This window comes from Bidens hawaiensis, unplaced genomic scaffold (assembly GCF_021521415.1).
Source record: "Bidens hawaiensis isolate Kalapana, Puna unplaced genomic scaffold, B.hawaiensis_p1.1 tig00021044_1, whole genome shotgun sequence".
Classification (NCBI taxonomy): Eukaryota; Viridiplantae; Streptophyta; class Magnoliopsida; order Asterales; family Asteraceae; genus Bidens; species Bidens hawaiensis.
Window position 1 is genome coordinate 93153 of NW_027493259.1, and position 72089 is coordinate 165241.

The window sequence follows — 72089 nt, forward strand, 5'->3', positions numbered from 1 at the left end:
CTCACATATTTATGAAGGAGCTGTTGTGAATGCTCTTAGTCAGATACAAACTAATTAAATCAGATAAGTTTAAAAATATTATTATCTCACCTGCTTATTCCGAGCTTTCTCCTCTTCTTCAAATGCAAACTCCTACATTGATATACAATTAATATTAAAGCAACAAAGTTTAACAAAAGTCAAAATGGGTCAAAGTCAAAGTCAAGGTCAAAGCAGACCTCTGCCTCAAATGTATCAATGTCAGGGTACAGAACTGCAATTAGGGCATCATAATTAGGGTCATCCCTCAAAGAGCGTCGACTTGCACAATGAGCACGACAAGCAGGGCATTCCTTGTTCCTATCATGCTCAGTTAATTAAAAAGCAAAAGTATTGTTAAAAAAACATCCAATATATGGTTTGAATACGTACCCCAATCTCATTGATTTGTCTATGCATTCCCTGCAAAAGCGGTGCAGGCATTCCATAACCGTCCTGGTTTTCCGAATTATTCCTATTCATCACAGTTGGAGATTAGTTAATATGTTCAAACACTATAAAACTTCCACAAATAAGAAGATCACAAGAAACACCATTAAATAGGTATTCAGATGATGATTGAAATGAAACAGAGGTTGGAAAAAAGTACCTAAACAAATTGGGCATTGCACTTCCTTGCGGATTTCAGCCAGCTTTACAAGGATAAAGCTGCAACAAGCATTTAAAAGAAAAGCAAGTCAGCCACAGAAACGGAGTTGTTGAGTGTGCAACAGAAATTGTTAGATATTAGCAACTATGTATAATCTGTTTTCTTGAATATATCAATCAAGCCCAGATATTAAAACAGTGTAACAGCGTTTTCCTCTTTGTCCTTACTGGTCGTACTCAGATTCAAATTCCAACTAATCTGTTTCTCAAATATATCAGTCGTGTGCCTATGAATGTATGCAAATTCCAACACAGTTCACACTCAGATGCTTTATTGTATGTATATGTCTATACACACACACACGAATGTCAATGGAAGCCGGTAACATAATTACTTAAATAACAATAAAAGACCAATGACATTGGAATCCCATAGAAAAGTGGTATGGAAATCTGTATCCCATTAAGAGTTTTGGTATATCATCATTCATAATAAAAATTACCATGATACAACATCAATTCATATGAAAATATAACTACAAAGCTTTCAAAGCATTTATTTCATCAAGAGATGAAAATAACAGTCTGCTCCCATGACCCAACTCTGACTTTTGAGAACTTGAATCTAAGTTGTCCATTCATGTCATGTTTACATATATCATAAAATTTGACATTTCCAGGTAAAATGAGTTTACACATACAAAGAAAAAGCCCGCATTAAAAAGAACAACTCTCTAAAAAGTTTGCTAGTTGATACCTGAATTAAACTTGATAAATAAAAATTCAAATACATATGGTTTTGTTTGAGAATGAAGTGAGCATAATATCCTATGAAGAAAATAAGTCACACTAAAAAGAACAGTTAGGACCTCCATCTCATCCCTGTTTCAATTAATGCTCTATCTATACAAAAATCCCATCAAAAGTAAAACATACACTTTTATTTTTTTCTCAGTAAAATTAAAGATATGGTGTAATCAGAAGTCACAATTAGAAGAGAAATCACAAATCTAGGTTATGCAAGGAGCAAACACAACAACAACCATACCTAGTAAATCCCACCGAGGGTCTAGTAGGGTGGGAAGTAGGCAAACCTTACCTCTATCCCTAGGGATAAATAGGCTGATAGACCCCCTGGCTCTCCACACCAAACAGACTAAAACATATATACATAATAAAAAGAGAGAAGTGATAACATGTATAGTAAGTAGAAAAATCTAATCCCTCCCCTAAAAGTCCTTAACCTTAATCCTACGTCTCCACGAACTCCTGTGAACCATGTCTTTAAAGAGGTGCAAATCTATTGAATCAAGTAAGTAACCACTAATTTTGGTTTGATCATCTACATGAATTGAACCTCTGGTTTGACAAAACTAGAGAGCAAAATGATGAATTGTAGAAGTATATAGAGTATTAATTCCAGAAGGAATTAAAGAGCATGCAGATAGATAGATCTCACATACCGTACAAGTGTGATGAAATGAGCAGCAATGATAACTAAACATCATAAATATTTATTATAGTGTGTATACATATAAGAATATAATATAAAAGAACTGACTCTTGTTGTTCCTTGCTGTCGTCGTCACTGCAACTAGAGGAAGAAGTGCTGCTTCCATCGTCATCCGATTCGGCTAACAAACAAATAAACCAAGAGATCAATACAAATACAAATGCGGAGGAGTTATAAATAATTTATAACTCATACAAGTAAGTAAGTAAGTAAGTAAACACTAGTACGATATGTTAGTAACAGCCGGACGAACCTTGTTCAACGTCTTCATCTTCTTCTTCTTCTTCGGATTCATTGTGATTGTTGTTACGTTGCGGATCCTCTTCGTCGTACGAACGCTTTTGAGCCGGCATTGAGTCCACTCGCCGCCGACAAAACTCACCTGGCGGACGGACGGCGGGCGAAGAGAGAGGAATGGCGTGGTGGTCTTTCTTTTCTCGATTATATGCTTGTCTCAAATTAGTTGTCGCCTTTTACAATAATAAGAAGAAGGAAAATTGGATTTTAATATTCACTATTAAATGATATTAGCAGATAATAATCTCTATTTGTTTTATCATCACTGGCGGTCTCAAATTCAAAAAAGTTGGCCCCTAATGGTCCTCGTTAAAAATGACTTAACGATGTTATAGTTTTTTCTGAATTTTAAACCAATGTTTTAGGGCTTTTGATCGTTAGGAGGATACGAGTCGATTGGTGTAAAACTGAGTTTGAAATAGTGCTTCAAAATAACGAAACAATGCTTCAATTCGGGTATATGAACTTACAATTAACCAAAATCGAGTCGTTTTGATCATTGTTTCTAGCTAAGTTTTACACCAATCAACTCGTATCCTCCTAACGATCAAAAGCCCTAAAACATTGGTTTGAAATTCAGAAAAAACTATAACGCCGTGAAGTCATTTTTAACGGGGGACCATTGGGGGCCAACTTTTTTGAATTTGGGACCGCCAGTGGCGATAAAACGAATATGGATTATTATCGGCCAATATAATTCAATAGGGATTATTAAAATCCAATTTTCCTAATAATAATAATTTTGACTAGCACAATAGGGTTGTGAACGAACACGAATAAAAAATCGAACACATATTTATATTCATATTCGTTTGACAAAAAAAAATGAATATTTATGTTTGTTTATTTTCGTTTGTTTAAAATCTAAACGAACATAACTGAATAAAGATAAACGAACACAAATAAACATATATGAACAAACTAGTTTGATCCTCCCGTGTTACGGGAATTTATTCAAATTTTTGTTTTTAATCGTTTTGCTATTTTATGATGTTTTATTTTATTTTTTAACGTAGTTTTGTTTTAATTTAATACACATATATTAGTTTGTTATTATATTTTTTAACGTTTATAATTTTCCAATTGAGATGTGTATGTTTTTTAGTTTTTTAACGATCAAACATAAACGAACACGAGCATGTTGATTTTTTTTTAATGAACGAACATGAACACAAATATTTGTCTAATGAAAAAGGGGACGTTGATGTAGTTGACGATGGTGGGTAGTATCGGAAGTTAACCGGCGAAGGAGATGATAGACCAACAACGGAGAACATATAAAAGAGATAAATTAAATCAGGGTTTAACGATGAAAGTGTTTACCAATAAATGAGATTTTATAACCCATTTAAGGGCTATTTGGGTTTGGTATGACCTACAACCCGTGTAAATTATTCTTTGATGATTAAGGGGATATTTCACAAACAAATGAGATGTTTTAACCTGTTTAAGGGTTATCCGGGTTTGGTGAGACCCATACCCGCGAATTTGGGTCAATGCATAAGAAGCCTCCATTTACAAATCAAGCAATCCGGTGGCTCTAGAGAATGGGGGAAGCAACCTGAGAGTGACACGTAGGATTTTATGGTAGACAGTTATATAGATAGTTAGATGTAAATGAACACAAACAAACATAACTAAAAACATTTTAATGAACACAAATAAATAAATATAAAACCTTTAAGTATATGACTTATCCAGATAATATTTAGTTATTTTCTATTAATACATAAATAAACATACATAAACGAACTGTAACATCCCGAAATTTCAAGATAATATTAATTATATTACTTAATAATAGAGGGAAAGTTTACTCGGGTTATCAGGAAATAAATAAAAGAATAGGAGTTTTGGTATGGGTCGGGTTAGTGTCGGGTAATGGACGTTGGTTATGGATTTGGATTAATTGAGATGGGTTAAATGAGAATGGGATTTCAGGGATATAAATACCCCTAAAATCCCAAAATATCTTCATTTCTATCATTATCCAAACACACACACACCCACACACACCCGCCACAACTTCGCCGGCCGAGCCAATGGAAGAATCGGGCAGGTCCGAGAGAGGGCGATTAGTGTGCTAGCAAGTTAAACGAGATCCAAACAAGCTCAAAAAGGTATGATTCTTGATCTTTGAGGTTTAAAGATCCAAGCTTTTTAGTGTATAAGCGACCAAAAATGGTCGGGAAGCGTAGTGGGTGATATTGAACCATAGCAAGGGTGTTAAAATCGCTCAAAATGCTGAAAAGAAACCGAACAGCGGCTGTCTGGGCAACTTCGCCTTCATCCGGGCAACTTCGCCTTCAAAGCGACGAACTTCGCCTGCAAGCTAAGTTCGCCTGATGAACTTCGCCTGCAAGCTAAGTTCGCCTGATGGCAACTTCGCTGTAAAGTTAAGTTCGCCTAACTGGTAATTTCGCCTGAGGCCAAGTTCGCCTGATGACAACTTCGCCTGAAGCCAAGTTCGCCTGATGACAACTTCGCCTGAAGCCAAGTTCGCCTAGCTGGTAACTTCGCCTAAAGCTAAGTTCGCCTAAGGTTAACTTCGCCTAAAGTCAAGTTCGATTAGAAAATAAATTAAAAACCTAATGAAAAATGTGTTAAGACAGTTAATGGAAATAAAATTTTTCCAAGCTGACCTGGCAGCTCGACCCCAGCCAGGGGCTCTGCCCCTTGGACCCTGCTAGGGGCTGCCGCCCCTAGACCCCGCTGCCAGGGGCGCTGCCCCCGGACCCCCGTTCGTTGTGGGTCATATAAAGATAGAAATACATTATGAGAAATGATAGTTAATTGATACGTATACTTGTTATACAGTCAGCCGTGCACAACTGAAGAAAGGGATTACGATTAACGGTGAACGTAACCGTGTTCAGGTGAGTTTCTAGCCCCATTCCTTGTTATGTTTTCGGGGCTGTGTGCATACTCAATGTGATAGTTAATACACTTATCCTAAGAGATAAGTGTATGCCTTATGTGGATAGTGTGAAATGTATGAATGATTGCTTGATGGTACGTGAACGATCTTCGGATATTGCACGTACTGTCAGGTTGTAACGCTATGTATAAGGTAAGTATGTTAGGTATGTTTATGTGTATGAACATGATGGAGATAATAGAAGAAAGAAATGATAATGTATGGTTGTATGGTTACGAAAAGGGTACCGAGCCCTACTAAAACTCGAGGTATGATGTATGGTTGTATGGTAACGAAGAGGGAATCGAACCCTACTAATATTTGGGAACTAGGGAACCGAACCATACCAATATCCGAGAAAAGAGGTGTATGCCTTGTATGACATATGTGATAGGTACGATTGATTGTCTGACGGTACGTGAATGATTTTCGGATATTGCACGTACTGTCAGGATATAAATAAAGATATTAATATTGCATGTAATGTAAGGATGATGTATGAACATTATGAATGAAAGCTTGTCGGTACGTGAACGATCTTCGGATATTGCACGTATCGTCAAGGGAAGTGATTAGCTCCTTACATGGATATTAAATAATAACGTATAGATAATGTTCCTTTTATGGAAAGTATAGTGTTCCTTTTATGGAAAGTATAGTGTTCCTTCTATGGATAGTAAAGTGTTCCTTCTATGGAAAGTATACAGAGTGTTTTTCCTATGGAAATTATATATAGTATGGTAATGGTAATGGTTCTTTTAATAGATATTACGTGACGATCCTCCTATGGATATTTATACGAGGTTAAGATAGTAATATGTGTATTCGGATACGGGAAGAAATATATGGGAATAAATTGTATGTATGGTAGCAAGTATGTAGGTAGAACAGAAGGGCAACTAGTGAAGTATGGATATGTATCTACAGATATGTATGTATGTGTATGTATTGTATGGCATTCGATTAACTAGAACTCACTCAGCGTAGCTGACTTTTAGTATGCACGCAGGTGAGCTGATTACAGAGCTAGCATGAGGATGACACACGGCATGGATTGAACGGCTGGCATCTGAAGAAAGAAGTAAAGATGTTTTAAAAATAAAGTTTTGTGTTATGGTATCAAAGAAAAGATTTAATGTTTTGTAACAAATGATTGATGTTTTATATTCCGCGAAAAGTTTTAATAAACTCTGATTTGAAGAACTGTGTTTATGAGTAAATCCGACACGAAAGTAGGGCCACCGGGTTCGGGGCCTTACACGAACATAAAGAAACTTCCGACCAAACGATTCACGAACAGTTCAGCGAACGCTCAATTTATTTATAGGCCTAAACACACAATCTAAATCCTACATTTTGGACAATTTAACCTCACTCCATTAAAATAATATCATCATTATTTTCTTTTTTACACAATAAACTATTTATGGTTTTTGGATCATCATTTAGCAAATTAATTAGTAACCAAAGTCATTAATTGTTTCACGTATAAGAATACACTAACACTAGAGGTGAATAAATCGGTTTCAAACTTTAAACCACTTTTGGGTTGAAACCGGTTTGGTTTGGTCAACAAAAGTCAAAACTGGTTTATGATGGGTTTCAGTTCAGATTATAGTCGGTTTCTTTACTGGTTTATGATGGGTTTCAGTTCAGATTACGATCGGTTTTTGGCCAATTTTAGCCGGTTTAGTTCAGTTAACTGGTTTCGGTATAGCGAATTACGAACTGGTTCCACACCTATGGTTTCAATCGGTTCCAAACGAATTTATACGTTATCGGTTTCAAACCGATTCGGTTTCTGTTCAATTTTCGGGTTGGTTAACCGGTTTTTCCCCACTTCTAACTAACACAATAATTCTCAAAGAACATGTGTTGTGGTTTATATTATTCTATCTATACATACACAGTTGTAAACCGATACATGGTTGCTCTTGATGATCAATGCCATTTATGAACAATTTTCACTTCTCTCAACTGATCAGTTCCCACCAACAAATTTGTCATGCAATACAATTCCAAATCAATTTCCAATGACATTTCTTTTCAAAACTGTAAATGTCGCTAGACGGAACCTAGGTGGCCAATTGAGGAGTTTGGTATACTCAGAGAACTTGGACATGGTAAAAAGAAAAATAAATTTTGGATATCATATATTTGTCAATATCATAGTTGGTTTAAGTTCAATAAATAAATCAAATTATTGCAAGAAATGAGATAAATGAATATGAGCCACTAGTTTTATTTTAGGTTTTAAATATTTAAAAATAAATAAAAAAGATGTAAATGCAACAATAAATGCACACACTCTCTCCAATTAATACAACTAATATAACCATAATGAATATCTCTCTAATTAATATATTTAACTAATTTAACTATAATAATTAAAAAGATAAAAACACTATTTTAGTTTTATTTTTTATTTACACATTCTTCATTTTATTCAACATAAATACAATTTATTCATATAATACTATTCTTTATATTAAAATAATAATTTCCGCTCAATTTATTAGCATGTTTTTTAACACTAAATATCAAGGGGAAAGTGAATATGGGGCTGTTAGGCATCTAAACTTAGATGCAAAATCCATCAAAACTTACATCGTTTTAATTAAATGTAATAAAAAATATTGATTTTATCATTATTCTTTCCTATTTTCTCTCCATTAGTTTTAAATGTTTATCAAATTTCCTTAAATATCTCCATTTACCTTGATGTAGTCTCAACACACTGCTTACAAAATTCTCTCCATTGTAAATTGATCAAAAGTCTTCCTTTGTTTAATATGAACAACAAGAATCAAAATTACACTACGTGTATTTACAATTTTGAAATTTACATGTTACTAAGCAGAAAATTTAATATAACATATTGTAGATCTTCATTTAGAAATGAATAGAAACTTTGAATTCACAATTTCAATATGCAGAATGTCGTCTAATGTTTATTATTTGTATTCACATAAAAGAGGTGAAAAATGATTCTTACCCAGATAATCAAAGAATTGTTTTTGTTAAATTAAGGAAAATTGTTAGTTCTATGGAGTCTAGACGAGGCCACGTGGGAACATTTTGGGTTTTAGATTACTGCTTTCATTCGTTTACTTTTTTAAAGGTTTTTATGTTGAAATTGAAGATGATTTGGAGCAGACAAATAGATAATTATGGCATTCAAAATGGAGTATTAATAATAAACAATAAGAATAAAATTAATTTTAAGCTATATTTAATCAAAACGACGTAGTTTTGATGGGTTTTGCATCTAAGCTTAGATGCCTAACAGCCCCATATTCACTTTCCCCAAATATCAAACATAATATATATTTTTTCACAATTAGTATGCCTAAAAAAATTATTGTCATAAATAATAATAAAAAATATCATACAAATGTGTCCATTAAATGTAAACAATAAATATACAACCTACACAAATTTATATAACCTACACTTGTTTTGAGCGATAAAAACGTACAACATATAAAAAACATACAACTTACATATGGAATTCGACATCAATAATTATATAAACTACACAAAGATACACATATCCTACACATGCGTAGGTTATATGTTTTTCGTGTGTAGGTTATATGTTTTTTTATTCTTAGAACCAATGTTGTAAAACTCGCTAAGCGGTCCCTAAGCGGTCGACCCCCTTGTAGGGAGTACTCGGGGAGTACTCAGAAATGATACATATAACATAATATAACTATTGGATATTATATATATTTTAAGATAAGCATAATTCATGTCAAAATAAGCATAATTCATTTGAAAAAAAAAACATAATTCAAAAAATTCATGTTTTGTTGTTATTTTTAATTTTTTACTAAAAAATTTAAAAAAATTAAAATTTTTGGCCGAGTTGACCTTGGAGTCCGAGTAATCCCGAGTATTCCGACTTTTTACCGAGTTGGACCTTGACGAGTAAGGTGGCCGAGTTGGGAAAAGACGGCAATGTTGATGTCCGAGGACCTTGGAATCGCCGATTCCAAGGCCTTGGAATCCGACTTTTACAACACTGCTTAGAACAAGTGTAAGTTATTTATTTTTGTGTAGGTTGCATATTTTTCATTGATATTTAATGCAAACATGTGTAAGATGATTTTTTGTATTATTCATCACAATGTAACTACGTGTTGATGGATATTGATATGTTGAGTTTGAAGAAATTGGTTTTGAATAAAAAGAAATTAATGTATGAATAAATTGTATTTGTGTAAGATAAAATTTTCGTGTGTAGGTTAAATGTTATTGTGTGCGTGTGTATTTTATTGATGATGAATTTTGTGTGTAGGTTAAATGTTTTTCGTGTGTAGGTTATATGTTGTCTTATTCTTATAACAAATGTAGATTGTACGTTTTTGTGTAGGTTTTATGATTTTTGTTGATATCAAATGCAAATACATGTAAAATAGTTTTTTGGTATTATTCATCATAATGTAAGTATGTGTTGATGGATATTAGTATATTGAGTTGGAAGAAATTGGTTTTGGATAGAAAGAAATTTTTATATATGAATAAATTATACTTGTGTAGGATACAAATTTAAGAAACAGTTATAAAAATAAATGAGTTCTTAATATTTTCTAATTATAATAATTTAATTAGTTATATTAATTAAATAGATAAGTATTGTTTATTAGTTATATTAATTGAAGAAAAAGAATAATTAATAGTTTCTTTATTTAGCTTTAAGCATTTAAAACTTAAAACAAACTAGTGGTCCATATTCATTTCTCACATTTCTTGCAATAATATCATTTCTCTCTTGAATCATCCCCTATCATAATTTACTAATATTTATAACAAAACATCAACCAATCAATCAATCATACCCAGTGAAGTCCCACAAACAGCAAAGTTATAAGTAGGGCCTAGGAGGGTAGGATGTAGGCACACAGTACCTCTATCCAAATGGATAAAGAGGTGGCTTTCAGAGAGACCCTCAGCTCTCAAGTACATATGTATAAAGCAATACAAATGAAATCAAAGTGCAACAGTAATATATATGTGACATTCGTCAATTTCGGGTTTCGATTTTTCCTTCACGATTTATTTTAATAAATTATAGTTCAAACCTGAATTGTATTGTAAACCCGACCCGGTAATTTTATTAATCATTTAAGTCGATCTTTAAAGTTTTCACGTACTTGGTTCATCAAGCCCGTCATGCAGGCATGTACTAATCGTTGTTCATTTAACATAAAATTTGTTTATAAATTGTAAGGGGTACTTCTTGCTATTCTCAATCTATGTTAACAATTTGTTAAGTTTAATAACCTTAGTATAATATTTAGGAGTTGGAGGACCTGTTTGCAAATAACTAAAATATATATATATAAATACATAAAACCCTAAACCTAAAACATAAACATCAAACTACCAGCCGCCACCCCACCTTTGTAGCCGTTTTCCGGCGGCCGGAATCAATTCCGGCGACCCCATCACCTCCGGCGGACCACCGACGCACGCCACCACCACCTCCATCTTCTTCCTCTTGTTTTTCCGGTGAACACCTCCTACCGCATAACCCCCCTCATATGTTTTTTCGGCCACCTCTGTAACATCCCGAAATTTCTAAAGTAATATTTATTATATTATTTTGTCGGGTGAAATAAACGAGTTAGTGGAACGATAATAATAATAGAAAATATGAAGACTTAGTAGGATAATTAGATGGGATTAGATATGGATCAAGAGGAAATATGGGCCTTCGGTCCATGGGCTTAAGGGAGTATAAATACCCCCTTAAACCCCAATCCTTTCCATTCCATCCATTTATCCATCCTAATCTCTACACACTCCAAAACACACACAACCCGAACCAAGATCCAAAGGCGAGGACCCGAGCTCGTTGGTGCTAGATCGTCGTGACGAACCAAAGCAACAAGACCAGCTCGTGTTCGTAGTTCGACTCATTTATTTGGTACGTTTATATCGAGAACTTGTTCGTTTAGGTTTGGATTAGTATAGAAATGATAGATCTGTGTTTGTATGGTAAAAACGAATCCAACAAAGCTAAACTTACTGAAAATGGATATGATTTGATGGGTTAATCGATTGATAAAAGAACCCGTAACCTATATGCCTAAATCGCACCCTTTAAACATCGATGTTAGGTCGATTTGATGGTTGGGGTTTGTAGGCGCTGGTCAGACGATTCCGTGGATACCTAAATCGAGTTATTTGGTTAAGAAACGAAGATGATTAAGGGATTTAAGGACGAACAGTACCTGCAGCTGGACAACTTCGCCTGCAAGCTAAGTTCGCCTGATGAACTTCGCCTGCAAAGCTAAGTTCGCCTGATGACAACTTCGCTGCAAAGCTAAGTTCGCCTGATGACAACTTCGCTGCAAAGCTAAGTTCGCCTAAGGTTTAACTTCGCCTAAAGCTAAGTTCGCCTAAGGTTTAACTTCGCCTAAAGCTAAGTTCTCCTAAGGTTTAACTTCGCCTAAAGCTAAGTTCGCCTAAGGTTTAACTTCGCCTAAAGTCAAGTTCGATTAGAAAATAAATTAAAAACGATAAGTAAAAGTAAGCTAATACTAGGCCACCAGATTAAATCAGGCGAGTATTGATACGTGTAACTTATACAGTCAGCCGAGCTCAGTTAAAGAAGGGATTTACAACTATCGAAGGAAGAAGCAGAGTTCAGGTGAGTTTCTAGCCCCATTTATGTGTTATGTTTTCGGGGCTGTGTGCATACTCAATATGTTTGTTAATACGCTTATCCTAAGAGATAAGTGTATGCCTTATGTGGATAATGTGAAATGTATGAATGATTGCTTGATGGTACGTGAACGATCTTCGGATATTGCACGTACTGTCAGGTTGTAACGCTATGTAGAAGGTAAGTATGATATGTATGCTTATGTGTATGAACGTAATAAAGTTAATAAAAGAAGGAAATGATGGTTGTATGGTTGTGTGGTTACGAAAAGGGTACCGAGCCCTAATAATACTCGAGGTATGATGTATGGTTGTATGGTAACGAAGAGGGAATCGAACCCTACTAATATTCGAGAACTAGGGAACCGAACCCTACTGATATTCGAGGAAAGAGGGTACCGAGCCCTAATAATACTCGAGGAAAGAGGGTACCGAGCCCTAATAATACTCGAGGTATGATGTATGGTTGTATGGTAACGAAGAGGGAATCGAACCCTACTAATATTCGAGAACTAGTGAACCGAACCCTACTAATATTCGAGGAAAGAGGGTACCGAGCCCTAATAATACTCGAGGAAAGAGGGTACCGAGCCCTAATAATACTCGAGGAAGGAGGGTACCGAGCCCTAATAATACTCGAGGAATGTAGGGCGTAATGCTCTTTATAACGTAAGATATGAAAGTAAGTTAATACAAAAGAAAATATGAAAGTATGAAAGTATGAATGAAAGAATATAAGTTTATGTGTATTGTATAGTGTATGATTAACTAGAACTCACTCAGCGTAGCTGACTTTTAGTATGCACGCAGGTGAGTAGAATGAGACAGCTAGCTTGAGCGGGCACATGGTGGGCGAATAGGAGACTGGCATATGAAGACTCAAGATGTTTTAATGTAATTGACGTTTATTTTGAAAGACAAGAATGTTTAATTAAGGCAAGTTTTGGATTGTTGTAACGTTTCATGAAAGTTTTTATATTCCGCGAAAGTTTTAATGAACTCTGATTTGTACGAACGGTGTTTATGAGTAAATCCGACGCTAAAGTAGGGCTACCGGGTTCGGGGCCTTACAACCTCCCTTTCTCCCCACGATTTTCCGGCCACCCCACCTCCCTGCCGTTTTTCCGGCGTCTCCGGATCTCGGGCGACGAGCTCTCTCTCTGCTCCCTCTCTCTCGCCGTCCCCCTCTCTCTCGGCTCCCTCTATATCTCTATCTCTCTCGCGTCATCTCTCCCACCCCTTCACTTTTCTCTCTCTCTGTTTCGTTTCCGGCGCGTCTCCGACGGCCGGAATCGGCTCTGGCAGTTTCTTTGTTTCTTCATCTCCGACGGCTCGCAAACATATAATAGGTAAAGTTAATTCGAGTTTTGGTATTGTTATTTTTCGTATAGAGATTGTCAGATTTAAACCGTTAAAAAAATCGATTATGTTGTTGGATTATATAATTTGAAACGTTATCATTTTATTTGTGATCATTAAACCTCATTAATACGTTATCATTTTATTTGGATTATCAATTAAGTATAAGTTCAAGCACGTTCACCGGCAACCCGATTAACAACCGAACCTCCTCGTTCAATGTTTCCAATATAGTTTCATTATGGTTCAAGTTAATTAATAAATATTACATTATTTATTTTAGCTAAGGTGTTTATCGTTTCAAGTCGGATCTGTTCGTTTACCTTTCGAGCTTCGTTTATTTATTTATTTCTCGGTTCATCAGTCGATGTGAGTACTTTCATACCCCTTTTTCCATCTTTTGTTTTGGGGTGACATTTCATACCTATCAAACTAAATGCTTTATTTACTTGAATCTTAAACCTACAAACGTGATTGTATACTTTACTTGAATAATTGCTTGATTTGGTGTTCTATGCTTACATGCTATGTGCCCATCCTAATCTCTACACACTCAAAAACACACACACACACTTCCTTATTACTATTTACGACCGAGAGAGAGGAAGAGGGTGAAACGACCAACGAACATCGAATAGCAATAGATCTCTCATATACGAGCTAGATACAAGATAACCAAGCAAAACGCGACCAACCGAACGTATAAAAGGTATGTTTTGATCCTAAAGTTTACGTTTTTATAAACGTTTAGCCTTGAAACTTAGAACGAGAATAGATTTTGGGTAAACGAAATGTAAAGTTATAAAATTGATGCTAAAACGAAACTAAAGAACCCTTAAACCTGTGCGAATCTATTAAATGGAAAGATATAGTCTTGAACGTTTAAAGGTCCAAACTTTATGCGCTTTTGGGTCAAGTTTTATCCGAAAATGAACATGAGAACGTTTACGGGTTTGGTCACTATCGTCTCCAAGGTTTCACGACGAAACGAATATGAGTAAGGGGTTTTAGAACGAACAGGACCTGCAGCTGAGCAACTTCGCCTGCAAGCTAAGTTCGCTGCAAGCCAAGTTCACTGCAAGCCAAGTTCGCCAGCAGGCAACTTCGCCTGCAATGTAAGTTCGCCTAAGGTTTAACTTCGCCAAGTTAAATTCGCCACTGGTCAAGTTCGCTGATGCCAAGTTCGCCTAATGATAAGTTCGCCAAGTTAACTTCGCTGAATGATAAATTCGCTTAATATTAAGTTCGCTAAAAGTTAAGTTTGCTGGGAAATAAATTAAAATCCTAGTGAAAAATGTGTTAACACAGTTAATGGAAATAAAATTTTTCCAAGCTGACCTGGCAGCTCGACCCCAGCCAGGGGCTCTACCCCTTGGACCCTGCTAGGGGCTGCCGCCCCTAGACCCCGCTGCCAGGGGCGCTGCCCACGGGCCCCCGTTCGTTGTGGGTTATATAAAGATAGAAATACAACATGAGTAGTAGTAGTAGTTAATTGATACATGTAAATATTATACAGTTAGCCGTGCACAGCTCAAGAAGGGAATAACGATTAACGGAGAGCGTAACAGGATTCAGGTGAGTTTCTAGCCCCATTTATGTGTTATGTTTTCAGGGCTGTGTGCATACTCAATATGTTTGTTAATACGCTTATCCTAAGAGATAAGTGTATGCCTTATGTGAATAATGTGAAATGTATGAATGATTGCTTGATGGTACGTGAACGATCTTCGGATATTGCACGTACTGTCAGGTTGTAACGCTATGTATAAAGTAAGTATGATATGTATGCTTATGTGTATGAACGTGATAAAGTTAATAAAAGAAGGAAAGGATGGTTGTATGGTTACGAAAAGGGTACCGAGCCCTAATAATACTCGTGGTATGATGTATGGTCGTATGGTAACGAAGAGGGAATCGAACCCTACTAATATTCGAGAACTAGGAAACCGAACCCTACTAATATTCGAGGAAAGAGGGTACCGATCCCTAATAATACTCGAGGAAGGAGGGTACCGAGCCCTAATAATACTCGAGGAATGTAGGGCGTAATGCTCTTTATAACGTAAGATATGAAAGCAAGTTAGTACAAAAGAAAGTATGAAAGTATGAATGAAAGAATATAAGTTTGTGTGTATTGTATAATGTATGATTAACTAGAACTCACTCAGCATAGCTGACTTTTAGTATGCACACAGGTGAGTAGGATGAGGCAGCTCGCTTGAAGGGACACGTGGCGTTGAATAAGAGACTGGCATCGGAAGGCTCAGGGCGTGTTATGTTTTAATTACTTAGTTTTCAAAAGACAAGTTGGTTGTTTAAGACAAGTTTTGAATTGCTATGAAATGTTTTATTAAAGTTTTTATATTCCGCGAATGTTTTTAATTAACTCTGATATTATAACTGCGTTTATGAGTAAATCCAACACGAAGGTAGGGCTACCGGTAACTGGGCCCTACATAGTCTTTACTTTAGGGTCCTTATACGTGTTGCCTATACGTGTTTACCATACTTGATTGTTCAATGCACTTGTTTATTTATATACTTATTTATTTTATCAAATCATAAATATACACATACACACATTTTCATAGTACTCCAAGGTATCCTTACCTTAAAACGCAAAAAACGCTAGTTTTTATTGTGTTTTATGGATCACGAGCTTAACTTGGATCCCGTTGTTTCAAATCTCCTTAAAGATTGTCTCATATGAGATTACCACTTTAAGTAGTCGAATGTGAGCGTTCTGCTCGCCATCCTAATTTTTGGTGTTAAAACAATAGGACTACGGTGATTTCATGGACTAGTGTTTTGGCATGACGTTGTATCTCGATTTATTGTGTTATCATTGTTATTTGAGTCTAAAACATGAAAAAGTCGCGGTGGTACGTGCACATGTTTAGACTCCAACATGGTATTTATGTAATAAAGGTTTTAGTGTCGGAATATCAAGTCATGGTGGTTCATGCACGATTTTCCGCCTTTAAATCTTAAAACATTATTATTACGTTTCAAGAATTTAAAGCATTTTTCCTTTATTTTGTTATAAATTCTTATCATAAGTCTTCATATATAAATGTTATATTTTTTCTTATTGTTAATAACTCTTTTATATCTCGATTTTATATGGTAAAGTTTTACACCAATTTTCCCATTTTGATTTCACAAGGGTTTTTATTGCAATTTCGTTCATTAAAATCTCTTCGTTATAAAAAAGAAAATAAATAAATAAATATATGTATATATAGAGTTGGATCTATTCATAATAATTTTTAATATGCCATTTATTTTCATTAAGACGATTTACAAACAAAAAATCTTATTATATAAATTTCATCATATTAAGAAGGTTGTTTAATAAATTTCACCTCAACTTTTCAAGTAAATTTTCCTTTGTATAAACTTTAAATTGTCTTTAAAGTCTTGGTACAAAAAGTTTATAATTTTTTTTTTATTTTTATAACTATTCCGTTTATTTCTGACGATCATTTCAAAATTTTAATTGTTTAAACTTCTCACAACATTTTTTTTAATTATACTATATTATATAATACACGTGGTAAAATCTTCACTACCCAAATTTATTTTCATAACAACTTTCATCATGCAATATTTGATTCGTTATAAATTCTCGCAAATAAAAAAAAATTGCATCATACGATTTTACGCGTTTTAAAATTCTTATGATAGTTTTGCCATGATCTTTCAAGAAAGTCACAAACTTATAGTTTGTAATCTACTTGAAACTCTCATGCAAAACTTCATAGAAATTTTACTTTAAAGATCAAAATCGTTTACTTATGATTTCTCGATTTACAATGCCGGTCATTTAACTTACCATGATATTTTGTTACACGAGATTAAATAACGAACTTGATAAAAAAATTTCATTTCGCAACTTTGTTTTCCCAAAGGTGACATTCATCATTTAATATTGAAACCTCATAACAAATTTTAACATTCAATTTACGTATTTTAAATTTCCTCATAAGCAATAATTAAATAAATTTATTTAATCTTTATAAAATTTTTTTTGTATGATTCACACGCTCGGATCTCAAAAAAAAAATTCTTTTTATATAAAATATATATTCATGTATATATTGACATGTAATTTTAATTATCAAAATTTTTATGGACATTTCAAACATTATTTATAAATTATGATATTTTCAATTTAATACATACTATTAGTCAAAATTTCCCTAAACGCAACCACAAGTTTCCAAACACCCGTATCACATCTCAAACTACCACCTTAAATCGAACCATCCTTACACTTCAAAAGTTTTCCCGCACACTCAAATCTTTCCTCAATATGAACGAAACCTAAACATCCCAAAATATACCCTCATCCATCCAAACCCCATGCAAGTCCAAGATATACAAAAAAAAAATCAACCCAACAAAAGGCCCTAATTACCGACACTTCCACGCCACGAAAACCTATCAAACTCACTATCCAAATACTTCAAGGACACCGACAAACACACCCACAAAATACCTTGAACATACGATAACCAAAGCTTACCCAACTATGACTCAAATCCTTCGACCCATGCTATGTCAATTCACCAAACCATATCGCCACACCGTTCACATCCAACCATAGAGTTTGATATCAAAATAGAAACCCAAACAATCCTTACTAAATACATGTATAAACCATAAACCGAATCTAAACCCAAACTAGTCAAGGTCGACTTACCCAACCCATTAACTTACCCGAACTCAAATAAGCAAGCATCATCCTAATAGCCCAACCACTACTCACACAAATCATCCAAGCTTAACCCACTCAAAAGAGATTATTAAACGAATATATGTATGATTTCAAGATTTTAAATATTGTCACCTAAGGTGATAAATCCCATAAAGACTTTATAAATTCGAGGTTTCATTTCGAATGTTGAATGCAGGATTTATTTAGTAACACATTTCAGCTTTCACCATATTGTATAAACTCAATGACCATGGCTTTGCAAATCTTTTGGGGACGCGTTTATAAATATTGTATATTGTTACACAAATTTTTGCTCAATAACGATTTACGCAAACTATTACTTTTTATTATCGCAAGCATTATTTTATAAATAACTTTTTATCACAACCGCTTATTGTATACGAATTTCTTTAACAAAATGGACTTACAAGATTTACACTTGATAATGACCAAAACGTTTCTCTAGCTACGCGATACCACAATATATTGATATTATTATATTCATTTTCTTGGAAACAAAAAACGACTTTACTCAAGATTTCATTTTCGATATTATTCTTATATTTTCAATTAGCATATAAAACGCGATTTACATATTTCGCCAATTATTCGAGTCTCACTATTATTGCGATTTTTTTTCCCATTGATGAGATGTTTCAGTAACTTTATGCACATGAGATTTCATTTTGGTGTTTTGAATTGACCGAATCCAAGCTATTCAATAACAATTTGTGTAATATTTTCAAAACTTTAACTTCGCCAAAAGAATCTCGTTTATCTTTTTCAACGATATTATCATGACTATGTTATTTACCATTTGAGCATTTATGTAAACACCATTCTATATCATTTCATCTAATTTATTAACGGCATATGTGTGGCTGTCTACAAGTTTTGACGCTATTAGAAACCGTTATTATAATGACGATTATATAAATGGTTTCACAATAGTGGACGTATTCACGTTTTATCACATTTCATCGATTGTTTTGGTTATTGATCAATACTATTTTATTTATATTGATGCACGTATGCATCACCCCAAAGAAACTCACCTCATTCTCGTGATTTCACGCAATCGTAATCTTAATTACTTATAACCTCAAGTTTGTACACGTATGAAACTCATTGTACGACATTATTATTAATTGTAAACGTTGTTTACCCCGACCTCATGTACTCACTTTTTGGGATCCTTATTCACACCTATCGGATTTCTCATTTTCACTTTTCGGATTCCCGTTTCATTTACCGGATTTCTCATTTCCTTCTATCAGGGCCCTCATTGTTAAAATTTCACCCATCATATTTTATACTAATTTAGTGACCGACTTTAAACCACGGATCTTAATGATTTACTTACTCCTTCACGCTGAAGACATTTGACTTCAATCCTTGTCTCGTAATTGTCTACCCTGGATTTTTATTTATTCGATCGTCTTTACTTATTTATACCAAAATAGTTATTTTCACCTTGGTTATACTTTAAGACCTTAAACTCTTTCATTTATGTATCCCATTTTCCTACTTATAAAAAAAGTCAAATCCCGAAATTCTCAACCGCTAGTACTGTTTTGTCAATATTGATAAAATTCAACAAATTTATTTACTCATCTATTATTTAAAGATTTCAAAATAAATATGTCTCTTAAACCACACAATGGAACGAACCATGTGGACCATACGACGATCTAAATAATTATGGGTGCACACTTAATTATCGAAATCCCCGTATGGAAGCCATAGTAAGTACATTTGCGTGTGATAACTCAGACCCGAGGATGATGGCAGAAAAACGATGAAAATGCGAATCGTGATAAAGACATGGTGGATACGCCGCTGGTACATCCTATATATAAGTGCCTTTATTATGTTTCTCATTTGTAGCGTTTTTCGAGTCATGCAAGAATTTGACGTTACTCTTTTGCTTAAAATTTATTCACGCAATTATCTTACTAAAGACAATATTCGTTAATAATTACTTTTTCTTTGATTTTATTTTAATTTCTGGACGAAATTTCTAAAAGTTGGGGATACTGTGACATTCGTCAATTTCGGGTTTCGATTTTTCCTTCACGATTTATTTTAATAAATTATAGTTCAAAACTGTATTGTATTGTAAACCCGACCCGGTAATTTTATTAATCATTTAAGTCGATCTTTAAAGTTTTCACGTACTTGGTTCATCAAGCCCGTCATGCAGGCGTGTACTAATCGTTGTTCATTTAACATAAAATTTGTTTATAAATTGTAAGGGGTACTTCTTGCCATTCTCAATCTATGTTAACAATTTGTTAAGTTTAGTAGCCTTAGTATAATATTTAGGAGTTGGAGGACTTGTTTGCAAATAACTAAAATATATATATATAAATACATAAAACCCTAAACCTAAAATATAAACATCAAACTACCAGCCGCCACCCCACCTTTGTAGCCGTTTTCCGGCGGCCGGAATCAATTCCGGCGACCCCATCACCTCCGGCGGACCACCGACGCACGCTGCCACCACCTCCATCTTCTTCCTCTTGTTTTTCCGGTGAACACCTCCGACCCCATAACCCCCCTCATATGTTTTTTCGGCCACCTCCCTTTCTCCCCACGATTTTCCGGCCACCCCACCGCCCTGCCGTTTTTCCGGCGTCTCCGGATCTCCGGCGACGAGCTCTCTCTCTGCTCCCTCTCTCTCGCTGTCCCCCTCTCTCTCGGCTCCCTCTCTATCTCTATCTCTCTCGCGTCATCTCTCTCCCCCTTCACTTTTTCTCTCTCTCTCTCTGTTTCGTTTCCGGCGCGTCTCCGACGGCCGGAATCGGCTCTGGCAGTTTCTTTGTTTCTTCATCTCCGACGGCTCGCAAACATATAATAGGTAAAGTTAATTCGAGTTTTGGTATTGTTATTTTTCGTATAGAGATTGTCAGATTTAAACCGTTAAAAAAATCGACTATGTTGTGGGATTATATAATTTAAACGGGTTGATTTGGGTATTGAGTTGGTTTGTTTTGGGTAAAAGATGAAGACCCGGGAAATGGATATAATAAGTTCTTAGGTTTAATTATTTTGGTTCGGTTGGTTTGTACATAAGTTGTTGAACGAGAGGTCTCGGGTTCGGGTCTCGTTCTAGCCGGTTTTGGTAGTACCTTTTCATACAATAAAATTTATTGTTGCTATTAATACTAATGTCGCTACGTAAAGATTACTATTAGTGTTATTACATATAACTTAATATTATACGTATTTATCATTAATATTATTATTATCATTATTATTATAAATATTTATATTATTATTATTATTATCATTATTATTATAAATATTAAAGTTGTCATTATAATCAATAAAGATCATATTATTATTATTATCCATTAAAATCATATTGTTATTATTAATTACTAGCAATAATACTATTGTATTTATTTTTGTGAACTCGTTTAAAACTCGAACCAACATCGAGTATGGTATCATTGTTTATTGTCAATATTATTTACTATTATTATTATTTTTTTACCAACAACACTTTAATTAATACCAAGGCTTTTATTATATAACTATTATTACTTGTATTATTAATAATAATTATTGTTATATATACTATACTATTAGTAATATTAATAGTAATTATTGTTATTATTATTATCTTCATTATCTTATATATCTATATATATATATATATAAACATATCTTTTTTTGAAGTATTATTATCATTACTATCATTATCATTAATAATAATATTATAAGCTCTATTATCAACTCATTTATATAAAACCGAACTCTTGATTTAAACGTGGTTAGTTTTCTATTTAATATTTGTGATCATTAAAGCTCATTAATACGTTATCATTTTATTTGGATTATCAATTAAGTATAAGTTCAAGCACGTTCACCGGCAACCCGATTAGCAACCGAACCTCCTCGTTCAATGTTTCCAATATAGTTTCATTATGGTTTCAAGTTAATTAATAAATATTACATTATTTATTTTAGCTAAGGTGTTTATCGTTTCAAGTCGGATCTGTTCGTTTATCGTTCGAGCTTCGTTTATTTATCTATTTATTTCTCGGTTCATCAGTCGAGGTGAGTACTTTCATACCCCTTTTTCCATCTTTTGTTTTGGGGTGACATTTCATACCTATCAAACTAAATGCTTTATTTACTTGAATCTTAAACCCACAAACGTGATTGTATACTTTACTTGAATAATTGCTTGATTTGGTGTTCTATGCTTACATGCTATATGCCTATGTGTTTATCGCTTTCAGTCATGGGGAAGTCTATAAATCCGTGATCTATCTGGTATTCTCTTATAGCACGGTGTCGTTAACGTAATGCAATTAATGATATTCTATTAAATTCTAGACTACTTGGCAATCCCTTGTAGCTAGGTGGCGCTAACGTAATTCTATTAGCGATTGTCAATTTATCCAAGTTGTTGCTTTTATTTATTGTTTTGTATACAAGTTTTGTGGCTTTTTATTGCTATATACTTATATGCTCAAACTTATGAATTGCTCATCAACCTTTGTGTCGACAAACTTTATTTTATGAAATGTTACAGGTTTGACTTTTGTTGACTCGAGTGCTTGACGGAAAATGTTACCAAGACTATTAGGGTATTAGTAAAAGGAACAATATGAATGCTATTTGTTTATATGAACGAGATGTGTTTTTATTGATTTGTTGAAATAAAACGAGTCGAATAAAATTGTCACTTTAAATAGTGTCTTGTGTATTTGTCCAATCACGTTGCACCCCGGCATGTTCCGTCTTTGGTCGGGGTGTGACAATATAAATATTAATAATACTAATAATAGTAATAATAATTCTAATACTATATATATGTAAAGAAAATACCATTATGGTGTGTGACCAAAATAAAAAAAAATAGGAGCCCTAAGGTATTCCTTTCTCCCTAAAAATCCTTAACTTTAATTTTACCTCTCTAATAATTCATATCCTCCACCATGTCCTCGGAGAGGTTTAGGTCTATCAAATCATGCCTAATCCTCTCGTTCCAAGTCAATTTTGGTCGTCCTCTACCCCTCCTCCCCTCTATGGTAATGTTTTCTACGGATCTAACAGGATTCGTCGTCTGTCTTCTCTTCAAATGTCCAAACCATTTCAATCTCCACTCTCTTATCTTGTCTGCTATGTTTGTCACCCATAATCTCTCTCGAAACACAACATTTGTAATTCGGTCTAACCTTGTGTGCCCACACATCTAACGTAGCATTCTCATTTCTGCTACCTCCATCTTCCGCACGTGTGCCTTCTTGATGGCCCAACAATATGTTCCATATAGCATTGCCGGTCTAACCAAACATGTGAATATTAATATAAATAATAAAAATACATTTTTAAATAATAAATTATTATGAAAAATGCAAATAATTTAAAAAAAATGATATTTGTTTTTTACTATTATAGAAATACGAATTATATTTTACCTTTTTAAGTCAAAATTGACCCAAATTCACCGACTAGATGTGATTCTGACCGAGGTTCATCTTTGATCGATTCATAGTAACTAGTCGGAGTTAAAGAAACCCGCATCAATGACATACCTTGTAAATGTAACAACTCCGGTTTTTCAAATTTATATTCTTATCTTTTACCTGACCCATTTTTGTGTTCGGGAAATTTTATCAATAAAATATTGAGTTAAGTAGTTATTTTAATTAATTATATATATATATATATATATATATATATATATATATATAAACAACTTTCAAGATAATGCAAATTCAGCCCTAAACCTATATCATTACTCATTATTGTTTCACTCTTCGTACTTCAGGGACCTGTATGTAAAATCTATTATATTATTATCCAAACCCAATTATCTAACCATATCCATGAACTAAACCCGTAACCGTGACCCGTTCGATTTGCTTGAACCACAATCCTTGCGTCTAACTTGGAATTGATTTGGGATTATTGATCTTCATACTATATTCGGCATAACCGACATAATAATTAGGAAATCACGATAAAAATATATACGAATTGCTCATATTACAACCCGTCGAAACCCGTTCATGAAGATACATAACCATCATAATTCAATTAAACGTGCAGAAACAATCTTATAACCATCGCCTACATAACCCCAACAATAACTGCATTATCGGAACCTTTAGACAGCCGTTCTTGATCCATTGTTAGCCGACGCTGTCGTGGTCAATTAAACCCTCTTCTGATCATCGTTTAAGGATATCTCGTCGATTTTTCCCGAAGAGCTTGATCTACCTTTATATATTGTCAAACCTTTGTCTCCTCGCTTATATACTAAGGTGAGTATCTCGCTCTCCATTTTTAACTCATTTTTACTGTTTTGGGGACATATACGTTTTTAATTATTTTATTATTATTTAATACTAAATTGCAACTGTTAATCAAGTGTGTATACCAATTTATGCCTAACGTGCTATATGTTTATATGCTTATTTGGTTAAATTGCTAATACCATCGTAGTAGTCATCGCCCAGTTCATCGGGCATCGAGCTTACCGACAACTTATTTACTTGCTTATTTGGTTATACCGTCGTAGTAGCCATCGTCCAGTTCATCTGGCATCAAGCTTACCGACAACTTATTTACTTGCTTATTTGGTTATACAGTCGTAGTAGCCATCGTCAAGTTCATCTGGCATCGAGCTTACCGACAACTTATTTACTTGCTTATTCGGTTAAATTGTTTATCTCACTTGATACAGTTTGCACATTTTTCTATACTTATTATACATACACTCATATGATGTCTTACTCACTCAACCTAGCGTTGACAAAATTATTTTATTTTTAACGCATATGCAGGTCACCGTATGATATGATTATCAGGATTTGCTTGAAGAAACTTAGGGCTACATGCTAGAGAAGACGATACAAGAATTAAATTAGGATTTTGTTATTTTGTTATACTTGTTTTATTTATGGGTTTTTGTCCTTTGTTTATTTGAACCTTGTGGATTAATTGAATTTGATTAATAGATATTACCATTTTAAAAATTGCATGATAATACCTTGAGAGTTGTGAGCAATCAGCTCACGCCCCGATATTTTCGCCGTAGGTTGGGATGTGACAGTAAGTCAGTAAACATACTTTTACAACATAATTACGGAAATTTATCAATGTGGGCGCCACCAGCTGACTTTGCGTTACCCCAAACCTCCATCTTTTTAGCAATTCCCCAACAAGGGGCTTTGCATAATTACGAAAATAGTTTAAGAGAAAAATTAAAATTAACTGCTTCAAACTTTAAATCAAGAACCGAACAAAAAAAAATAAAAAAACATAATAAATAATTATTTTGAAAGAATCGTCTCATTTAGTCAACGTTAACATTAACTGAATAGTAGTTAGTAGTTGAGGTTAACTAAACCAAACAATTCAACCAAAATAATAATTATATATGTCGTCTCATTTAGTTAATGTTAGTCTCATTTAGTCAACGTTAACATTAACCGAATAGTAGTTAGTAATTGAGTTTAAGGCTGAGGGGTGTGGAGCGCGAGAAAGGGCGCAAGAGGCCAGCCGCTCGCGCCCCGGGTCGCGAGCACCACACCACCGAGGCGCGAGAGGGGCGCGAGCGCGGAAAAAGAGGCAGGCGCAAGAGGGGTAGCGGCTGGGGGTGGCGTGAAGGAGGCTTGGGATGCGTGATTGTGATTTTTTTTTTTTTTTTTTGTGAGCTGAACGAAGAAGTAGGATAAAGGGTGGTGGTTTGTGATCTGAACGAAGAAGAAGAAGCTGAGGCCATAAATGAAGTATTGTGATTTATTTTTTTTTTTAACTGCTTGATTTATCTTATTAATTTTAATGACATATAAAGTCATCCATTTGTCTTGGTTTTAACACACATATTTTTTAAAAGCAATGAAAAGGTTGAAAAAAATTAAGTGAAATAATAAACTGGCCGGACGGCCGGACCAGTCCAGGAATAATAATAATAATACATAGCCATGAAAGGGTAGTATTCAAACCAAATAATATTATGTTGGTGTAACACTGCAAATTGATTATCCGGCATTTATAATACGTTTTTTTAATACATTTATAAAAAAATAAAAAAAAAACCGCTCGCGCCCCTCCACACTAAGGTCAGGGGCGCGAGCGGGGACTCCAACACCCATCTTATCAAGTATCTCTCTCTGCCACACGTCACAATATTATTGGCTGGAGCCCCCTCTCGCGCCCCCCACACCCCTCACACTAACTAAACCAAACAATTCAACCAAAATAATCATATGACCAACAATGAGAGAACCATTTTGCTTATAAAACCACATCTTTGCCTACACAATAACCGATGTGGGACTTGACGTTAACATAAACAATACGACGCCGTCTACTATAGTACTATGGGGTTGCCCGATGAACAAGTCATTGATTCATTCGACAAATAAAAACACAACTCAACTAAAGATAGAACTAAAAGTCAGTGAGTATTAGTAATAATATGGGTCTGCCGGAAATTGTTCAAGTTGCCCGGAATTATTCCGTCATGATCAGAATTCAAGGCCCGGTCAGCTTCAATTCAATTCAATTTAATTTGCTTAACTCAATTTGATTCTAATAAAATTCCACAGGACCCAAAAGGATTGAAGATGCGAAAACATGCTTTCCATCATTACTTGTATCTATCTAACAAACTAATAAACAATTCCATGTTTTTTTTTATATTATTTATTATTTTTTACATATTTTTTTGGTTATTTGTAGCTCTGGAACAACCACTCTTTCATCATCTGGAATCATACTACCTACTTGTTTTGATCTTGGTTCATTGGTTATAACAGTTGCATCAATAATTGAACCATTTCTTGCATCTAAACACAGAGATATTATTAACATGTCTTCTCAGGTTACACTTCAATTCTTATTTATTTTGTGCTATACAGTTAGTTATTTGTGTGCAACTCTGTGTATATATGTGTTTTTTCTTATAAGATTGACCAGGTCAAACCCGAGTTGATTCCTGGTGCACAGATTGATATAATGGCAGAGGTGAAACTAAACACTTTCCTTTTTATTTAATTTAGTACCTATGCAGTTAATATCGGCGATATATCAATTATCGGTCCCAAGCAAAATATCAGTACTGATATTATCGGCGATATTGACCGATATTTTAGATGCCTTGGGTTGATGTGGACTCGGAGGAAGATTTGATGGCTTACGATTAGATCATGTTTCAAATATTGACACTTTTGAGTTTTGACTTTTGATATAACTATTAATATTAATATATTTATATATGTATACGTTTTTATACATGTATATATATAATTTTTGCATGATATTAAAACTACCGATATCCCACCCCGATAACCAATCTCTCAATATCTGTCCTTGGTCGATATTTGATCTTTTACCGCATTAACTGCATAGTTATTTAGTTACAAGTTATATTTTATCGTGGTAACGCCAAACAGGTAAAACAAGATAACGGGTTGAATGAGTTGAGTGGGTCGAGATTCGTCTAACGTGTATTTAGTTCATAAAACCTCCTAAATCATTTTATTCGATAACAGGTTTATTTTTTTTATCAAGGTAACCCAAACTAACCGCTCCGTTTGAACAAGTTTTAAACTTTTTACCCCTTTTTGGCGGAACCCATTTGACCCGTTACCCTACGACCCATCTTGACCCATTTACCCACATCTATTTATTTCATTTTTGTTTATTCGTGCAGGGGAATGATACAAAGTCTGACAGTGAAACTCATCACTGGCTTCCTGCTGAACTTGTAGCTTTGGTATATACATTTTGCTTCTACTGCATTTTTTTTTCTAATAAATTTGTTGGTGCTAAATTACTGCTGATAAAATATGCACTCTGTGACTATAAAGATCAAAGTAAAATTACAAACTAGTTTATCTTCAAGTGTGATATGAATGCCAAAAGTTATAGCGGATGTAATATACTCTTCCTCATGAAAATTGTATCCTTTTTTTGGGTTTACCTACATCGGGTGATATTTATCTCTGCATGTTAATTATGTAAGCTGAAAAGAAAATTGTATCATTTCTGCATGTTAAATACACTTTGGTCTTCCAAAGTGTATACGAAACTCATATCTTTCTAAATCATTTTGTTAAGATAATTATTTACCAATGGAATATTATATCTTTTGTAATCATATTTGTATAAGAAAGTTTTTAAAAATGTGAAATTTTTGGTTTATGGCAAACAAAGGTCGACATCCCTGCTTCGTCTGCGGCTCTTCAGTCTTTAATGGGTGCTTCATCTGGATCGTTGGATCATGGTTGGGAAGTTGGTTGGACTCTAGCCTCTTACAATGATGGTCATCAACCATATTTTGATTCTACACAAAAGGAGGTATTTAACAAACATTCCACCAATTCTCAAATAATATAGTTCTTGCAATCATACTTAAATATCTATTTAGTTGTAGGGCTGTCAACGGGGCACCTGTCTAAAACACGATAAGACCTGCTAATAAAAAAAGTGTGTTGTGTGATTTTTTTTATTTTTTTAAATATGTGAAATTAGTATGCTAGGCTCCATCATTTCTTCTTATAGGTACATGAAACGTAAAATTGTTTAATAGCCATGACATATAAAGTAGTTAAACGAGTCGTATTCATGTTTGATACTTGTGTTAAGCGCGCCGTTTCTAACCTGTTAAACACGATAAGACCCGAATTGACAGCTCTATTTAGTTGTAGGAACACTTATGTTTTAAGTGATTATTTCAGGTTTCACGGTCTACAGTCAAAAGTCAACTTGAACCGATTGAACCGAGCCTAACTGGAAAACTGACAACTCGAATTGCTATACTGAAACTTTCGTCTAGAAGCTTTGAGGTGCCTTTTCTGTTATCTATGCCTTAAGTTTTGTGTATAAAGAAACAGCGATACGTATCAAGAGCCCATTAAATCTGGTTTTGCTGCTTTTTATTTGTTTTTGTTTCAGTTGCATAATTCACAGGAATGAGTGGAAAATAATTTTGTGTAGGATCTGCCAAATTTGAACACGTCACCCTCAAATAAACGGGGTGATCTTCTTTTAGCGATGGGTGCTCCATTCGGTGTATTGTCTCCTGCTCACTTCTGTAACAGGTAATGTGGATTATCAAGTTTCTGCACATTTTGTTGTTTTTATGCTTAAATAAAAGCACAGCTTAATTTTTCCAATCAAAATCCTTCATTTTGAACAACATACTTGTAGGCATGTAAACGATCCAAACGTTCAGTGAAACATTCATGAACCGTTCCACGGGAAGTTCGTTTAGTTAATAAACGAATGAACATGAACATAAGTTTTCGTTCACTTAGTTAAACGAAATAACATGGACACATGCCCTGTTAGTGCATTTATGTTTGTGAATGTTTACTTAAGTGCGTTCATTTTTGTTCGTTAGTTTAGGTTTGTTCGTTTACATTCGTTTGTATATTCATTTAAACTTCTAGGCCTGTTACAATTTAGTCCAATTTATGAGATTGATATATCACCCATTACCTTTTAGTCTAATTTAATAAGCTTTTTACCCCCCAAAAAATGAAGTTCATGTTCATTTTTAGTTGGTATTCGCTCAGTTATATGCTTACCTACATCGAGTTATGTTAGTTTTCGATCGTTTGTTCAGTTAAAACTAAATGAATGAACACTAACATGCCCCTTTGTGTTCGTTTAGTTAATTTACATGCCTACACACATGCCTAGTTGAATCTTTATGGTGCAAATTTATGGTTTTTTTTGTTTTTGTTTTATGACCATGTTTGGGATAGATGATCTTTAATTTCTATATCAGCGTTAGCATTATTTATTATGGTGTGAAGGTATTTTGTGACATGAATTGACATATTTACCCTTTGCTACGTGGAGCAGTATATCAGTTGGCTATGTTTCCAACTGCTACCCTCCTACTTCCTCAAAAGCTTCATTGTTGATGGCAGATATTCGGTGTCTTCCTGGTGTGTGCACATATATTTTCATGAATCAAGTACAGGTGCCAACTTTGACCCATTACTCACAAATGTGTTTGTGTGTATATATTCAGGAATGGAAGGTAGTCCGGTTTTTGGGGAACAATCAGAGATTGTTGGTATGCTAACAAGACCACTGAGACAGAGGGGTAGTGGTGCCGAAGTCCAGGTGATAAAACATTTATGAATGGAAGCCAAAATAACTGAACCGGAACTGAAATAACCGAACCGACGGTTTGGTTCGCTTACCAAAAACAGAACCGAACTGAGAAACCGAGAAAAACAGTTCTAAGTAATTTATAAGAATTTAATAAATGGTGTAGCCCAAAAAATGTAGATTTAAATGTGTAATAATCAGTTAATCATTAACAAAGAATTTAGGCCAAATTTTCAGGCCCAAATTCATTATTTTGGTCGATTTTTTGTTCGGTCAAAAGTTTTAAGCCTAAATGGTGAAACCTAAATAGAACTGAACATAAAAACCGAATTTTTAACTAGTTTGTAAGAAATTAATAAATGGAGTACCCAAAAAATCTGGATTTAAATGTGTAATAATCAATTAATTATTAATAAACAAACAATTTAGGCCAAATTCATTATTTTGGGTCAATATTTTCAACCCGAATGGTAAAAGTGTAAAACCGAACCGAAACCATTGTAAAAACCGAAATCGAACGGTTTTTAAAAACTTAAAAACTGAATTTTTGGTTTGGTTTGACTTTTTGAGTCCAAAACCAACCCAATTTATCAAGCCCAAATGGTAAAGCCAAAAACGAATCGAACTGATTTTGAAACCGACCTAAGTTGACATAAACAAGTTAAACTTGTGCTTCTGTTCAAAAATATTAAAAGCTGGTTATGATGACAGCTTGTAATCCCATGGGACGCCATTATAACCGCCTGTACCGGATTCCTATCACCCAACACAACCAACTTGAAACATCCATCGAAACATGATAACGGGTCCCGTTTAATACATCCAAACCCTGCTGAGTTGGCGATGTCTTCTATATGTCTCATTACCATCAACGATGGCGTGTGGGCATCCGGTGTTTTACTCAACAACCGTGGACTTATTCTCACAAACGCTCACCTTCTAGAACCATGGAGGTTTAAGAAAACATCAGCCAATGAGAGTAACTATAAAACAATGTCAAATATCTTTTTCGCCCCTTCAAATGAAACAAAAGATATAAAGTCAATGGCGTTGACTTTTCAATCTAAGAGAAATATACGGGTTCGTGTGGATTATTTGGAGCGTTGGATTTGGTGTGATGCGAGTGTGGTTTATGTGTCTAAAGGGCCTCTGGATATTGCAGTGTTGAAGCTTGAGTTTGTCCCTGATAAACTAAAACCTATTGTTATGGATTTTACTTGTCCCGCTCCTGGATCAAAGGTTTATGTTACGGGTCACGGTCTTTTTGGACCTCGTTGTGGTAAGTTTTAATTTTAATAACTTTATTATGAAGTCCGTTCTTGTGGTTTTATTAATGTAAAAGAGACTGAAATAATAATATATTAATATCTGAACTCTTGTGATTACACTAGAGGGGTGTCGTCAATATATAGGAAACAAACCAGAAACCATAGACAAACCTACTATGGGCCCATGTGGCGTGGGCTAAATATAATTACCTACTTTCATAAAATATTCTCCTTTGGGCTAGGGGGCGTAAATGAGCCAAGTCGAGCCAAGTCCAAGTAGTTCACGAACGGCTCGGCTCGTTTACGCCTCTACTTTATGCTTATGAAATTTGCAACATTTTATCTGTAGAAAGCTTTCAAGTACAAGTTACATATCGTGTGTATTATACATTGATATAAGTCTGGCAAAAGTTCGCTATTTTATTTTCAATAGAGGGCTGAAGGGGGGGGGGGGATTTTGGACATTTGACTAATAGTTGAGCCGGAAGACAAGGGTACAGGCACCGATCAGCCGGTGCCCCGATGATTGAGTGTTATGTGCCTTATGTCCAAGGCTTGATGCAAAACTACTATTGAGCCGGGGGTCTCACCGGAAGCAGCCTCTCTATCCCTATGGGGTAGAGGTAAGGCTGTCTACATCTTACCTTCCTCAGACCCTACCATAGCTTTGCTATTGGCAGGATATACTGAGTACGATGATGATGATGATGATGACTAATAGTTGAGCATTTTCCTTTTGAAATGTGTGGTGAATAAGTTGATGACATGGACATGTATGCGCCCACAGGATCTCTCTATGTATGGCTCTTCAGTTTTTTATAAACCAATTTTTGTATGAATTTGGCATGTTCAGACTTTCTTCCATCATCTTGTGTTGGAGTGGTAGCAAAAGTAGTCAAAGCCCGGAAGTCTAGCGGTCAAGGAGATGCACCGGCAATGATTGAGACGACAGCCGCCGTGCATCCTGGCGGTAGTGGTGGTGCTGTTCTTAGTTCAGAGGGTCACATGATCAGTCTTGTTACAAGGTATACTTTACCACCAAAAGTAAAATGGTCAAAGCTGCAAATTCAGACTTTTGTGCAAGCTAATGGGATCTTAATTCATTGATGCAGCAACGCTAGGCATGGTGGCGGAACAGTGATACCTTATTTAAACTTCAGCATTCCATGTGCAGCATTGGAGCCTGTTTTCAACTTCTCAAAAGGTTCTTCTTCATTATTATCATGCATATATCGATCTTGTGACTGATTATTGTTAAAATTCTATGTAGACATGAACGATATATCGATCTTGGAAGATCTTGACCGACCCAATGAACATCTGTCTGCAGTATGGGCATTGATGCCGCCTGTATCTCCTAAGCCCAAATCACGTGGAGAAGACGTTAAAGATCCAAAGGGTTCAAGGTTCGCCAAATTTATAGCTGATAAACAACTGTTGAAACAGACATCACCTACTGATAAGACGGGTCTTGGACCTTCAAAAGTTCTTCCCAGCAAGTTGTGACAAAAATACCAATAATCGAGTGTATAAAGAGAGCGTATCGTGGCTACAAATGGGTGATTTGTTGTAATGTATTCGATAATCGAGTGTATAACGATTCTAAATGATATAAGAATTATATTGCATTAGTGTTTCAATGTGATACCGAAAAGACCGACCTGACCTGAAACCTGAGATTTGCAGCACTATGTTTAAGCTGAAGATCGGAACTAAGGAAGTATATTTGGTTTTGGTCTTTTATCTACTCGGTCAGGCGGTCTTCTGTGACACTGAAATTCAGACTCCAATTTATGCTTGCATCTTATTATGTTCATTTTTCTTTATCCTTGATTGCCAGTTTCTTTGGGATTTTGATGTATATGTTTAATTTGGTTGATGACTCAGTATGCTTAATTGTTTGGTGCCATATGATTTTGCAACTTTGGTGCTTAACTTATCAATATATGTTAAATCTACTGCTTAATTATTGATATCGGTCTAATCATAATCAGAGCAGGTATTTGTTTTATAGTTTTCAATTGATTTAAAACACATGCTGATATCCTTTTGGGTATCTCGACTTTAGTTTTTGGGTTTTGTGTTTCATTTGCAATAGCAAGTGTTGTTACTGTAAGAAATTGAATTGATACCGATTGAATTACTACCACAATGTGTAAGGTGTAAGGGAATTTGGCTAGTTTACAACTAGAATTAATTACATATTACATAGATGGTCCTAGTGGTTTGTCCATTTTGCACATTCATGAAGAGGATATGATTCATTTTTCAAGTTTGTAGGGCAATGGAGACAAGAGCAGGGACAATGATGGTGCACCGTCGAGGAAGAAGGGACGACTACGGTGATGGTGCATGCCACTGTATGATAGCGTCGATAATATAGGACTATAGGTTGTTGAATGATGACTGTGGCCAACGATCATGCTGCTATGGCTGTTCTTTGGGTTAGTTTTTCAGGTTTCGGGTTTTTTGGATCGGGTTCTTCGGGTTTCAAAGTTTTAAATCCAGACCCGAAACCAACCCAAATCTCTCACGGTTTCTTCGGGTTCGGGTCTTTTCGGGTTGAGTTAATTGGATTTCTAGTATCCTAGAAAAAAAACTACATTGCTAAATTTAAATGTAGAATATTCTTATTTACTCATAACGTAAATAAACCAATAACAACACAAAAATAAACCGATAAAACATTCTAAAAAGAGTAAAATTTAACAAAGTTCAACCATAATAAAAAAGACCGACATAATCATCTTCAGAATGCCGCGATTAGGGTGTTGAATTACAGTTGTTTTTAGTCATAAATTAAAACATTAATAAACAACAAACAATCGATTCATAATAGGTGGTATGAGAATACTCGACTTGGACTAAATTCCGATAACGTCAGTGCCTAATGCTTAGCCTATAATACCTAAAAATATATGTGGTTTTATAATTAAAATTAAAAGTTTATTCGAGTTGACTTGAGAATTAGAGTTTAGACCTGAGAACCAACCCGAATTGTTTTTTTAACCAAAGTGAGATAACGGACAAAACCTGGATCATATATAGTCATTACTTTGACCCAACTTACAGTGTTTTCCCCATCCCAGTCGATTCCCATCTGGAAAACAAATTCGCACAAGTAAGCAAGGGTTTGAATTGCCCTTCCGATGGAATAGTGAAATTGAAACTGAAAATCGGATGGAAGAGAATTCAAATTCAAATTCAGGATACAAGCATTATGTAGCAGGACTTGTTTCTGGTGTTTCTATGGTCATTGTTGGCCATCCTTTTGACACTGTCAAGGTTACCTTACTTACTTACTTAACCTTCTGATTCAATCCATATTATTTACTCACATCACATCTATATTATATCTTTTATATTTCAGGTCAAGCTTCAGAAACATAATACTGATGCTCATGGATTCAAATACAGGAATGGATTTCACTGTACAACTAGGATTTTCAAGACATGTCAGTCTCATTACAACCTCTAATGTTACTTGCATTATATGTTTGTGTGTGTATATTGTTGAATGGCTTTTTCCAGGTCCGAGGCGCTACACCGTCTTTTGTGGGAATGGCAATAGAAAGTTCACTTGTTTTTGGTATTTATTCCCAAACAAAGCAAGCACTGCAGGTTCTTATATATATACTTTTATTTCAGATTATGTTTTTTTTTTCAATTTAACCGGAATTTTTGCTATTCAAGGGAGGAGATTTTATGTAACACCCCAACCCGGGACAGGCTAACGTGTTACTATTACAGATATCAAATCAACGCCACAATCCAAAATACAACAAAAATTAATGCAACCTACGTCATATTATTAAACAAAATGAATTAACTTTTAGAAGCTTGAACTTCATTATTATCTCTCATCACTAAATTCCCCGAATCCCGGATTACCTGAAAACAAAATAAGAAAAACAAAACAAGAAAACACGGCTGAGCCAAAAATTGCCCAGTAACGGAAAGAACAATAGTATAGGTAAGGACAGACGTAAGAGAATAAATATACGAACTTCAATTCAAACTCGAAACCAACCCTTTTTACCGAAACATATACTTAACAAAATTCAGATGTATGATCAGACACTTGGCCAGAACATGGTCAAACGCATGCGGAAATATATCAGAACTATAACAAAAACACCCAGAGCCAGAAACATATAACTTGTAACATATAATGTGTGACGTGTAACATATAACGTGTAACATTTAACTGAACTATAATTAAATGCGAAACACAATCCGATACACGATCGGAACGTAATCTGAATATACTCAAATTTAATCAAATGCATATACACATATCAAAACGGACCAGAAATATAGCGAAACAAAATATAATTACTAAAATACACGACGATGATGTTAAAATAAATAGGTCGTGTAATACGGAAGCACCCAGAGCCTAAACAGAGGGGTACACAGCTAGCTAGTCCATGCACCAAGGAGACGGTGTGGGTGGCGTGCACACATTGTTCCATCTCAACAGAAGTCAGGAGTCAGGAGTCAGGAGTCGGAGCTAAGATCGATCTATACGCCTCTAAGTGGCCAAGGTACTACATGAGTACTTTCAGAGACGCCGTGAACTTTGATTACGCACTGTCACGATAAGTGCCATGTCAGGAGTCAGGAGTCAGGAGTCGGAGCTAAGATCGATCTATACGCCTCCAAGTGGCCCTAATACTTCACAAGTACTAGTTAGAGACGCCGTGAACTTTGATTACGCACTGTCACGATAAGTGCCATGTCGTTGACGCCCCAACGACAAGTCAGAAATGCTCGGGTAACAGAGTACTAAAACTAAAAACATATAACTAAAATATATTATATAAAATAACTGAACTCAAAATATAACCGACGCGTAACGAAAATCCGTGCTACAAAGTAACGGAATAGATTCAATACTATTAGTAAACGAGAACAAAAGCCGCACTACGAAGTAACGGAATATAATTAATACTATTAGAGAAAGAAACCAGAAACCGTACCTTATTCAATGAGCAAAAACACACTAAATATTAACACCCCTTATCTCTTGCGTGAACCTACAGTATCATTGTATTAATATTAAATCAATTATCTTTAGAGTTCGTTTCGTTTATGTAGTCATGCACTATTTATTTAATTATTCAATTGTGATGTTCATTGTATTATATATAGATATTTTAATAATATATCTTTCATCAGTTTACTAAGTTACAAAGTTTAGCTATGAGACTGATAGCTTTAAAACTCCATTTATGCATTCATACTACAAGCTTTTTAACATTTATTGGTATTTATAAAACTGCATATATAAATATATGAACTCCATATAGATTACTATATTTATTTAATATTTAGTTACCATTTGAATATGGAAGCTTCTGTAGAAACGAATATATATAGAACAATAACTTCAACCAACTAAAACTTCCTTTTTTAATTGTTCTATTTCATTCCAAAAACAAAACGCCCACATCACGGTTCGTGTTTAACCCAACAAATATACAATTTATTAATGTTGTTTCATTAATCAGTTGTTCAAATTGGTGGAAACAAAACATGGAGTATGACTCAATATGGGTTACCTTCGATGGAGGTAGAAGCGTGGACGCGGCGTTGGTTCGTTCCGGTGGCAATGACTACGGCACTCGTGATTCCGGTGTAGGTGGCGTAACTTGAAAGAGCAGGTTCGCGGTTCGGTGATTCCTTGCAGCCACTGGCGCGTCCAAGGCTGTGGCGGTTGTCTCCGAAAGCGATCGTTAGCGGTCGATGTGGTTTCTGTCAGAAAGTTTCCGGCAAAAGTGACGCTTTTCTTGATGATTTGTAGGGCGGCGGTGGTGTGTATGGCAGAGAGATAGAATAAGATTTTTGGGTTTGATGAATGGATTATATATTATATATAACGAATCGTACTCAATAAGTTAATTCAAAATTTAAATTTATTTTGTGATAATGAGGTTTTAGATATTGTTATTGATTGAGAAATTAAAATTCTTGTCATTCTTATAAATCCGTTTATTTCAATCTTATTTCTTGTTTTAATTTATTTATTTAATTAGATTATCATATCAGTTTATTTATTTTTTTTTTTTAGCCATGCAACTATTATTATTATTATTATTATTATTATTATATAGTTTAAACAACATTTATATTAAAGTTATGGTTATTCGTTTGTTATCTAATACAAAAGTTTGGGTTATTATAATTATACTCCCCTAAAAAAAAATTTCGTCCTCGAAATTGTAAGACGGTGACACATACTTTCGGATATCACGGAAACGAAACAAACTTAAAACTTTCATAATTTCAGACATGACAATTGCAAAGTCTTGGAAACAAATATTAGGACATATAAAACAGAATTCATATGAAATCAAAACCATCCAAACTGAAATAGCTGACTCGTTGCCATGATGATATTGAACGAAACTATGGGTAACCTAAAACTTGTATCGGATAATACTAGTTCTTATAAACGGAAATCAAAATTTTCATTTGAACACAGAATTACATATAACATAGTGGATAACTAATAACTAAAATAAATAAATTTTGATGAGCTAAAGCCTATGACTAAATTGTGTAACTAATAACCAAAACGAAAGACAGATAACTGAAACATGTGACTTATAAGTGGAAATAAAAAGTGATAACTAAAGGAATACTAAAAAAAAAATCAAGACTTAAAACGTAAATTTTCAAAAACATATTTTGAATATTAACATGCATTTCTACACTGATATAAAAATAAATAAATATATAATAAAAGACACGTAACACTAGCAGATAATAGCGAAAACTTAAGACAATGTCGTATCTAAATATTAGAGGAACATTAAGCTGCAAAATGGATTTTAGTAGCACACATACATACCTGTAAATTCATGGTTACGTTCGCGACCATAATCATCAATTTACCTTACGAGTGTGTCCTAACGGTCCTTCCATTACACATCTTAAAGACTAAACTTATATAAAAAAAATGACGTGTTGATATACTAAAAAAAAATGATGTCAAAATCTTGACATAAATGATACGAAACACGACCCAAATATGCTAAACTTCAAACATACCAAACATAAGAGTCTTCTAACATGACAGATAAACAGAGTGTGAAACTTAACAAAATCCAAATTCGCACGAAAATCAAACCCAAATAAACTGAAATACGGGGTACTAAATCGAAAACAAATACGGATAATCAAAACGGTTCATGGCTTCAATTTCCCCAGAACTAATCTTTTTGCGCAGGTCTAGCGTTTTCTCCATTATCAGCTCTAGGGTCCCGCTGAGGGCAGTCTCTGATCATGTGTCCTGCATCTCCGCATCTAAAACAACGACCTTCAGCTCGACGACAAGCACCTCCATGACGTTTCCCACGCGTGCCACACAGAGGAGTATTTCGGTTTTGTTGATTAAGTGGCTGAGCTCTAGTGGGGTTATGATGTTGTTGCATATTATTCTGTGCGGTCCTATGATTCTGATTATGATTTCCCCCATTTCGTGGCTGATTGTTGAAATTCCCATCAGTACGCTGTCTACGGTCTCGGGGGTACAAGGGACTGTTCGGTTCCAACCTGAGAAGAAGATTGACCCTGATTATTTTCTCTTGGCCGCTTACGACTTTCATCAAAAGACTTCTGGCGGTGTTTCTTATCATTATCAAGGTTCTTAACCGCATCAACTATCTCATTTATGTCATTAAAACGGAGGTTCAAGATAAACTTCCTATCTCGGTCACAAATGGCCCACTTGAAATGGTTGGTCTGTTGTTCTTGCGTGCCTACAGTTGGGCCAAGAAAACTAACCAATCGACTGAAACGATTTTTAAACTCAACGATGGGCTCATCATTAGCCTGAATAATTGAAGAATATTCTCTCAAATATTCACTGCGATCAGCATCAGTGAAATACTGTTGGTAAAACAAAGTACGGAATTCATTCCAAGGAAGTGTAGCAGCATAATTGTCTCCACCATGTGCAGCTTTCAGTGTCTTCCACCATCTGTGAGCGTCATCTTCGAGCTTGTAAGTAGCTAACCGAACCTTAAACACATCTTCAACACCCAGCACTTCAAACAGTTTCTCGATGTGCGCGATCCAGTTTTCAGCTTCTACTGGAGAACTAGCAGTACTAAAGGATTTTGGCTTTTGCTTTTGAAAACGCTCAAGCCAGACATGAATACCAACAGGGGGATTGTTGCCTCCAGCGTTGTTGCCACCGGCGTTGTTGCCACCGGCATTATTTTGCTGCAACTGTTGTATGATGTTAGGGACTATTTCCGCAATAGCTGCATTGACGGCGTTAGTAACAAGGGTCGCAAGAGGAGGGTCGTTTCCAGCATCATTCTCGTTTTGGCGATTCACACGTCTTCTAGGAGGCATCTGGAAGTAAGGTAGCGTATGAGCTGAAAGATAAAGATTTACGGAATACGCGGAGAACGAAAAGAGGAATCCTAACCCGACGTCTACCCATTAACTCACATGATTAATTATTTATTGTATAGTTTTCTACAGGAAAGAGCCTGAGCTCTGATACCATAACTGTAACACCCCAACCCGGGACAGGCTAACGTGTTACTATTACAGATATCAAATCAACGCCACAATCCAAAATACAACAAAAATTAATGCAACCTACGTCATATTATTAAACAAAATGAATTAACTTTTAGAAGCTTGAACTTCATTATTATCTCTCATCACTAAATTCCCGAATCCCGGATTACCTGAAAACAAAATAAGAAAAACAAAACAAGAAAACACGGCTGAGCCAAAAATTGCCCAGTAACGGAAAGAACAATAGTATAGGTAAGGACAGACGTAAGAGAATAAATATACGAACTTCAATTCAAACTCGAAACCAACCCTTTTTACCGAAACATATACTTAACAAAATTCAGATGTATGATCAGACACTTGGCCAGAACATGGTCAAACGCATGCGGAAATATATCAGAACTATAACAAAAACACCCAGAGCCAGAAACATATAACTTGTAACATATAATGTGTGACGTGTAACATATAACGTGTAACATTTAACTGAACTATAATTAAATGCGAAACACAATCCGATACACGATCGGAACGTAATCTGAATATACTCAAATTTAATCAAATGCATATACACATATCAAAACGGACCAGAAATATAGCGAAACAAAATATAATTACTAAAATACACGACGATGATGTTAAAATAAATAGGTCGTGTAATACGGAAGCACCCAGAGCCTAAACAGAGGGGTACACAGCTAGCTAGTCCATGCACCAAGGAGACGGTGTGGGTGGCGTGCACACATTGTTCCATCTCAACAGAAGTCAGGAGTCAGGAGTCAGGAGTCGGAGCTAAGATCGATCTATACGCCTCTAAGTGGCCAAGGTACTACATGAGTACTTTCAGAGACGCCGTGAACTTTGATTACGCACTGTCACGATAAGTGCCATGTCAGGAGTCAGGAGTCAGGAGTCGGAGCTAAGATCGATCTATACGCCTCCAAGTGGCCCTAATACTTCACAAGTACTAGTTAGAGACGCCGTGAACTTTGATTACGCACTGTCACGATAATTGCCATGTCGTTGACGCCCCAACGACAAGTCAGAAATGCTCGGGTAACAGAGTACTAAAACTAAAAACATATAACTAAAATATATTATATAAAATAACTGAACTCAAAATATAACCGACGCGTAACGAAAATCCGTGCTACAAAGTAACGGAATAGATTCAATACTATTAGTAAACGAGAACAAAAGCCGCACTACGAAGTAACGGAATATAATTAATACTATTAGAGAAAGAAACCAGAAACCGTACCTTATTCAATGAGCAAAAACACACTAAATATTAACACCCCTTATCTCTTGCGTGAACCTACAGTATCATTGTATTAATATTAAATCAATTATCTTTAGAGTTCGTTTCGTTTATGTAGTCATGCACTATTTATTTAATTATTCAATTGGTGATGTTCATTGTATTGTATATAGATATTTTAATAATATATCTTTCATCAGTTTACTAAGTTACAAAGTTTAGCTATGAGACTGATAGCTTTAAAACTCCATTTATGCATTCATACTACAAGCTTTTTAACATTTATTGGTATTTATAAAACTGCATATATAAATATATGAACTCCATATAGATTACTATATTTATTTAATATTTAGTTACCATTTGAATATGGAAGCTTCTGTAGAAACGAATATATATAGAACAATAACTTCAACTAACTAAAACTTCCTTTTTTAATTGTTCTATTTCATTCCAAAAACAAAACGCCCACATCACGGTTCGTGTTTAACCCAACAAATATACAATTTATTAATGTTGTTTCATTAATCAGTTGTTCAAATTGGTGGAAACAAAACATGGAGTATGACTCAATATGGGTTACCTTCGATGGAGGTAGAAGCGTGGAAGCGGCGTTGGTTCGTTCCGGTGGCAATGACTACGGCACTCGTGATTCCGGTGTAGGTGGCGTAACTTGAAAGAGCAGGTTCGCGGTTCGGTGATTCCTTGCAGCCACTGGCGCGTCCAAGGCTGTGGCGGTTGTCTCCGAAAGCGATCGTTAGCGGTCGATGTGGTTTCTGTCAGAAAGTTTCCGGCGAAAGTGACGCTTTTCTTGACGATTTGTAGGGCGGCGGTGGTGTGTATGGCAGAGAGATAGAATAAGATTTTTGGGTTTGATGAATGGATTATATATTATATATAACGAATCGTACTCAATAAGTTAATTCAAATTTAAATTTATTTTGTGATAATGAGGTTTTAGATATTGTTATTGATTGAGAAATTAAAATTCTTGTCATTCTTATAAATCCGTTTATTTCAATCTTATTTCTTGTTTTAATTTATTTATTTAATTAGATTATCATATCAGTTTATTTATTTATTTTTTTTTAGCCATGCAACTATTATTATTATTATTATTATTATTATTATTATATAGTTTAAACAACATTTATATTAAAGTTATGGTTATTCGTTTGTTATCTAATACAAAAGTTTGGGTTATTGTATTTTAACAGGAAGCCAGAGCCCCATATTGTTATTCCTTCAGCAGCTTTTGCTGGATCCATCATCAGCTTTGTATTGTGTCCATCGGAATTACTGAAGATAAATTTTTAAAAAGATAATATTATTCTCTGTAATTCTGAAGTTGTCGTGACATGCTTTTTTCCAGTGTAGGATGCAAATTCAAGGTACTGATTCTGTGGTTCCAGCCTATCGAAAGTACAGTGGTCCTCTTAATTGCGCGATCGAGACCGTCAAAGCTGAAGGGGTAAGGAATCTGTGCTCATTTTGCCATAGTGACAGTTTAATTTAAAAACAATATGTTAATGGGATGTACTCCGTAGAGTTTAGTTTAGGATACGAATATTCATCTCATCTATATATAGCCTTGTATACTATCAGTATATACATATGCACACATACTCAGGATTTATACAATCATGGGCGTAGGTGGTTTTTTTTTTTTTTTTTTGGGGGGGGGGGGGGGTCATCTTGAGGATGATCGACTGGTAGAGCTGCAGGGCAAGGATGTCGATAATAGGTTTGTAAAAGTGAATTCAGAGGAAAGAGAGACTCGGTATTTTCGGCATGCATGGGAGTTAATATTCGAAGAGGTAGTACATGATTTAGTTGAGATGACTTTTTAGGATTAGCCATAAAGAAATACCTGTCGAGACTAGGAGAGTAATATTTGTAGGGCCTTTCTGGAGACGAGCATAACCTAAGAATACACATTTGAGGGCTTTGGGAGCCAACTTATCATGACTAGGATCCAAACAATGAACGAGATAGACGCACCCAAAAGGAGGGGAGCGGAAGGTGATGAGAAGCTCGATCTGGAAATAGAACCTTGACAAGGATATTGTCTCGTAATACTGAGGATGGCATGCATATTATAAAATAGCATGCAGTGAGAACAAAGCAGAAGACTAGCCTACAGAAGTAATGTTCCAGCAGTTTCAACTGAGCGTCGATTTTTTTCCTTCGGTGACAACCGTTTTGTTGTGAATTTCTAGGAGACGAGGACTGATGTAAAATGCCTTGGATTGATTACATATTAAACAAGCTCTAGCTTAAGGAGTGTTTAGATTGTTTAAAAATAATCAACCCGGGTATGTTAGAGGGTACAGATTTGGTTTATATATTAGTGTGTAGTACCTTATATCAGTTTATATTTTATATACTCTTATTAATTGAACTTGTGAACTTATTGAGTTATTGGCCATAATTATATTACCAGGTTAAGGGCCTATTTAGAGGAGGTGTGGCAACTCTATCAAGGGAAGCCGTTGGAAATGCTGTATTTTTCAGTACATATGAGTATTTAAGGCATTCTTTGCATTTACAATTCAAAAATTCTTCATTTGATCACAAAACTCTGCTTGATGTTGGAATCGGAATCGTGAGTGGCGGTCTTGGTGGTATAGCGGTACGCGTCATAACAATATTATTAGTCAATATTCTTGGTCTTTTTAGCCTCTTGTCCTCTAATCTGTCTTCTTACTACAGTTTTGGTCTGCTGTTCTTCCTTTGGATGTTGCAAAAACTATCATTCAAACTAGCCCAGACAACAATTTAAGTAAAAATCCTTTCAAGATTCTGAAATCAGTAAGATATTCACATTTCTATATTGTTTTTTGCTCAAATTATTAATGAAAAAGGTTAATAATTTACATCATTGTTATTATAGATTTACAGGAGGTCTGGGATTAGAGGATGCTACACGGGCTTAGGTCCTACAGTTTCACGGGCGTTTCCTGCAAATGCTGCTGCAATTGTTACATATGAAGGGGCTGCAAAACTTCTTGGAATTGTAGGCGATTAAAGCGAACCCAGGTAAACATTTTTTTTGGACATTTTTGCACAAGGTTATACTTGTAACTTGACAGTCTCGTTATTAACGCGGCGAGTGATGTACCAAACAGTTTTAGCTAAGGTTTTGAGTTAGTTGCAGACCTATACTCCTATCTTCTATATTCTGCCTCTTTCATTTCCTTTTTTTTTCCATTTTTTATGAGGGATTTTGGATGTAGAATATTCATTTAAATTCATATCATTGCTTAATGGTTAACAGGCCCAGTTTATTTGTTTTAATTTAATTTTTTCATTGACTAGCTTCCCTATTTGTGACTTGTGAGTAGCTTATTCTAGTTCTAGAGAATATAGAGGTGGCAATTGGGTCAATTTGGCTTTGCTTTTTTGGTTTCATAAGGTTAAACGAGTTGTATTTATAATTGGCTAAAACGGATTCGGGTCAATTCATACTAACCTGGTTATTTTAGTGAAATGGTAAAGATTGTTCATGACATAATCATAATCACATATTCCTACAAGAGAGAATTAATTAACAAAAGTAGGCACCCGGTTCGACCATTTTGAAGTTCTAAACCGTGAACCGAACCGTAGCAGTTTGAAACCTGCTGAACCGGCTGATTTGCTTGATATCAACAGTTTGGTTGGTTAACCACTCAAAGAATGTGATTTAGGTTGGTGTGTTTTCAAGATAACATCATAGGACAATACATAAACAGAAGTAAGGTGTTTTTACTTTATTAGCAAGCAAACAGCAATGCTATTATTAAGTAAAGTGTGGGCCATGAACCGAAATAGATAGATATGATACTTAGGGACTGACAGAAGAGAGGGAGCCTGTCTACTACATATATATGTCTTATTTGGTGACAGTAATGTCCTTCCTTGTATTATCATCCATCATCCAGAAGTTTCTCCATACGATGTTTTACGCCTGCGTTCATTATGTCCAGCTAAGCGCCTGCGACAACTTCTTTTCGCATCATCGAATTCTGCTATGTCGTGAAACCTGCACCATGCGACAACATAGTATTACACTACTAGGTTAGAAACTCATGTATTACACGAGTTGAATAAAAATACTAAATAAAGAAAGTTTTTTTTTAATTGTAAGTGATACATTTATATCTTATTAAAGGCTAAAAATAGACATAAGAGAAGCAGGAAAGCCAGGAAAGAATAGGTTAACCTCATAATTGTGACAAGTGACATTATTTATTATGTATAGATATAAAGCTTCTTTCACACATGTTTATTTTTCAATCATTTATTCTTTGTTCATTATAGGTGAGTGTGGGGTGGGTATCGGGCCAATATAGAGACACTTTGTCCAGTTTTTATCTATGGATGTAAGGGAGCTAAATCGAGCTAGAGCTTTAGCGCTTGTTTAACTTAAGGGTGCTTGCTTGGGCCTGAATGGGATCGTTCAGAGCTTAGATATGAATCAGTCAGATTTAATAGTGTTTTGTTGAGTTAAACACAACCTCCGAATGGTTTAGTTCAGTTCAGCTTTTATTCGGTCATACACAAGTTGAACCTGAATGAGAAAAACAACGTTCCCTTTACCCTCTTCCCTCTCAACCCTCAAACCTAACAATCGCCGCTCCCTCCCTCCCAAATCACGACGGCTACGTTGCTGCTACCCAATCGACTGCTACACCCTCTTATTCGCTCAGATACAACGTTCCCTTTTTGAGTCCTATGTCTAATTGTCTATAGTTTTCAAGCTCGAGCACAACTTCTTTGTTATGTTATTTGATTATTGATATATAATTATAGTTTGTTATAGTTGGTTCAAAAGATGCGAAGCATAAAGCCAGGAGGCACAAGGCATTTTTTTTATAAAAATATTAATAAATTAGTTTAAACTCTTGGACAATATTCTAACTAGTCTAAATGTTACGGACTAAAACCATTTCAAGGTATGAGACTTGTCCCACATCGGTTATATGGGCAACTGATGTGGAGTTTATAAGCCAAATGGGTTCCCTCACCTATCAGACTAGTCTTTTGGGTTGAGTTCTTTTGTTTGGCTTGTAACATTAAACACTACTAATAATATTAAAATAAATATAAAAGAATCTCTCTTTAAAACACTAATAATTTATTAGTTTATAGTATTTAACTTATTAATTTAAACACAAAAGACAATATTAATGTAGAATATATTTATGCTAATGGTGTAAATAGTTATATGTGAAGACAATTATGTGACACTGACATCACAAACTTATGGAAGTATCATGGTCACTAGAGTTCATATTTAAACACAAGTTATTTTCGGCTTTGAGTAAGTCGATCTTTAGTAGTTTGTAAACGACTCAACTTTTTTACCACTTACGGTTGTAAATAAAACGATTAAGGAAATTGTATGTAATTAGTACAAGGAATTTAGTTTAGTTCACCTGCTGCATTGTTGGCAGAAACGTTGTTGGCGTCCGGTCATAACAACGATTGGAGCCTTGGCATGAAACTCACAAACTTTGTGTCTACGATGATAGGTTTTGGCCCGACTCATGTCACTTGTGCAGTTTTCCACTTGGCAAAACCCACCACTACTACTACCGGAACTCTTTTTTCCCATTATACCCTTCTTCCTACCGCCATCGTCATCATGATCGTCATCCTCCGTCCATTCTTCCATCATCTCACTTATAAACTTATCATCCATACCCTCAATACCCTTCTACGCAATACACTCTTTAGTCTTCATATATAAATACAAAACGAGATTATTATTCCACAAAATGGAATTTTATTATTGAACTAGAGAATGTGGTCCTTGATGTGAAATAATATAATACATTTTTCTTTTTTAGCAAATAGGATATTACATGCTTGTAAACTCCAACACCTGTATCCTATATTTGTAATATTCGACTATCTCAAGTGATGTAATGTAATTACGTCACTCTGCCACTATATTTCTTCTTTTGAACACTACATTTGGAGGTCATATGTGCTCTCCATTCTTATTAACCATTATGGGTTTTTTGGGTATGAGTTAATAGAATGAATAGGAGAATGTAATGAATTATTACCATATTATTGAAATATTTGGTTATCATGTGAGAATTAATTGAATTATTATTTTGTGAAGTTTGGTAGCCAGAAAAAACGAAATAAAATAAAAATGGTTAGGAATGACGATGGTGGTGGGCAACAAGCAGTAATGATAGTCGATAGTGGTGGGAGGCGGTGGAGATGATTGGTTGGTGGCGGTGGCTGGTGGCAGCGATGGTGAAGGTGGGTGGCAGCCGTGGTGGCAGGTAGGCAGCGGACAGTAATGGTGGTGGTGGGGGCAGTGGTGGTGAATGGTACTGGTGGGGGGGGGGGGAGGGTGGTGGCAGTGATAGGTTGCGAGCGATGGTGGCGATGGTTGGTGGTGGTGGTTGATTGGTGATGGAGGTGGGTGGGTGGCAGTGGTGGTGGTGAGAGGGCTGCGATGGCGGTGGTTGTGGGAAGATGGTGAAGGTGATAAGTGTGAAAAAGGGATATAATGGAAAAAGAAAAAAAATTGGATGAAATGAATTTGGTGTGTTTTAAGGGGTAATGAATAGACATGGTAATAGACGATTCCATTTCATTGACTAACCAAAAACATTTTTTTTTTTCATTTCATCAGAATGTTCATTTCATTCTGCCCCTCATTCGTGCATGCCAAAGGCTATCTAGGAGTAGAAACAATTATATTGGCTATAATGACAAGGCAAATTAAATTTTGATTCAACTTAGTAACGGACCCATGATTTTTTCCAATTAGATATGTTTTTTTCAGTGTTTATATTTTTCACAACCAAATATTAGAATTTTTCGGGTTGGTTGCTGTTCGGATCGAACCAGAAACATAATAAACTTCAATATCATAATAAATGACTCAAACTTTCTTTTCAATGATCCTTGTATAATTTATCTTAAAATTCCAAAAAAAAAAAGTTCTTTGCAAGACTTTAACCTATGACCTATTGTAACACCCCGACCGAAGGCGGATTATACATCGGGGCGCCACGTATTGTTTCATTACTCGTGACACTATTGGGTGTCAATATTTAATAAATACATTTTCATTGCGCGAGCGCAGAACATGAATCATAAATTAACATAAATCATATCATAACTTAAAATATTCAAATAACATAATATGTCTTGTTACATTTTAATCTAGGTCCAAACAAAAAGAAAACATCCTACGCGTCCAAGAGATTCCCAAAAGCTGCTACAGCAAACCTGAACATGTGTTAAAATAAAACGTCAACACTTGCGTGTCGGTGAGAAATCAAGTGTAATACATATAAATAGATAACAATATCTGCGCGCATCATGTGTATAACTGGTGTTCAACAAGGGTGTAATCAGATTGTGATCAAGCCTTAGATCATAGCTCATAGTTCAATCCGTGCTCCCAATTGAGCACAAAAACAAGAAAACTGTGCAAGTGTAAACAAAAGAGAAATCATAAACGATAGTTCTCCCGTGTTCATCTAATGGATCCATGAAAACTGCGGAATAGGCCGACAAGACGGTTAATGATCCACACATACAAATAAACAGCCAAGTCTACGTCCATAACACATGGGGTTTTGCGCGACAAAAGTTCATAAACAAGTTTAAGACTCAAGTTTGTACGAACACATGAACATCCCAAAACATTAAAAATAAAAAGGGATTAGGTACGAGATTACTCACCTGAAAAAGGTATGTTGAAAGATAATGCAAGAAACAAGCACAAGTTAACCTATAAATAAAAGTTTATTGGTTTTATGTCTTGAATATATGTTAGCATAGTAATATGTATCTTTAACAAATTATTATATATTATATATTACCGGAAATCTGGGCAGGACAAGGGAAAAGACGAAGGCAGAGAGAGCAGGCGGCTGAGGAACAACGGCAGAGGGCAAAGGGAGAGAGGTTTGGGGAGAGTTTAAGTGTTTGTGTGTGTAGTGTTAAATAACAAGAAGATAGTATTATATATAGGGAAACCCTAGGGAACACAATCCCTAGAAAAGGGGAAAAGATCTTCTCAAATCAGCCAAAAGATATTAAAAGGCAAAAGATTCCAAAAGCAAAAGATACCAAAAGATATGGCAGCCGGGGAACAGGAAAAAGGGCTGACAGGTTACAGAATAAAGCATGGGAGGAGTCAGGTAAAGATACTGGTCAAGGCATGCAAAAGAAGATTTCAAAAGATTATGTCAGTCACTTTTTCTGTCAACCAATAGGGTTGGTGTGCGTGCTGCGCCGAAAGTGGCTTTTCGGACAGATGTTGGAACTGACCTAAAGAGCTCAAAAGATAAAATAAGATCTCAAAAGAATACAGGCTGACCTAAACAAAAGAAAAGACTTAGTGCGAGAAGGCTCGAGCGCACGCGCGAGGGCGAAGGCAGACAGAGAACAATCCACAGCGCGCCGCGGGAAGAACTAAAATCCTTAACGCGTCGCGGGAAGAACTACCATTCTTAGCGCGCTGCGAGAAGAACTACAATTCTTAGCGCGTCGCGGGAAGAACTACCATTCTTAGCGCGCTGCGAGAAGAACTACAATTCTTAGCGCGTCGCGGGAAGAACTACCGTTCTTAGCGCGCTGCGAAAAGAACTACAATTCTTAGCGCGCTGCGAGGACAGTTCGCCTCGCGTATCGCAGGAACAACTGGTCTTCACGCAGGCTTCCTTGTAAGGAGTCTGGCGCGTGGAGCTGCGCAGACATCCTTAGGCGGGAAGAACCAAAGGACAAGCAAAGAGTTAAGAGAAAAAGGGAGTTCAAGGCGTAAGGGTTAAGCAGAGGGGCGGGACGGCGACAAAAAGAGAAAAGGAGGCGGGACGGCGACAAGAGAGAGGAAGAGGCGGGATGGCGACAAGAGAGAAAAGAAAGGGAAATTATTATTATTAGTAAGTAATATAAAAATATATATATATATAAAATTTACAAAGATTAATAAACAAATTATAAATCATAAAAAGAAAGAATCGGATTCGAAAACGGGTACCTGGGTCGGGTCGGATCGGGCAGATGTCACAGTCTCCCCTACTTTAAGAAATTTCGTCCCGAAATTTATCTCGAAGTAGGTTGCGCAGAGAAAAGGTGCGGGTACTTGATCTTCATCTGATCTTCCCTTTCCCAAGTGAACTCGGCTCCGCGCTTGGACTGCCAACGAACTTTAACAATAGGGATGCGACTGCGCTTGGTTTGCTTTACCTCGCGATCCATAATCTCAACAGGCTTCTCAACGAAATGCATAGACTCATCAACTTGAACTTCATCAAGTGGTATGTGAAGGTTCTCGTCAGCTAAACATTTTTTGAGATTGGATACATGGAAAGTTGGATGCACATTGCTGAGCGCGGGCGGCAGGTCTAGCTTGTAGGCAACTTTTCCCACCCTCGCAAGAATCTTGAATGGACCAACATAACGAGGTGCAAGCTTACCTTTCTTCCCAAAGCGGACAACACCCTTCCAGGGCGACACCTTTGAGGAGAACAAGATCACCAACTAGAAATTCTAGAGGCTTCCGCCTGCGATCTGCGTAACTCTTCTGTCGGCTTCTGGCAGTCAGCAGATGATCACGGATCTTGGCGATTTTATCGGTTGTCTCTTGAACTAGTTCGGGTCCTGTGATTTGAACTTCACCCACTTCGTTCCAACAAATCGTGTGAACGGCACTTTCGACCGTAAAGTGCTTCAAATGGGGCCATACCGATACTGGAATGATAGCTGTTATTATAAGAGAACTCGATCAGAGGTAGGTGCGAATCCCAATTACCTCCAAAATCAAGAACACAAGATCGAAGCATATCCTCAAGGGTTTGAATGGTTCGCTCAGACTATCCGTCAGTCTGAGGATGATATGCAGTACTCATGTCCAAACGAGTTCCTAACGCAGATTGGAGAGATTTCCAAAAGCGAGATATAAAACGGCCATCGCGATCGGATATGATGCTCAAAGGAGTACAATGACGGCAGACAATTTCCTTGACATAAAGATGCGCAAGTTGTTCAACACGGTAGGTTTCACGAATGGGCAGAAAGTGAGCAGACTTGGTCAATCGATCCACTATTACCCAAATGCTATCATGTTTGCTTGCGGTCAAGGGTAACTTGGTGATAAAGTCCATTGCTATACTATCCCATTTCCACATAGGAATTTCAGGTTGTTCGAGCAAACCAGATGGGCGTTGATGTTCAGCTTTTACCTTAGAACAAGTTAGGCATTTAGCTACGAACACAGCAATATCCTTTTTCATACCAGGCCACCAATAAGAAAGGCGCAAATCTTTGTACATTTTGTCAGCACCAGGATGAACGGAATACCGAGATTTGTGCGCTTCACTCAGTATGACAGAGCGAAGATTCTCATCATTGGGGATCCAGATGCGATTGAGATAACAGAGAATTCCACTCAGATTAGGGACAAAATGCGCTTCCGCGCCACACGCTAACTCGGCGCGAAGGTTGCCATTGCTAATGGATGCGCGCTGCGCGTCGCGAATGCGCGATTCAAGATCGCTTTGGATCGGCGCGAAGCGAAGCTGCAGGCGCGGCAAGATACAGTTAAGCTGGCTGGGTTTACGGCTGAGCGCATCGGCTACCACATTAGCCTTTCCAGGGTGATACCGGATCTCACAATCGTAATCGCTGATGAGTTCGTTCCATCGGCGTTGTCTCATGTTAAGTTCCTTTTGATCAAAAATATGCTGAAGGCTTTTATGGTCGGTGTAAATGATGCACTTAGTCCCATAGAGGTAGTGTCTCCAGATTTTTAAGGCAAATACAACTGCACCAAGTTCGAGGTCATGAGTCGTATAATTCTTTTCATGAATTTTGAGTTGCCTTGACGCGTAAGCGATAACCTTGCCTCGTTGCATAAGTACACAACTGAGACCTTGGTTGGAGGCATCACAATAAACGACAAAGTCGTCAGTTCCCTCAGGTAACGCTAGAACAGGAGCTTCGCACAACAATTGCTTGAGCGTTCGAAAGGCTTCTTCTTGCTTCGAGCCCCAAATATACGGTTTGCCTTTGTGCGTTAAAGCTGTTAAAGGCAAAGCGATCTTTGAGAAGTTCGAAATAAATCGCCTGGTAGTAACCAGCTAAGCCCAAAAAGGAACGGATTTCGGTAGGAGTGGATGGCGTAATCCAGTTCTTGATTGCTTCAATCTTGGATGGGTCGACATGAATACCCATCTTGTTTACAACATGACCAAGAAACTGTACTTCATCCGACCAGAACTCACACTTGGAGAGTTTGGCAAAGAGTTGCTCGGTTCGAAGCTTTTGCAACACCAACCGAAGATGTTGCTCATGCTCGGCCTTGGTTTTGGAATAAACCAGAACGTCATCGATAAACACAATCACGAATTTATCCAAGAAAGGCCTACACACCCGGTTCATTAGATCCATGAAGACAGCGGGTGCGTTGGTTAAACCGAAGGACATGACCAAGAATTCAAAATGGCCATAGCGGGTTCGAAAAGCAGTCTTGGGAATATCCTCTTCGCGGATACGCAACTGGTGATAGCCCGAACGGAGATCGATCTTGGAGAAACAAGAGGCACCTTAGAGTTGGTCAAAGAGGTCGTCAATACGCGGTAAGGGATACCGGTTCTTAATGGTGAGCTTGTTCAGCTCGCGGTAATCGATACACATGCGAAACGAACCGTCTTTCTTTTTAACGAACAACACCGGAGCACCCCAGGGCGAAGAGCTAGGGCGAATGAATCCTTTATCGGTCAACTCTTGAAGTTGACTTGCTAATTCTTGCATTTCAGCGGGTGCAAGTCGATAAGGAGATTTGGCTACGGGGGAAGCACCAGGGACAAGATCAACACGAAACTCGACTTCCCGAGCGGGAGGTAAACCAGAAAGATCATCGGGAAAGACATCAGGAAAGTCACGCACGATGGGGATTTCAGAAAGTTTCTTCTTTCCTTCATCGGGTTTGACCACATGGGCTAAGAAAGCGACACATTTCTTCCGCAAAAGTCTTCGGGCTTCAGAGCATGACATAAGTTTAAGACCGTTAGATGGTTTCTCGCCGTAGATGTGCAGATCACCATTTCCTCGAGGAATGCGAATCATCTTTTTGGCGCAAATAACTTCGGCGCGATTTTGCGAGAGCCAGTCCATACCGATAATAACATCAAAGCTTCCAAGCGGCATAGGAATGAGGTCGATTAGGAAATCATGTTCGTTAAGGTTAAGCGTGCAATCTTTGATTACGGAGTTTATTAAAATAGTTTCACCATTAGCCAATTCAACTGAAAAGTTTTTGCTTAAGTTTACTCGCGGTCGCGCGAGTTTCTGCTCAAATGCGCGAGAAATAAAACTTCTATCGGCGCCAGTATCAAAAAGTACAGATGCATATTGTCCGTTAAGTAAAAATGTACCATTAACCACGTCATTATTCGCGTGCGCTTGGTGCGCAGTTAAATTAAAAGCTCGGCCGCGCCTCACTTGGTTCGAAATTTGGTTAACTGGGTTCGCTTGCGTAATCTGAACTTGTAGTCTCGGGCACGCGTTCCGGAAATGACTGGGATCACCGCAGTTATAGCACGACCTGGGTCGTGGATTAGGGTATGTTGGTTGTGGGTTTAGCGGGTAAGTTGGTGGTGTTTGCGCGATTGGGTTGGCGGGAAGGATTCTACAGTTCTCAGCAGTGTGACCAGTACGGCCACATCGGTTACAAAGTCGACACGGGACTTGAGGTGGGTGGTGAAGTCTACAGGTTGGGCAAAAGGGTTGGTTTCCTGTGTAAGGTTTCTTAGTTGACGGGGTAGGGAGTGCGGGATTGGTTAGGGCATAGTTATGGACTACAGGGGGTGTTGGGTAAGTTGACAGTGGGTTTGGAGCGTGTACTAGGGGTTGGTAGGCGGGTTGCTGGACAATGGGCGGGTTGGTAAGCGCATAGGCTTTGCGCTTGCGCTTGAGGTTGTTACGGTTTGAGGGTTCTGGCTTGGTTTCTGTTGGTTCTGGGACAGTCTTGGTGAGTTTGGTCTTTTCGGCTCCCCGCAGGAACAGGGTTCCTGCTCTGACATGGTTGTCGCTGAGCACAGCGGCCAACTCGATGGCGTCAGAGAGGGTTAGTGGGTTCCTGGCCCATACAGAATCTTGGATTTCCATGGGGAGACCCCCAAGGAACTTCTCGATGGCTCGGCGGGAAGGGGTAACTAGGTGTGGGACAAGCAAACTAAGTTCGTGGAAGCGCGTCGCGTACTCGCGCGCTTCGCCACTGTACTGCTTCAAGTTCCAAAATTCCTCCTCAAGGCGCTTTATTTCGTTGGGAGGGCAGATGTCTCTAGTCAACAGTTCCTTGAATTCCTCCCATAGCATGTTAGAAGCAGCCTCTGCGCCACGCGCATGAGCTACTCCGTTCCACCAAGTAAGCGCCCTTGATTCTAGGACACTTGAGGCGTATAAGGTTCGTCGGTCTGGAGGGCATTGGGTATGGAGGAAGGTGTTCTCAATTTTCTCGAGTCACTGGAGCATTACGGTGGCTCCTTCAAGTCCGGTGAATTTCGGAGGGTTACCCGCATTGAAGGATTTAATATTGTATCCAGAGGGGTTGGGATTAGTTTGGTTTAAGGCTTAGGCTATCGCGGCGGCCATTTCCTGGGAACGTTGCTGCCTACGTCTGCGCGCTGCTTCTCTCCTCTGAAATCGGCGAGATAGCGGAGGCATTCTATAAAAGTTTTAATTTTTGTTAATATCTTGGTATGGGAAATCGTTTTAGCGCAAAGTATATCGTCGTAAAGCTTGTTTCGCGGGGTTAGATGCTATCAAATTTTGAAGTAAAATATGAATTTAAATGCAAACTTAATACAGGTAAAGAATTCGAATTGAAAATCGACAATTCATGCATCACCATGACTTTCCGAATTCTCAATTTAAAATATCGAGTAAACGAGCATTGAAGGTTGACAATTCATGTATCACCATGACTTTTCAAATCTTCAATTTAAAATATCGAGTAAATAAATATTGGAGATTGACAATTCATGTATCACCATGACTTTTCAAATCTTCAATTTAAAACATAAAGTTAATGGTAATTGAAAATCAACTATTCATGTACCACCATGACTTCTCGGATTTTCAATCTCCACGACAAACGAATATGTAAGTAAAGAAACAAAATTGAAATTTAATAAAAATCGAAAGATCGCGAATAAAACATGAAATCAAGCGCTGCGTATGCGCCAGCATATTTTATAATTATCGAGTAAATAACAATTAGCGCGCAAACATGAGATATTTCTCATGCGCGAGAGGGACTCTTAGGTATTCTAGGTCGTTACGTCTAACCACCTATCCTAAAGTCACGGAGCTCTGATACCAATCTGTAACACCCCGACCGAAGGCGGATTATACATCGGGGCGCCACGTATTGTTTCATTACTCGCGACACTATTGGGTGTCAATATTTAATAAATACATTTTCATTGCGCGAGCGCAGATCATGAATCATAAATTAACATAAATCATATCATAACTTAAAATATTCAAATAACATAATATGTCTTGTTACATTTTAATCTAGGTCCAAACAAAAAGAAAACATCCTACGCGTCCAAGACATTCCCAAAAGCTGCTACAGCAAACCTGAACATGTGTTAAAATAAAACGTCAACACTTGCGTGTCGGTGAGAAATCAAGTGTAATACATATAAATAGATAACAATATCTGCGCGCATCATGTGTATAACTGGTGTTCAACAAGGGTGTAATCAGATTGTGATCAAGCCTTAGATCATAGCTCATAGTTCAATCCGTGCTCCCAATTGAGCACAAAAACAAGAAAACTGTGCAAGTGTAAACAAAAGAGAAATCATAAACGATAGTTCTCCCGTGTTCATCTAATGGATCCATGAAAACTGCGGAATAGGCCGACAAGACGGTTAATGATCCACACATACAAATAAACAGCCAAGTCTACGTCCATAACACATGGGGTTTTGCGCGACAAAAGTTCATAAACAAGTTTAAGACTCAAGTTTGTACGAACACATGAACATCCCAAAACATTAAAAATAAAAAGGGATTAGGTACGAGATTACTCACCTGAAAAAGGTATGTTGAAAGATAATGCAAGAAACAAGCACAAGTTAACCTATAAATAAAAGTTTATTGGTTTTATGTCTTGAATATATGTTAGCATAGTAATATGTATCTTTAACAAATTATTATATATTATATATTACCGGAAATCTGGGCAGGACAAGGGAAAAGACGAAGGCAGAGAGAGCAGGCGGCTGAGGAACAACGGCAGAGGGCAAAGGGAGAGAGGTTTGGGGAGAGTTTAAGTGTTTGTGTGTGTAGTGTTAAATAACAAGAAGATAGTATTATATATAGGGAAACCCTAGGGAACACAATCCCTAGAAAAGGGGAAAAGATCTTCTCAAATCAGCCAAAAGATATTAAAAGGCAAAAGATTCCAAAAGCAAAAGATACCAAAAGATATGGCAGCCGGGGAACAGGAAAAAGGGCTGACAGGTTACAGAATAAAGCATGGGAGGAGTCAGGTAAAGATACTGGTCAAGGCATGCAAAAGAAGATTTCAAAAGATTATGTCAGTCACTTTTTCTGTCAACCAATAGGGTTGGTGTGCGTGCTGCGCCGAAAGTGGCTTTTCGGACAGATGTTGGAACTGACCTAAAGAGCTCAAAAGATAAAATAAGATCTCAAAAGAATACAGGCTGACCTAAACAAAAGAAAAGACTTAGTGCGAGAAGGCTCGAGCGCACGCGCGAGGGCCAAGGCAGACAGAGAACAATCCACAGCGCGCCGCGGGAAGAACTAAAATCCTTAGCGCGTCGCGGGAAGAACTACCATTCTTAGCGCGCTGCGAGAAGAACTACAATTCTTAGCGCGTCGCGGGAAGAACTACCATTCTTAGCGCGCTGCGAGAAGAACTACAATTCTTAGCGCGTCGCGGGAAGAACTACCGTTCTTAGCGCGCTGCGAAAAGAACTACAATTCTTAGCGCGCTGCGAGGACAGTTCGCCTCGCGTATCGCAGGAACAACTGGTCTTCACGCAGGCTTCCTTGTAAGGAGTCTGGCGCGTGGAGCTGCGCAGACATCCTTAGGCGGGAAGAACCAAAGGACAAGCAAAGAGTTAAGAGAAAAAGGGAGTTCAAGGCGTAAGGGTTAAGCAGAGGGGCGGGACGGCGACAAAAAGAGAAAAGGAGGCGGGACGGCGACAAGAGAGAGGAAGAGGCGGGATGGCGACAAGAGAGAAAAGAAAGGGAAATTATTATTATTAGTAAGTAATATAAAAATATATATATATATAAAATTTACAAAGATTAATAAACAAATTATAAATCATAACAAGAAAGAATCGGATTCGAAAACGGGTACCTGGGTCGGGTCGGGTCGGATCGGGCAGATGTCACACCTATTAGTTGGTAGATTATAGACTTACCATTACACTAAGCTTAATCTTGATACTAAGAATTTCGTCTTTTTATGTTATTATTTATATTTTCTCATATATTGTTGTAGTTGTTGAAAATATTAATTACGTAAAATTTTGAATGCTATTAGAGAAAACATAAAATTTTAAATAGTAAGAAAATTAATCTCAGAGGTACTTTATAACAAAAAAAACAAGTATAACCAAAAGTCCAAACCTATAGATATGCCCGATATCCCACTAGTTATTACCTGACAAACACCCAACAGGTATGAGAATTTAAATGTGAAAGTGGTAGTCCTTTTCTAGAGGACGATTCCTATAAATTATCAATGGTGAAAGTTATGATTCTATGTAGTTTTCCTTGTGGGAATGTATTGCATGACCACCTTTTTAGAATACCTTTGAAGCAGGACCGTATAGTTTGTAGGGAGCCAAATTAGCAATTTGTCATATTAATTTAATCAACGACTGAGATTTTTTCTCTCATATCTACCTATACTAATAAAATAAAATAATTCTGACACATGACATTCTGAGACTAACTCTCACTATAAAATTCCCGTCAAAATCACTTCTCTTCTGTTTATGGAAAAGAAAAAAAAATTTGGTTCTAAATATAGTATTGATTATAAATATATTCTACATAACGTATTAATTGGGCAATCTTCATTGATTGAATTATTAATGCCATAAATTATATTCTAAACATACTTAATATAAAAAAATTATTAATATAATAATTACATATCTAAATATATTTTCTTTAAAATTGAAATGCATATATAAAAGAGTTTATATTTAAAAAGTACATTAACATTCAATTTTTTGAGACATCTACGTATTAAAGAAAACTATAATAAACTCTTTTAATTTTTTTTACAAATATTTAGTCTTAAAAATCATAGACAAATTTTCCATTATTTATATTTATTATAAGACTATTGTGATAGTTGAACAATAGTGTGTTTATAAAGATAACATGAAAGTTGTTCAAAAAAAATTTGTTGTCTTTTTTGTCAATGGCCGGGTATGGAATGTATAACATTTTTGTGAAAAATTTTAGCTACATCTTTCACATCGAAAAACCTCATTATTTTAAATGTTGTTTCCAATGTCATTGCTTCATTATTGTATACCGATGGTAGAACAATTCATTTTCGTTTAAAATTCAAATATATTTGATGATATAAAACGACTATATTTGTAATACATTTTTTTACATAATATAAAGAGACTTAATTATCTTTTTTTTATTTATATTAAATTATTTATTGTAATTTATACATTAATTTATCCCGTATAATACACGAGTTTCTAAAGCTATTATATGTATATCAGTATATGTATCTTCCATCCTATAAATCGCAACCATTCCTTCCTTTCATACATTCCGATAAGGCAATAACTACTAAAGGCCTAAAAGTTTACAAATTTTGTTCTTAAAAAGCAAATTCCATATCTAAGTATAGCCATCTACAAACCTTTTTTTTCCCACATTGGCTTATATTCCCCTTGTTTAGTCTAGTTAGTCATCTATCAATTATTCAATTATCACGTGGCCAATTAGCACATGACATATTATTCTGGTCCATACAAGGCTTTATTTCACCTTTTTTGTTCATGGGGAATTTGGTTTTGGAAAAGGAGATGAGATGAGCTTTGCTTGCTAACATTAGGAACCGAGCAATCCCATCATGCATCAACTACTTGTGCTTGTTGAAAAACACGTCGATGGTGTTCAAGAATCTTTTAATTAACCATTATAACTTGCTACCGAAAATCTTACAACTATCAGGCTCATGCAAATCGTAGTTTGTGTTGGACATGTGAGTTAGAAAATAAAAAGAAAAAGAATATTATTATAATTAGAGTGGATCAGCTCATCATCATTTCCTTTTTATGAAGATTGTGACAAGCTTACATATCGGTCATTAAGGACCGTTAGAGATCATTCTAGAATATTTCCCAACTTCTATTGTGATTGTATTTCCTTTCTTAGCTCATAGTCTTCTCTATTTATGTAATATTGTTTTCTCTGTAACATTACAACAATACAAGCAAATATACATTTTTCAAATTTCAATCTTCAACATGGTATCAGAGCAGATACGATCTTAGGATAAACCTGCTCATCCTCTACCATTTTTTTTCTCAAGCTATTCAATCTCACATAGCCACCATGCCCGATAATGATGATCTTGCATTACAGATCACCAATATTCTCAAAAATAGTATGAACAACCAAAACCAAACCCAGAAACAAAATTTGTCTGATAGCTTGAAAATCAGCCTCATGCTTAACAGTCAAAACTACGCCCTGTGGGCTCGAATGATTCGAGTAGCAATCGGGGGAAAGTCAAAAGCTCTTTTGAGTCACCTTTCCGGAAATCCGGCACCACCAGACCCAACTAATGAAAAATATGAACAATGGGAACAAGATGATTTAATCGTGTTCTCATGGTTAATTAAGAATATCGAACCCGCTCTCGCAAGTAACCTAACCGAGTTTCCCACAGCCAAAACATTATGGGACGCTTTGGTTGTTACTTACAGTAGCGGGAAAAACAAGTTGCAAACTTTCGATCTCCATGTCAAGGCGAACGGGATAAAACAAAATGGCTCACCACTTGAAGATTTTTGGATCACTATGCAAGGGATTTGGGGGGAAATTGAAAGAAGAGATCCAAACCCCATGACCTGTTCTATTGACATAGCTACCTACCTACAACAAAATCCGGTCAGAACAAAAGCTTTTTCAGTTCCTAAACGCCCTTGACCAACAATATGACACTATAAAAAGAGAGATACTCCGGTGGGACCCGTTACCCTCGGCGGAGGGTGCCTACGCCGCCGTTCGGAAAGAATTGGCACATCAGGGTATACATGGAACTACCACCGACAACTCACTCATTCAAAACGGTGTGGCGGCTGGATTAGCTGCCAACGGGTCACACGAATCCGGAGGTCTAGGGTTTCTGTCGAAAGGGCGAATTGGTCAGAAAAACTCTAACAATATTTCATCATCCCGGCTTCAAACGAAATTAAAATGCAACCATTGTGGTATGATGAAACATACCAAGGACCAATGCTTCAAACTTGTCGGCTATCCAGAGTGGTGGAACGACAGTCATAAAAAGGGGAATAAAGACGGGGGTAATGGTGCCGCGACCGTCGGAGTTGATGATACAAGTAACAACAGCAACCAGACGAAAAATGGTGGTGGCGAACAACCTAGGAGCTCCGGCTTAGGTGGAATCGCATTCGCCGGTGATGAAAATGAGGGCCTGAATCACGATGGAGGTAACGGGTTTGAGATTATATCCTCAAACCCTTCCCTTTTTAATTTAAAATTCTTTGATCCTGATGTTATAAAACTGTTAAATACACCCACTGAACGACATGATATTTATGATAATGGACAAAAAGTTTTTAATAACTCTAAAACTAATTCTTTAAATGCCCCACCAACTATTCAAAATTCTTTTGTGTACAACAGTAACCAAAATGAAGATATTTTCAAATAAAAAATTAATAAAGTGACACCACAAACTCATGGACAAGCAAATATGGCAACACAAAATGGTAAGTTAAATAAATCTTGGATATTCGATTGTGGTGCTACCAATACTATGACGTTTGATTTATCTGACATAGTCTCAAAAATTAAACCTAGAATCGACCACATCAAAACCGCTAACGGGGGAATAGTTCCAGTAAAGGCGGGGGGAATTATTGAAATATCCCTAACTTTAAAACTCTCAAACTGTTTGTATGTTCCATCTTTATCACATAAATTATTATCTATTAGTCATGTGACAAAGGAATTAAATTGTACCGTCTTAATGCATCCCACATTTTGTATCCTACAGGAATTCAGGACAGGAGCGATCATTAGGCGTGACACTGAACGCCAAGGATTGTATTATGTGGAAGAGGTGACTCAACATGGTACTGTGATGCTAGCTCATGGAACTATTAATAGAGAGGCTTGGTTATGGCATAGAAGATTGGGACATCCTTCCAACGGTTATTTACATCTTTTATTTCCTAAATTATTTCCTTCAAATAAACCATTAAATTGTGAGACTTGTGTTTTAGCTAAAAGTCATAAACATACTTTTAAACTAAACAACACAAGAGTTAAATTACCTTTTGCACTTATCCATTCGGATGTATGGGGACCGGTAAAAGTTACCGGAGGACAACACTTTCATTTTTTCGTACTCTTTGTTGATGATTGTACTCGTATGACATGGATTTATTTTCTAAAACATAAACATGAAGTTTTTAATAAATTTACTATGGTTTATGCCATGATACAAACACAATTAAAAACCAATATCCAAATTCTTCGATCCGATAATGGTGGGGAGTTTGTAAACGATTCAATGAAACAATTTTGTCAAACAAAAGGAATAATTCACCAAACGTCTTGCTCCCACACTCCCGAACAAAACGGCATTGTCGAACGAAAAAATCGCATTCTCTTAGAAATAACCCGAGCGCTCCTGATTGAATCTCAAGTACCTAAGTCTTTTTGGCCCGAAGCTCTTGCTACTGCCGCGTATCTTATCAATCGTCTACCAACAAAAGCCCTTGACCTTAAAACTCCTATCCAAGCTCTTTCTGAATTTACAAAACTACCACCCACCCTTACATTACAACCACGAATATTCGGGTGCTCTGTCTTTGTACACATACCCAAAATTAACCGAACCAAACTCGACCCATGTGCTGAAAAATGCGTATTTGTAGGCTATGGTGTAAATAAAAAAGGGTATCGTTGTCATTGTTACAGTCCAAAACACCGTCATATGTACACTACCATGAACTGTGACTTCCTTGAAGCTGAACTATTCTATACCTCCCAACAAAGTGGCCAGGGGGAGAACGACCACGACACACTTAGTTGGTTAAAATGGGTTCCAAAATGGGCTTCATCCTCCGAGGAGGTCAATCACAGTACCCAAGATGAGTCACCAAATTCACAATCACAACAATCTGGACCAACAATCAGTGTTTCAGACCCAGATCCTCCCGACCTGATGTTCGAGGTAAATAATTCTCAAGCATCTGAAAATATAACTGATAAAGAGACTCATGAAACTCATGAGAACCTAAATACTGATATATCTAACAAGAATGAGACAGAAGAATACATAGTGCAGAAAATACAAAAAGAACCGGTACAAGAAGAAACTGCTAAGAGGTATGTTCTACCACCAAGAGCTAACAGGGGTATTCCAGCAAAACGATACTCTCCAGAAAAACAATCCAAATCTTCTAGGTACCCCATAGCGAACATAGCCGGAGGGAACTTGTCCAAAGAAGCAAAGGCTTTTAATGCATCCCTTTACACCGAAAAAATCCCAACATTTATAGAACAAGCCCTAGAATCAAAGAATTGGAAAGATGCAATTGATACAGAAATGAAGGCTTTAATAAAAAAACAGTACGTGGGAAAAATGTGATATTCCTCCCGGAAAGAAACCAGTGAGATGTCGCTGGGTTTTTACTATTAAATACAAACCAGATGGGTCTGTTGAAAGATATAAAACACGATTAGTGGATAAAGGATATACCCAGACATACGGGATCGATGTAAGGCCCCGAACCCGGTGACCCTACTTTAGCGTCGGATTTACTCATAAACACAGTCCTTCAAATCAGAGTTTATTAAAACTTTTCGCGGAATATAAAACATCAATCATTTGTTACAAAACATTAAATCTTTTCTTTGATACCATAACACAAAACTTTATATTTAAAACATCTTTACTTCTTTCTTCAGATGCCAGCCGTTCAATCCATGCTCCTCATGCTAACTCTATAATCAGCTCACCTGCGTGCATACTAAAAGTCAGCTACGCTGAGTGTAACACCCCGACCAAAGGCGGATTATACATCGGGGCGCCACATATTGTTTCATCACTCGTGACACTATTGGGTGTCAATATTTAATAAATATATTCATTCGCGCACGCGCAACGCAAGATAACATAAATCAACATAAATCAATATATTATAAGGCAAAATATTCGAACAACAATAACTTGTCTTGATACATTTTAATCTAAGTCCAAAAGTAAAAACGTCCTACGTGTCCACAAGCTCCAAATGTAGCTACAGCAAACCTGAACATGTGTTAAAATAAAACGTCAAACACTTGCGTGTTGGTGAGAAATCAAGTTTAATAGATAATAGATAACAATAATCACTGCGCGCAACACGTGTATGTCTGGTGTTTAACAAGGGTGTAATCAGATTGTGATCAAGCCTAAATAGATCATAGTTCATAGTTCAATCCGTGCTCCCAAATGAGCACAAAAACAAGAAAACATCTGTGCAAGTGTAAACAAAGAAAACCGTAAACGATAGGTCTCCCGTGTTCATCTAATGGATCAATGAAAACTTCGGAATAGGCCGAACAAAGCGGTTAATGATACACACATACAAATAAACAGCCAAGTAAACGTCCTCAACACATGGGATACTGCGCGACTAAAGTTCATAAACAAGTTTAAGACTCTAAGTTTGTATGAACACATGAACATCCCAAAACATTAAAAATAAAAAGGGATTAGGTACGAGATTACTCACTTGATAAACGGTGCGGTTTAAGATAAAGCAAGAATCAACTTTAAACAAGCACAAGTTAACCTATAAATAAGATTATTGTTTAATGATTTGTTTTAAGTCTTGATTATAAGTTAGCATAATTAATAAGTAAATTATTATATATAATATATATTACCGGAAAAGCAGGGCAGAACAGGGAGGAAGACGAAGGCAGAGAGAGGAGGCGACAGAGGACAACGGCAGAGAGCAAAGGAAGAGAAAGATAATAAGTATTTGTGTGTGTAGTGATAAACTATTAAGAAAACAATACTATTTATAGGGAAACCCTAGAAAACATAATCCCATGAAAAGGGGAAAAGATCTCCAAAAAGCAAAAGATATCAAAAGATATGGCAGCTGCAGGGGACAAGGGAAAGCTGGCAGGTAACAGTAAAAGCATGGGCGGTTCAGATAAAGGTACTGGTCAAGCATGGAAAAGCAGATCTCAAAAGATAATGTCAGTCACTTTTCCTGCCAAACAATGGGGTTGGTGCGCATGCTGCGCCAAAAGTGGCTTTTCAGACATAAGACAGGTTAGGTCAACATCACAAAAGATAAGATATCAAAAGCAAACAAGCAAGTTAAAACAGAAGAAAGGACACAAGACAGCGCGAGAAAGCTGCGCGCGCGAGAGGCTGCGCACACGAGAAGATTGAGCGCGCGAGGGCGAAGGCAGACAGAACAAACCTTAGCGCGCGCCGCGGGAAGAACTACAAATTCACAGCGCGTCGCGGGAGGATCTACAATTCTTAGCGCGCCGCGCGAAGAACTATAGTTCTTAGCGCGCCGCGGGAAGAACTACAGTCCCTAGCGCGTAACGCAGGAACAGTCAATCTTCACGCAGGCTTCCTTGTAAGGAGTCTAGCGCGTGGAGCTGCGCAGACAACCTTAGGCGGGAAGAAACAAAGGTCAAACAAAGAGAGAAGGGGGGGGGTGAGGTTCAAGGCTCAAAGGTTAAACAGAAGGGCGGGATAGCGACAAGAGAGAAAAGAAGGCGGAAAGAAGGAGAAGGAGAGGGACGGGACGGCGGAAAGGAAGAGAGAGGGAGAGGCGGGAAGGAAAATATTATTAGTAATATATATATTTTAAATGTCAAGTTTTAAAAGAAAATAATTAAATTTTAAATCATAAAAAGAATCGGATCAGAAAACGGGTACCTGGGTCGGGTCGGATCGGGCAGATGTCACAGTCTCCCCTACTTTAAGAAATTTCGTCCCGAAATTTATCTCGAAGTAGGTTGCGCAGAGAACAGGTGCGGGTACTTGATCTTCATCTGATCTTCCATTTCCCATGTAAACTCGGCTCCGCGCTTGGACTCCCAGCGAACTTTAACAATAGGGATACGACTGCGCTTGGTTTGCTTAACCTCGCGATCCATAATCTCAACAGGCTTCTCAACGAAATGCATGGATTCATCAACTTGAACTTCATCAAGTGGAATGTGAAGGTTATCGTCGGCTAAACACTTCTTGAGATTGGATACATGGAACGTTGGATGCACATTGCTGAGCGCGGGCGGCAGGTCAAGTCTGTAGGCAACTTTTCCCACACGCGCGAGAATCTTGAATGGCCCAACATAACGAGGAGCAAGCTTACCTTTCTTCCCAAAGTGGACAACACCCTTCCAGGGCGACACTTTGAGGAGAACAAGATCACCAACTTGAAATTCGAGAGGCTTCCGCCTACGATCTGCGTAACTCTTCTGTCGGCTTCTGGCAGTCAGCAGATGATCACGGATCTTGGCGATTTTATCGGTTGTCTCTTGAACAAGTTCGGGTCCTGTGATTTGAGCTTCACCCACTTCGCTCCAACAAATCGGGGAGCGGCACTTACGACCGTAAAGTGCTTCAAATGGGGCCATACCGATACTGGAATGATAGCTGTTATTATAAGAGAACTCGATCAAAGGCAGGTGCGAATCCCAATTACCTCCAAAATCAAGAACACAAGATCGGAGCATATCCTCAAGAGTTTGAATAGTTCGCTCAGACTGTCCGTCAGTCTGAGGATGATATGCAGTACTCATGTCCAAGCGAGTTCCTAGCGCAGATTGGAGAGATTTCCAAAAGCGGGATATAAAACGGCCATCGCGATCGGATATGATGCTCAAAGTAGTACCATGACGGCAGACAATCTCCTTGACATAAAGCTGCGCAAGATGCTCAACACGGTAGTTTTCACGAATGGGCAGAAAGTGAGCAGACTTAGTCAAACGATCCACTATTACTCAAATGCTATCATGTTTGCTTGCTGTCAAAGGTAACTTGGTAATAAAGTCCATCGCTATACCTTCCCATTTCCACGTAGGAATTTCTGGTTGTTCGAGCAAACCAGATGGGCGTTGATGTTCAGCTTTTACCTTAGAACAAGTCAGGCATTTAGCTACGAACACAGCAATATCCTTTTTCATACCGGGCCACCAATAAGTAATGCGCAAATCTTTGTACATTTTATCAGCGCCGGGATGAATAGAATACCGAGATTTATGCGCTTCACTCAGGACATCAGCGCGAAGATTCACATCAAAGGGAATCCAGATGCGATTGAGATAGCAGAGAATTCCACTCAGATTAGGAACAAAATGCGCTTCCGCGCCACACGCTAACTCGGCGCGAAGGTTACCATTACTGATGGATGCGCGCTGCGCGTCACGAATGCGCGATTAAAGGTTGCTTTGGATCGGCGCGAAGTGAAGCTTCGTGCGCGGCAAGATACAGTTAAGCTGGCTGGGTTTTCGGCTGAGCGCATCGGCTACCACATTAGCCTTACCAGGATGATACCGGATCTCACAATCGTAATCGCTGATGAGTTCGTTCCATCGGCGTTGCCTCATGTTGAGTTCCTTTTGATCAAAGATATGCTGAAGGCTTTTATGGTCAGTGTAGAGGATACACTTAGTACCATAAAGGTAGTGTCTCCAGATCTTCAAGGCAAATACAACTGCGCCTAATTCGAGGTCGTGAGTTGTATAATTCTTTTCATGAACCTTGAGTTGCCTTGATGCGTAAGCGATAACCTTGCCTCGTTGCATAAGAACACAACCGAGACCTTGGTTGGATGCATCGCAATACACGACAAAATCATCATTACCCTCAGGTAGCGCAAGAACAGGAGCTTCACACAACAATCGCTTGAGCGTCAGAAAGGCTTCTTCTTGCTTCGAGCCCCAAATATACGGTTTACCTTTGTGCGTTAGAGCTGTTAAAGGCAAAGCGATCTTTGAGAAGTTCGAAATAAATCGCCGGTAGTAACCAGCTAAGCCCAAGAAGGAACGGATTTCGGTAGGAGTGGATGGCGTAATCCAGTTCTTGATTGCTTCAATTTTGGATGGGTCGACATGAATACCCATCTTGTTAACAACATGGCCAAGAAACTGTACTTCATCCGACCAAAATTCACACTTGGAGAGTTTGGCAAAGAGTTGCTCGGTTCGAAGCTTTTGCAACACCAACCGAAGATGTTGCTCATGCTCGGCCTTGGTTTTGGAATAAATCAGAACGTCATCGATAAACACAATCACGAATTTATCCAAGAAAGGCCTACACACCCGATTCATTAGATCCATGAAAACGGCGGGTGCGTTGGTTAAACCGAAGGACATGACCAAGAATTCAAAATGGCCATAACGAGTTCGAAAGGCAGTCTTGGGAATATCTTCATCGCGGATGCGCAACTGGTGATAGCCAGAGCGGAGATCGATCTTGGAAAAACAAGAGGCACCTTGGAGTTGATCAAAGAGGTCGTCAATGCGCGGTAAGGGATACCGGTTCTTAATGGTGAGTTTGTTCAACTCGCGGTAATCAATACACATGCGAAACGAACCATCTTTCTTTTTAACGAACAACACCGGAGCACCCCAGGGCGAAGAGCTAGGGTGAATGAATCCTTTAGCGGTCAACTCTTGAAGTTGACTTGCCAATTCTTGCATCTCAGCGGGTGCAAGACGATAAGGAGATTTGGCTACGGGGGAAGCACCAGGGACAAGATCAATACGAAACTCGACTTCACGAGCGGGAGGGATACCAGGAAGATCATCGGGAAAAACTTCAGGGAAGTCACGCACAATGGGGATATCGCGAAGTTTCTTCTTTCCTTCATCGGGTTTGACCACATGGGCTAAGAATGCGATACACTTCTTTCGCATGAGTCTTTGGGCTTCGGCGCAAGACATAAGCTTAAGACCACTGGAGGGTTTCTCGCCGTAGACGTGAAGATCACCGTTTTCTCGAGGAATGCGAATCAACTTCTTGGCGCAAATAACTTCGGCGCGATTATTCGAAAGCCAGTCCATACCAATAATAACATCAAAACTTCCAAGAGGCATGGGGATGAGGTCGATTAGAAAATCGTTTTCGTTAAGGTTAAGCGTGCAATCTTTGATCACAGAGTTAATTAAAACAGTTTCGCCATTAGCCAATTCAACTGAAAAATTTTATTTTAAGTTATCGCGCGGTCGCGCAAGCTTCTGCTCAAACGCGCGAGAAATAAAACTTCTATCGGCGCCAGTATCAAAAAGTACGGAAGCATAATGTCCGTTAAGCAAAAATGTACCATTAACTACGTCATTATTCGCTTGCGCTTGGTGCGCGGTTATGTTAAAAGCTCGTCCGCGCGTCACTTGGTTCGAGATTTGGTTAACTGGGTTCGCTTGCGTAATCTGAACTTGTAGTCTCGGGCACGCGTTCCGGAAATGACTGGGATCACCGCAGTTAAAGCACGACCTGGGTCGTGGATTAGGGTATACTGGTTGTGGGTTTAGCGGGTAAGTTGGTGGTGTATGCGCGATTGGGTTGGCGGGAGGGACTCTACAGTACTCAGCAGAGTGACCAACGCGGCCACATCGGTTACATTGTCGACACGGGGTTTGGGTTGGGTGGTGAAGTCTACAGGTTGGGCAAAAGGGGTGATTTCCTGTGTAAGGTTTCTTAGTTGGCGGGGCAGGGAGTGCGGGATTGGTTAAGGCATAGTTATGGACTACAGGAGGTGTTGGGTAGGTTGACAGTGGGTTAGGAGCGTGTACTAGGGGTTGGTAGGCGGGTTGTTGGACAATGGGAGGGCTGGTAAGCGCATAGGCTTTGCGCCTGCGCTTGAGGTTGTTACGGTTTGAGGGTTCTGGTTTGGTTTCTGTTGGTTCTGGGACAGTCTTGGTGGGTTTGGTCCTTTCTGTTCCCCGCAGGAACAGGGTTCCTGCCCTGACATGGTTGTCGCTGAGCACAGCGGCCAACTCGATGGCGTCAGAGAGGGTTGCTGGGTTTCTGGCCCATACAGAATCTTGAATTTCCATGGGGAGACCCCCAAGGAATTTCTCGATGGCTCGGCGGGAAGGGGTAACAAGGTGAGGAACAAGCAGGCTTAGTTCATGGAAACGCGTCGCGTACTCGCGCGCTTCGCCAATGTACTGCTTAAGATTCCAAAATTCTTCCTCCAGGCGCTTAACTTCGTTGGGAGGGCAGAATTCTCGCGTCAAGATTTCCTTGAATTCCTCCCAGAGCATGCTAGAAGCAGCCTCTGCGCCACGCGCATGAGCTACTCCATTCCACCATGTAAGCGCTCTAGATTCCAGGACACTGGAAGCATATAGGGTTCGTCTGTCAAGAGGGCATTGGGTATGGAGGAAAGTGTTTTCAATTTTCTCGAGCCACTAGAGCATTACGGTGGCTCCTTCAAGTCCTGTGAATTTCGGAGGGTTACCCGCATTGAAGGATTTAATGTTGTAACCGGAGGTATTGTTTTGGCTCAAAGCTTGGGCTATTGCGGCGGCCATTTCCTGGGAACGTTGCAGCGAACGTCTGCGCGAGGCTTCTCTCCTCTGATGACGGCGAGATAGCGGAGGCATTCTATAAAAGTTTTAGTTTGTTAATATCTTAGCGCAAAGTATAATCTTATAAAGCTTGGTTTCGCGGGGTTAGATACCATCAATAGTTAAAGTAAAACATGAATTTGAATGCAAACTTAGTACAGATAACAAATTCGAATCGAGAATCGACAATTCATGTATCACCATGACTTTCCGAATTCTCAATTTAAAATGACTAGTAAACGAGTATTGGAGATTGACGATTCATGTATCACCATGACTTTTCAATCCTCAATATAAAATATACAAGAAAATGAGTATTGGAGGTTGACAATTCATGTATCACCATGACTTTTCAATCCTCAATATAAAATATACAAGAAAATGAGTATTGGAGGTTGACAATTCATGTATCACCATGTAACATCCCGAAATTTCAAAGGTAATATTAATTATATTACTTATTAATAGATGGGAAGTTTTCTCGGGTTATCAGGAAATAAATAAAAGAATAGGAGTTGGTATGGGTCGGGCTAGTGTCGGGTAATGGAAGTGGGTTATGGACTTGGGTTAATTGAGATAGGTTAAATGAGAATGGGATTTCAGGGATATAAATACCCCCAAAATCCCAAAATATCTCATTTCTCACCAAACTCCCTAACACACACTCCTTACACCCTCAAAACACACACATTCTAACCGATCTAGATTCGAAGCCGAGACCCGAGATTTGTTGATAGATCTGAGTTGGTAAGGTAAGAACTAATCTAACAAAGCTATTATTACTGAAAATGGTTAGGATTGGATGGGTTAACCGGACCCGAAACCCAACTGCCCAAATCGGACCCCTAAAACGTCGATTTTAGGCCGATTTGATGGTTGGGGTTTGTAGGCGCCGATCATACGGTTCCGTGGGTACCAAAATCGAGTTATTTGGCTAAGAAACGAAGGAGTTATGGGCAAACATATCTGCAGCGCGACAACTTCGCCTGCAAGATTAAGTTCGCCTGATGAACTTCGCCTTCAAGCGTAACTTCGCCTTCAAGCGTAACTTCGCCTAAGGATAACTTCGCCTGAAGCCAAGTTCGCCTAAGGATAACTTCGCCTGAAGCCAAGTTCGCCTAAGGTTTAACTTCGCCTGAAGCCAAGTTCGCCTAAGGTTTAACTTCGCCTGAAGCCAAGTTCGCCTAAGGTTTAACTTCGCCTGAAGCCAAGTTCGCCTAAGGTTTAACTTCGCCTGAAGCCAAGTTCGCCTAAGGTTTAACTTCGCCTGAAGCCAAGTTCGCCTAAGGTTTAACTTCGCCTGAAGCCAAGTTCGCCTAAGGTTTAACTTCGCCTGAAGCCAAGTTCGCCTAAGGTTTAACTTCGCCTGAAGCCAAGTTCGTTTATAAAATAAATTAAAAACCTAATGGAAAATGTGTTAAGGCAGTTATCGAAAATAAAATTTTTCCAAGCTGACCTGGCAGCTTAACCCCAGCCAGGGGCTCTGCCTCTTGGACCCCGCTAGGGGCTGCCGCCCCTAGAACCCCGCTACCAGGGGCGCTGCCCCCGGACCCCCGTTCGTTGTGGGTCATATAAAGATAGAAACGCATCATAAGTAGTAGTAGCTAATTGATGCGTGTAAATATTATACAGTTAGCCGTGCACAGCTCAAGAGGGGAATAACTATTAACAGAGAGCGTAACAGTATTCAGGTGAGTTTCTAGCCCCATTTATGTGTTATGTTTTCGGGGCTGTGTGCATACTCGATGTGTTGTTAATACATTTATCCTAAGTGATAAGTGTATGCCATATGTGATATATGTGATGGATATGAATGGTTGCTTGTCGGTACGCGAACGATCTTCGGATATTGCGCGTACTGTCAGGTCAAAAATAAAGGTACGAATATTATACATCGAAGATGTATGAACATTACAAATGAATACTTGTCGGGGCGTGAACGATCTTCGGATATTGCACGTATCGAC

General features: G+C 37.4%; 4 protein-coding genes across 4 annotated transcripts in view; 2 read left to right on the top strand and 2 right to left on the bottom strand.

The window, feature by feature from the left end:
* Positions 1–2546, bottom strand: part of LOC143562652 (putative E3 ubiquitin-protein ligase RING1a) — an 11458-nt gene extending 8912 nt beyond the window's left edge. The window contains exons 1-6 of the mRNA XM_077050396.1: positions 2394–2546; positions 2189–2261; positions 629–687; positions 412–493; positions 219–339; positions 91–132 (exon numbers count right to left, since the gene is read on the bottom strand). Of these exons, the coding sequence (XP_076906511.1) occupies positions 91–132; positions 219–339; positions 412–493; positions 629–687; positions 2189–2261; positions 2394–2493 (477 nt within the window). The 5' untranslated portion in view covers positions 2494–2546. The remainder of the gene's footprint in view (positions 1–90; positions 133–218; positions 340–411; positions 494–628; positions 688–2188; positions 2262–2393) is intronic.
* A 23949-nt stretch (positions 2547–26495) lies between these two features.
* LOC143562653 (glyoxysomal processing protease, glyoxysomal-like) lies at positions 26496–33277 on the top strand. Its single transcript, XM_077050397.1, has 14 exons — positions 26496–26623; positions 26688–26734; positions 26821–26962; positions 27049–27105; positions 27794–27856; positions 28297–28440; positions 28821–28928; positions 29080–29183; positions 29953–30038; positions 30125–30219; positions 30919–31486; positions 32329–32500; positions 32588–32679; positions 32746–33277. The coding sequence occupies exons 1-14, from the start codon at positions 26558–26560 to the stop codon at positions 32979–32981; spliced, it is 1980 nt and encodes a 659-aa protein (XP_076906512.1). The 5' UTR covers positions 26496–26557; the 3' UTR covers positions 32982–33277.
* Positions 33278–41834: 8557 nt separating this feature from the next.
* LOC143562646 (mitochondrial arginine transporter BAC1-like) lies at positions 41835–44430 on the top strand. Its single transcript, XM_077050391.1, has 5 exons — positions 41835–41945; positions 42650–42748; positions 43721–43909; positions 43990–44088; positions 44171–44430. Exons 1-5 carry the CDS (start codon positions 41835–41837, stop codon positions 44303–44305), a joined length of 633 nt encoding a protein of 210 aa, XP_076906506.1. The 3' UTR covers positions 44306–44430.
* Positions 44431–44940: 510 nt separating this feature from the next.
* LOC143562627 (squamosa promoter-binding protein 1-like) lies at positions 44941–47122 on the bottom strand. The gene is made up of 2 exons (XM_077050376.1): positions 46698–47122; positions 44941–45301 (listed from the first exon to the last, which is right to left on the bottom strand). The coding sequence occupies exons 1-2, from the start codon at positions 46961–46963 to the stop codon at positions 45193–45195; spliced, it is 375 nt and encodes a 124-aa protein (XP_076906491.1). The 5' UTR covers positions 46964–47122; the 3' UTR covers positions 44941–45192.
* Between the last annotated feature and the right edge of the window lie 24967 nt (positions 47123–72089).

Bases quoted from the DNA above. Each gene is read 5' to 3' on its own strand.
- LOC143562653 (XM_077050397.1), top strand. From the start codon at position 26,558: ATGGGTCTGCCGGAAATTGTTCAAGTTGCCCGGAATTATTCCGTCATG. The intron at 26,963-27,048 runs GTTACACTTCAA...TTTTCTTATAAG, and splicing joins TTATTAACATGTCTTCTCAG to ATTGACCAGGTCAAACCCGA. The intron at 31,487-32,328 runs GTAAGTTTTAAT...TGGCATGTTCAG, and splicing joins TCTTTTTGGACCTCGTTGTG to ACTTTCTTCCATCATCTTGT.
- LOC143562646 (XM_077050391.1), top strand. From the start codon at position 41,835: ATGGAGTATGACTCAATATGGGTTACCTTCGATGGAGGTAGAAGCGTG. The intron at 42,749-43,720 runs GTAAGGAATCTG...TTATATTACCAG, and splicing joins AGACCGTCAAAGCTGAAGGG to GTTAAGGGCCTATTTAGAGG. The intron at 44,089-44,170 runs GTAAGATATTCA...TTGTTATTATAG, and splicing joins CTTTCAAGATTCTGAAATCA to ATTTACAGGAGGTCTGGGAT.
- LOC143562627 (XM_077050376.1), bottom strand. From the start codon at position 46,963: ATGGATGATAAGTTTATAAGTGAGATGATGGAAGAATGGACGGAGGAT. The intron at 45,302-46,697 runs GTGAACTAAACT...CGCATGGTGCAG, and splicing joins TTCTGCCAACAATGCAGCAG to GTTTCACGACATAGCAGAAT.